At 46.7% G+C, this 68,785-nt stretch overlaps 1 protein-coding gene across 1 annotated transcript; it reads left to right on the plus strand.

Annotated features, from left to right (window-relative positions):
- The first annotated feature begins 17,756 nt into the window (after window positions 1-17,756).
- LOC144167531 (solute carrier family 22 member 13-like) lies at window positions 17,757-47,806 on the plus strand. Its single transcript, XM_077696773.1, has 11 exons — window positions 17,757-17,992; window positions 18,930-19,280; window positions 24,639-24,742; window positions 25,882-26,036; window positions 29,792-29,960; window positions 31,056-31,185; window positions 35,094-35,218; window positions 37,627-37,841; window positions 40,870-41,051; window positions 43,614-43,837; window positions 46,596-47,806. The coding sequence occupies exons 2-11, from the start codon at window positions 18,945-18,947 to the stop codon at window positions 46,708-46,710; spliced, it is 1,755 nt and encodes a 584-aa protein (XP_077552899.1). The 5' UTR covers window positions 17,757-17,992; window positions 18,930-18,944; the 3' UTR covers window positions 46,711-47,806.
- The last annotated feature ends 20,979 nt before the right edge of the window (window positions 47,807-68,785 follow it).

Here is a 68,785-nt window from a genome sequence, read left to right on the forward strand (position 1 = left end):
CAATAGATATAGTATGTTGGTGTGACAATAGGAAACAGCATGAAACATTCCCACTGAATTTTTTAGATGAGGTGGTTCTCAAATGCAGGTTGCATTAGTAAGAGTTAAAGAAGGCAGAACTTAGTATTAAAAACAAACACGCTCGAGCTGTCTGTTTCACGATGTTGGAGGCAGATGTCAGAAATGTAGGGATCAGGGCAGTGGGCTTGAGCCGAAGTAACCCCTCCAAAGCAAGAAGGTGCTTTTCGCCTTTGAAGCGTATTACACACTGAACGGCCAAAACACAGGCAGAAACAATCAGGTGAAGTGTCTCGAATGCGACAGCCACTACTGCTGACACCTCGGTGCGCTCTCAAAAAAAAAAAAAAACACTTCAGGCAAGAAGCGTCTTCCCCTGCAGGTTCCTACATGTGCAGAAAGAGTGGGACAGCAAAGATAAGTTCTACAATAAAAAAAACATTGACCAGTTTGAACAACGTTAAATCTAGTTTTTGGGTGATAGCTTAGTTTGCGCTAAGAGCACACAGCGAACCCGTATTGGAACGCAATGCTACTTGGCGCAGTCGCCAATCTAGCTAGGAATGTGCAGTGACCTTGGATGCAGCCACCCGTCTAGTATCATTGTCCTATGCATGTTCCTTTACTCTTTCCCTGTATCCCTCTTCGCACACCCCTTGGAATGAACACGTGATTAGACCACCACTTCGCGCAGCTGTAAGTACATGTGACTGCCAACTGTCAACAGGTGACAGTCAACATTAGATGACACCACGCAACTGTCAACATTTGATGACACTAATAGGCTCGTTATTGAACGATCTGAACGCTCGAATATTAAAGCGGTAACCACATGAGCTACGGCGACAACCGACGCGAAAGACGTCGCTGAGTGACTACAACAAATAGATAGTGCGGGCGACAGCGACAAGCGAAAAAAATTAATGCATTGCCGTCAATGCCCTTCGTCGTCGTTTCTGCCGCTTGATTGTGGGCTTCTTCTTGCCGGGGAAAAGCCCGCTACAGCGACGGCCTGTGCAAAACGTTTTCGGCTTGTTTGTGTCGTCCGCAATACCTATTTGCTGTACCCATTGAGTGAGGTTTCTAGCCTCCTCATCACCGTGGACGCATGTAGTTACACCTTAACAATGCGTGGGGTACGGCACGGAAAGCCCTGTTTTCTCCCATCGTGCCCGCAAAAAAAAACCTATCTGGAACGCATTTCAATTATTGTAATTTTTTTTTACTGCCACGCACTACACGCGTTCCTATTGTACATACACAATTCTTCGGAGCCGTGCAGGTATCCACAGCCACTGCACGGCAGCCCCTTTAAACTTAGCCGCCGAGCTAAAAGTACAGGATAGCGCTGTCACTATTCGCGCGACCGTGCTCCTTACATGCGAAAACATTAAGTTAGCAAGCAGAAACATCAGCCTAGGATACCAACACGTCACGAAACAGAGATTGAAATGGTGCAGGAATTGATGCCCTTTGCACACGCGTACAAAAGCCGTCATTCAAATCTACGCATGGTTCATAATGAATCACGAAAACGTTAGGGTTAACCGCTTACGCGGACCGAAGTTAGGGAGCAACTCTGTTTCGTTAAGTGCGTAATTCAAGAAGACGAGTTTAACTACTGGCTTACCTCTACTTCACAGAAGCGTTTGTTAATCCGGTAGATAAATCCAAGGTCGTCATAGTAGCGAAAGATGCCAAGTATAAGGCCGCTTAGGCTGATCGAAGTTAGAGAGCAACTCTGCTTCGTTAAATGCATAATTCAAGAAGGCGAGGTTAACTACTGGCTTACCTCTACTTCCAGGTAGCGTTTCTTCATCCTGTAGATAAATACAAGGTCGTCATAGTAGTGAAAGACCCCAAGTATAAGGCTCGAAGATCGCGAATGTACTCCGGCCGATTGCGCGTGCATCGCTACACAGTACACGTAGTGCCGATATCAGTCTTTGCGCCGCCGCAGCTGGGATCGTCCGAAAGAAGAACTAGTTCCACGCACGCACGCAAGAACGTGCGGATTGCTCGCGTGTTCGTGGTCTAGTGCTGGCGCACAGGCATGCAAGCAGTTAGCGAGCACGCGCCGTGCTATGTCGAAGCAAGATGAGTATGACGAGCAGCTCCAACTTCCCATGTTGCATGAAGCGATTGTTTGAAACTCCACCTCCTGCGTGGCACATTGTTTACAAGGCGTAGCCCTGTTTTCCGCGTTGGCGGGACATCGTGGTCCCGCGTGATCAGTCGATCGCCCGCCCGGTCATGGTGCGTACACCGCCTGTGTCGGTTTCCTCCGTAGGCGTGAGAGATCTCCCCGATCACCGTCGGCGTCTTGCGCACACATGCATGTTTGGCACGCAGGGTGCCGCGCGCAACTTGATTCGAAATTGCCGACAGCTCCGCTGAAACCGGTGCGCACCTTCTATAAGCTCAGGAAGGTTTTTCTTTCTATAACGCCGTGTAAGGATGACTACGCCATGGTACGAGAAAGCATCCTAGCTCTAAGGCATTCCTCCGTCGCAGCCGCACAAAAACTTTGTTGCAGTTTCTCGTTTGCTAGTGAACCGCGGGCAGCAGAATGAGACGTGCCTAATGTCTTTCTTCACTGAGCACAGTGACCCCATTTGTGCATATTGCTATATAATTTACCTTATAACCTTCGCAGCATCCACACAGCTGCAGCTAGGTATGCTCCAATCATTCCTTGCATTGCTGCTGAAACAATATGTACAATGTAACCTGATGAGTTAAAAAAAAACTTGTTTTTACCACAGGTTTTGTTGTGATGTTTCGATTAGGTCTACCGAAGCCTCAAGCTTTAGAAGCCCAAAAGGATTAACCCTAAAACTTCGCTGCTGCTAACCTCAGTGCGCGTACATCCGCATGGATGTAGATTTCCCTTTATAAAGAGGAGTCGTTCAACTAAGCACCCTGAAAGGTTTCGCTGTACATTCTGCATTTATTTCGTTATTTGTGCTTTCCATCTTGAAGCTTTTCTGTACCTGCCACATCTGTTTTTTTTTTAATTCTCACATTTGTATCCGCGGCAGAGCAGTCCGGGACTATACGTGTATAATTACGATTGAGCATTCACCTTCTACAGTGAATAATAATCTGACTCCATCGTAGTTGTGATCTGAAGTTCTACTTTACAGGTTCGCCATTGTACTATTTCGCAGGAACCTGCCGATTGCCCGACCGCCAGCGGTTAACACATCTTTCCAACATGATATTTCAGTCGTATCCACTAAATATGGTGCTTTTAAGCAAAATTCCTTAATCCTATACCCACTAGTCCTGTTGGTTTTATCGCCGCTAAGCCACTTGGAAGGCGGCACATAAGCTACTGCCATCTCAAGTAACTCAGGATGCAGCGCACCTCGGTCAGTAGCACGTCAACGAAGTCTACCATCAAATGTGCAGGACATTTGGTACGACCGAACTATGCAGAGATAGGCTATATAGTTCCTTCTACCCTGCTTGAGCGAACAAAGCATTGTGTGATTAGGGCAACTTCGAAGTTCCATTTCGTCTTGTGCGGAATGCCCTATGGCCCCTACCGCTCCATTACGAAAACGAGGAAAGCTGGAATACCGTGCTTCTCGTCGCAAGAGGAACAATAGAGGCGCAAACCATGTTGTCATTGTGGCGTTTTCGCAGGCGTCACGCGACCTCTGGAGAGACGCGCAAATACATCTTCCCGCTGCCAGAATCCTTTCGTTAAAGTATTGTTTTTTTTTTTGGTACGAGCGAACAGAAATGAATGATAGTGGTAATTCAAGCTGAATAAGGCGCGATGCATATCGTGGTACGTTTTCTCCTTTTCTTGCATTCCCATCTAGATTGCTCGAAAAACATGGTATAAATCAAAACAGACGTTCAAATAGCCCTAACAAAGCAAGCACCATTAAAAAATATATGTAATCTGCTGCAGACGCAAGTGCTGACAAGTTCGTCGCTCACAGTGCGATCCACATCTTTTTCAACGGTCAATTTCGAGCGTAAACTGACTAGTTGTTTCTGTTTCCACGAAGCATCTGTGAGTAAATCTGATGTAGTTGGGTTGAGCCGAGTAATAAGAACGAGTAGGAGATTTGGATTGCTCAGTGCTAGGTATAAAACGTGTTACCGCGGCCATCTTGAAAGAAATAAAGTATCAGTAGACCTCTCCATTTAAATGACATAACAGGATATGTTGAAGAATATTATAATGCGTAAATGAGGACGTTGCCTCTCTTGCCTCAGGATTTTACGTCTATCGGGTTTCCCCGCTGTTCAGGGAGCGCTGCACAACCGACTTCCGGGTAGTACTTCCTGGTAGTAGGAAGCGGCGGGGGTTCTTATAGGACGCCGTGTTGACAGGAGCAAAATGAGCTCGGTACGCCCGATTGTTTTGCGACACGGTATCCAGCCCATTCCTGACACGTCCGATCTCCTCCAGCGATCAACTTGGCATTAAGTTAAAAAAAAATCTTTGCAGCGCCAAGTACGTTTTTAGCGTCGACGAAAGGGCTGGGACGGTGACGGCGCTCTGCCACTTGCAGGTTCACCGATCGGTGGTAATATGAAGTGGAATGTGAAGTGAGAACTTCTTGTTTAAAGTAATCCACTTGGTGACAAGAACGTTTTATCAACAGCCGGTCAAAAAAAAAAAATAGACTAACGCAATCGGCGATGATCCCGCGGAAAATTAGCGAGTCCGGCGGTCCGAAGGCTCGTCCGCTGCGGTGCGCCGCGCTTTTGCACACCTTCGCATGCACTTTCAATAAACACTGCTGGTTTTCGTCGCCGTTGCGATACGTGGTGCAGCGGTATCTTCCCTTTTTATTACGTGGCTCAGTGACAAAATACAGCGAGCGTCAGAAGCGCGAAATCTGTTTTGTTATTCAAAACGTAGTGACCGTAAAACGAAGTGGTCGGGCGAACTCAGTGGCCGTTGTCTTTCCTTGTTTGCTCTCACTTTGTTCTGATGACAAGTTGGGGGCCACAAAATGCAGCCTCGCAGGGCACATTCGGCTCGCGGGCTTTAGGTTTCCAACCACTGCACTAGAAAACGCACACACTCGGAGACGATCGTAGGTAAATATTTTGGCCACGTACTATGTATGCGGCTGTGTTATGTAAATATAGAAGTACACATCTCTGCAGGCAGCGGACCTGCGATGTGGTCCTTAATTTGTTTCGCGTCCTTTAATTACGCTTAATTGGTTTATTTGATGCTATTGCCTCACCTACTCTCTAGTATACATGTGCCGTGCCGTTCATAAATCGTGGGGCCTGAGATGTTGGGCAAGAATCATTTAGTTTGCGAAAATATAAACAAACTTTCCACTCTTCTTCAAGGCGGTGTCAGACGTGTCAGCTGAGTCGGCTCCGCTTCTCGCTTCCGCTGGCATGCGCGCGCTGACGCAACCTTTTGCAGTTGCCTCAGTCTATAGCAGAGAAACGTTCTGTGTTTATGCTACTTGTGAACTTTCCTTTGTTCGAGCCGAATCGCATCCGTCATCGGTGCATCATCCGGTCCGGTCAGTGAGTGGTGTGGGACTTTGTCTCTCATAGGAATCGAATAGTCTTTCTGTAGTTAAGTGCTCTACCTGGTAATAATGATTGTTAACGCTCCTTGTCTGTAGTTTTGTCTAACCTTGAACTCTAACATTTGTATTTGTTCTAAGTTACCTCTAGTTAAGGTTTCATGTCCTCGTGCTTGTATCGTATTTTGCCTGTTCAAATATAAGTCTTTCTGTTGTTGTTTCGTTAAAGGCTCTGCCTCATTCTTACCGCTCTTGTCGGCGGAAGCCGCACACGGGACGGCCACCCACCTCGTCACCTGTGCCCTGTACATTCGGTGTGGTTGTTTGCGCTCCCGAGTTAACTCCCCATATCTTCTTAACAGCGCACCCTCTTAAAAGGAAACGGCGACAACCCTGTAACCATCTACGGTTCCCTTTTGAGAGTGGGGTCAGTGCTGGGAGGCTGTAGCGCTGGAGGCCTTCACAGAGAGCGTTATATAGCCCTAAAAGAAACGTAACACAGCATCCACCAGCGCTGTTGGACAGCATACTAATAATGCGCGCGAATGATGTGACTTCTCTTTTAAGCTACGAAAGTGTGGCGTCCATGTCAGATAGCGGTCAAAAGTGACACCAAGGAACTTGTGGTGATTGATGTGGAGTATTGGTACGCCAGCGGCTGCTAAATGGCACTTGGATACATCCCGTTTAGTGAAGGTCATTGCGGCGCACTTGGAGGGGGATATCACAAGGCCGTATATCGCGAGAAACTTTGCAACCGAGTTAATAGCACTCTGAAGTCTCGTTCGAATCACACGTCGGTTGTTGGCTTAGCACCAAATCCGTACATCGTCTCCGTACATTGAGATTTTCACCGGTTGCGGCAGACATCTTTAAAAAAATCAAACCACCACGCCGGAACGCACGCCGATCAACGAACGCTCGCGCAGCTCCCCTGCCGTGGTTTGAACCGTGGCGACACCGACCGGAGCGGGCGGAAACTATAATGGCAAACTGTTCGCATGGCGACGCAGTGAAACATCCGCCTCGCGAGGGGCACGATCAAATGCAGAGCATTTCCGGGGGCGCACGACGTTAAGTAGTTTGCGTTACGTTAATGTTGTTGCACTTGTGGCAACTGCTGACGAGAGAGTGCTCGTCAGCAGTATTTTGAATGAGTCAAGGATATAAGGCGCGTTCGTAGCCTCCCATTCTGTGTCGGCTTTGTGGCGCAGTGGGTAGAGCACCATGTACATTGCGTTCCGCCCGCAGGGTCGAGGGATCGAAACCAGGCGCCGGATAGTATTTTTTTATATAGTGTAGGGGGAGGGGTGCGGACTACGACTACGGACGCCTACGGACGTCAACGCGGGTGACATAGTGAGTTACTGAAATGGTCTGCATTAAAAAAGATATAAAAAAGTTGGGCTGAGGACGCCGCCCAGGGGGACACCGCGGGTTACGTTGTGCAATGATGTGTCACCGTCTGCTACGCGCATGTATGTTTTTTTCCGGAGAGATAATCACAGACCCAATCGTACATGCGTCCCGATATACCTGCCACGGCCGCTCGATGGAAACTAGTTTCCATCGAGCGGCCGTGTACCTGCAGACCTCACTGCTGTATAGATAGCTCTATGGAACACACAGTCAAAAGCCGAGTTTATGTCAATGAAGACTGCGATGGTTAATTGCCGCCCAGCCTTTGTCTGCTTGAAGGGGCCATGCAGACAAAATACGAGTTTGTTTTATTGAAAAGATTTTGGGTTTTATAGTGCCCCCAGCGCATGTCCGGAAGCAAACGATGGTTTATTCAATGAAAAATTAACCAATTTATGTTAAAATTTTGATTCTCCCGCTAAATCGTGTGTTTTCATGACGTCTGCAACGACATCACAAGAATCGCAGTAAAACCGATTGCGGAGCCTTGTTTACCGTTACTTAATTTAGATGCCGCCACCATACCGCAGGACCGTGTTCTGGCTTTGCTTTGTTTTTTACCGTATTTGTACCTGGCTTGTTTTTGTTACGGTAGAAAAAAATCGTTTCGTGAGAGCTGGTGTTCGCTCGACAAATATGGTCGCGTAAGACACCATTGCTTACGCTAATCGGCCAGTGCCGTCTGAGAGAATCCCAAAGCTCCGCGGTGCTGTGCAGCTAAAACAAGCATAGTTCGCGCTGTACCAACACCAGTACGCACCGTTACTTCTATGTTTACGTGTACTTTCGTAACTTTCACTGTTTACCCTACCATTCTTACTGCTACAAAAAGAATACGCAATTAGTTTAAGCAAAGTAGCTCGCTCGACAAGCTTGTAAGTCCTGCCTAATTAGCGTTTGCTTTTGGCAGCTTCAGGCAATCACAGAGCAGGGCACATGGCATCATAGGTTCTGTTGCGGGAAACGAGCTAGGGGGTAGCATGACCATTCTATATTCTCCTAATTATCTAGCTTATTTGAGTGAAGTTTACGTTAAAAGTGGGGTCAGTATGCTTCTGACGAGAAAACCTTTCTTATGAATCAAACTTGTGTTTTGTCTGCATGGCTTCTTTACCAGTGTAGCAAGGGCAATCACGTTATCAATGCCGCTCGGCCCTTGCGGAAGCCTAACATCTGCGACGGATATATACCTCTCAGGGAGATCCCAGTTCAAGTGCTGCAGTGTTATTTTCTCCATCACTTTACCAATTCAACTAAGGAGCGCAATTGCCTGATGCGAGTTAATGTGCGCGGGCACCTTGACAGGTTTTAAGATTGGTACTATGCGGGCGCGCTTCCACTCTGGTTCAAGGTGGCCGTTTTCTCAAGAATGGTTCAATACTTAAAGAAGCCACCACTTCGCATTAGCACATGGCTCAGAGTGAGTGAGTGAACAACTTTTACTGAGCTTCAAATAAAGAATGGTGCGCGCAGGCACCAGATGGTGTAGTTCCCTGTTTGCGGGACCCATATGTGTCCAGTAATTCTTCTCCTCGAGCCACCAGCTGTTGCTGAATGGCGAGGTCAGAGCTGGACAGTAAGGTCTCCCATCGCTCGAGCGGGTTGGAATTGGGGGAGGGGGGAAGGGTGTAGGGGGGTGTCGTGAATTTTTTGCACTCCCCAATAATGTGCGCGAGAGTGCCGTCTCCCCGGCAGAACGGACATGTGTTCTCGTTTTCTGCAGGGTACATTTTGTGCAGAAGCGTCGGGTGTGCGAGCAACCCTGCCTGTAAGCGGCGCAGTATCGTCTGCTGCCGTCTGCTTAGTTGCTTGTGCGGCTTCGGAAGCCTCGTTCTACTTTATTTGTATAGGCGGACGATCTCCTTATAACTCGTGACGGGGTGCGGTTGCTCTTCCTCGGCCCGGATGGCTAGTTCTCGGGCATAGCGGTCGGCGGTGACGTTGCCTTCCACGAGCGAGTGACCCGGGACCCACACGAGCTCGGTGACTCGTCCCGGTGTTGTGGGATGTTTCTCGAGTATAGTTGCTGCCGCGGAGGAGACGATACCCTTCTGATAGCTTGCGTACGCTTTCTTGGAGTCGGTAACGCCCGTGCTGACCTCCGGCATGGCTAGGGCCAGCGCTATGACTACCTCTTCTGCCACGGTCGGGTCCGTAGTCTTCACCGACGCGCAGGTCTTAAGCTCGTCGATGTCTTACGGCCACCACGGCCTTTGTTCCGTGTTTTGGGAGTGAGGCGTTTACGCACCGAACCTGGGGGTCCTCCTCCAGCTTCCGGGCAACTGCGTAGCCAATGCCATTAGAACCTGGGGAAGAAGCTTTATGAGCTTTGGTCAGGGTGGCCTCGAGCTCCGCCATGGAAAATGGTGTGTCCAGGTAGGATGTGTTTCTTATAGAGGGCTTATTGCTCCTACGGTGCTTGTAGGAAGTGACCCTAGAACAGCGGTGATTTTGGTAGAGAAGGCTGCGGCTACATCTATGTCAGTTATCTTCATTCTCAAGGAAATTGAGGTGAAGGGATGTAACTGACTCCGTGGTGCACGAAGACCACGAACCAGACTCCATATCGTCGTGAGGGGCTTCCTGGGATCTAACTTGGAGCAAAACGAAATCCATTTACGCTCGGGAAGCTTTTTCAAATGTCCCTGAATGAGCTTTTTTGTGCGTCTGGCCGCTAATAAAGCTTATTTATTTCCACAAAGCCAACCACTATATCCCCTCGACTGTTGCTAAGGAAAGACGTGCGCGGAAAACCTTAGGAACAGCCGAGGTGATATACTGGTCGGTTTACGGAAAAGCATAATTAAGCTTCAAGAAAAAAGAAACATGGCGCTAACCAGGCATGAACGAAAGACAAGAAACGACAGGTGCAGGGGCCATGTATCTGTGGTTTCGTGTGTTCTCCGTCCACGTCTGATAATGACAATGGTCTTTGATCAATGAGCACATACCCAAACACGGAATCAGCCGGACATGAGAGGTACAAAGAGATCTTATTTATTTACAGTATCCTGTAAATAGAAAATTTCGAGAGGTTGAAAATGCTTTTTGAAAGTAAACTCGAGAATAAAAAATTAAAGATTTAGGAAGACCTCAAACTTATTACGTAATTTTAAGCGTAAAGGAATTCAATCAGAGCGGGATCGACTAGAGTTTTCCAAGTAACTCAGAAGGGCTGAGCACACGTCCCGGCGGCGAAGCCCCGTCTCGGACGCCCCAAGCGAAAGGAGACTCGGCAGAGATAATGTAATCCCCAGGCTACGAAGCGGACCTTCAAGAAGCTGATATACGATTGTAGTAAAACGTCGACAGGCCATCAGGTAATGGTCGACGGACTCATCTTCATTGCAGTAGCTACAAAGAGGAGATGGCATTAAACGTGACCTATAAAGATGCCTGTTTAATTGTGGAACACCACAGCGGATAGTGGTTAAAATAACCTCAAGTTTACGGGAAGGCCACCAATCTGGATTACACGGAAATTTAGGGTGATGGAAGTCTGCCGATGATAATAAAACGGATTTCTGCTGGCCTTGAAGTTTTAGAATTCTACGATACCTTTCCGCCGTAATTAACGCTGTTGGCTGGATGACTTATACGACTGGCCCAGAGAGCTCTATCCGTGCCGGCGAGTCTGCAGCTTCGTTTAAAGTAATGCGTTTGTTTAAGCCAATGCGTTTTGTTATTTGCACTTTTCTTTCATTACGTGTGGTGATGTTTATCTGGTTTATTTCACGGCTTTATAAAGTCACTTTTTGCATTTATCATCGAAGGTTCCGCTTCAGTCTACCGACTCTGGTACCCGCATCTGTACAATTTCTATCTTTCCAGACCGCCCCCCCCCCCCCCCTCCCCCAAAATAAAAATAAACTTGACTTTGGCTTTGAACGAACTTACCACAACGTATTGTAACGCGAATGTAGCTTTGTATACGCTTCCCGTTAAAGAAGTTTTATTCGCAAGACATAATAAGCATCAACAAGACTTCGCTAGTTTTGTGAGCGTTCGGCGAGTGGGAATTCTGTGGTCGCCCCTGAATCGCCTGCGCCACCGCAACGTTCCAGCGGGACAGTATGCGCTGCCTACCCGGCGCTTTCTGCCACATTTTCACCGGGCGCTTAATTTTGGAGAGAGAGAGAGCGACAGAGAGACAACTTTATTACGCAATAATGTGAGAGCGGTTGCTCAGTCGAGGATCGCATGTGCTGTCCAGGCTGCTGTAGCCCTGCTCATAAGCAGGAGCTGGTCCTCAGGTCGATAGCTGGAAAGTGGTATGTCCCACTGCTCAAGGGAAGGGGACGGGTTCAGGGGCGGAAGGTCTGAGTTTTTTGTGCAGTCGAATAATATGTGTGTCAGAGTTCCTGATTCCTGGCAGAATTTACACTTATCACAGTACTGTGTAGGAAAGACTAAATGCGTACGGAAGGAGTTGGGAAAAGTGCCTCCTTTCCCGCAAATGCCTTCTTTCCCGACGTGCTGTGACAGTTGCAGAGCGGTGCACATGTGTACCGCTCTGCAGCGAGTAGAAAATGGGTTTGAAATTTAGGTGCAAAGTCAGTGAGAAGCTCGCAAGCACTTGGTTGGACGAAAACGACAACTTACGAGATTTTTTAGAGGCGAAGCGCCTTACGGGCTCGGGCTGTTGGCGTCTCCTGTCGTCGTCGTAGTCGTCGTCGTAATCGCCATCGTAATCATCGTCTCATGTAGTCACGGTACTAAAACACCGGGAAACTCGTTTCGCCTCGCACTAGAGAGCTTCGTGCTTGCAAGACAAGAGACTTTTACAGCAAAGCTGTACACCTCTACCCCCCCCAGCAGTTTCATCTCCGTTGGCAAAAACTCCAAGGCGCCAAGAATACACTTTGCCCCTCCCTAGGTTTCACGCTAGTGGAGAGGCCCGGGATTTTTTTTTTTTTAGGAGGGAAGACCCTTCGGGGCTTGGGCTGTCGGAGTCTCCTGTCGTCGTCGTCGTTTCATGTAGCCACGGCAGTAAAACATCGGTACACTCGTTTTCTAACACCTCGCGCTAGAATGTAACGAGTACTAAAGAACAGACCGGGTCACTTGTTTTCCAATGCCTCGGGCTAGAATGTTTGATCTCCGTGGGCAAAAACGTGTACTAATGCACCCAGACACTCGTTTTCGAGCGCCTCGTGCTAAAACACTTCGTGCTTCAAAGACACGAGACTTTTACAGCCAAGCTGCATACCTCTACCCCCAATGGTTTCATCTCCGTGGGCAAAACCGCGAAGACAACAAGAATACACTTATGGACTGCACCCTTCGCCCCTCACCAGGTTTCACGTTAGTGGAGATTGTGCGAACGTCCAAGTTGTACAGAAAATGTTATGAGCATTTCTATTTAATTTATTGGTTATGGTCATGTCTTCTGAAAGGGTCAAATAGAAAAAAAATGCGTTTGAATGTGAGACGTGTTTTTCAGCAAATTACCAGACGCCCGCGTTATTTCACCTTAATAAATACCTTCGTGCCAAAACGCTCACGCCTACGACTTTTTCTGCCACTTAACTCGTGTTTGTGACCGGAACTATGTTACAACTACTTTGCACAGCGGGATTGTTCCCGCTGTGCAAAGTATGTTCCCGCTGTGCAAATCGTGTCCTGGTGAGTGTCGATGATTTTCCGACATCGAAACCAATTGCAGTTCATATTTTTTTAATATTTAAGCAAGTGCCCCATTCTCAAACAAGTGCTCCCATTTTTAACAAGTGGCCAGAACGAGGTAAGTTATGTCCGGTTGACACACCAAGGAACTTTTGTTTTGTTACCTGCTTTCGGTTTTAGCCGAAAGAAATGTTACGCCCGCAAAAGTGAGCTTTTTGGCGAGTATTCACCACAGGCGTGACTATGTTATCGCTAACTTGGAAGAATTATTTTATTTCTCCCACGTGAATTTTCTCATCGAGACCTCCAATTCAATGCCCCGCGCTCCATACAGCCATTTAACCAATTTATGACTCACCATGGCTATGTCATGATTATTACCAGGATGCATTTTTTTTTATTTTTCCCACATGATTTCCCTCATTGAGACCTTCAATTTGATACTGCACATGCCTAAGCGGATGTGACTTTGAATTTTAGCCCAATCTATCACTCACCAAGACAGTGTAATGATTATTACCAGGACGCAATTTTAAAGATGATAGTATTTTGTGGGCTACTTGAGCGAGAAAATTTTGGTCTGTCTGTTTGTCTGTAACGCGATTCAACCACCCGGCCAAAGTGAAATATAAGCTGCACAATAGGTTCATATACCCATAGCTAAATCTAAACGTGTGCGTCCGGTGGCAATGTTCATACTTGTCAACATATTTGAAGAAAAACAAATTACGCAAATATAAGGCAGAAAATCAATACATTAGTGATATTTGCAGTGTTCTTTTATAACACATTCAATGGATGCCTCATTCCAATGAAATACTTCATCTAAAGCATAACAACCTTCACTCCGTCGCTTGTGTCATACCATTGCTAAATCTAAACGTGTACGCCCGGTGGCAATGTTCATACTTGTCAACATATTTGAAGAAAAATACATTACGCATAATATAAGGCACAAAATCAATACATAAGTGATATTTGCAGTGTTCTTTTATAATACATTCATGGATGCCTCATTCCAATGAAATACTCCATCTAAAGCATAAAAACCTTCACTCCGTCGCCTGTGTCTCGCCCACGACACTATAGCTTCTAGCGGCATTTCAAGAAATCAAACGGAAACAGTTATGAAATGTTCCGCTAGATAGGTTCCATGTTCCGCTTGGAACGCACGCGGAGTAGGGTATCGTGGTTCTATGAACTTTGAAATTGGGCGCCTCGAATAACGCGCGTATCCGCCGCACGGCAGCGCTGGCATCGAGGCACCCGGCCTGGAGTCGTAGGACGGGGTGAATTTGAATTGACTTGAGCAAAGCTCTAGCGTGTGTACCTTGGGAGGAGCGCGACGGGAGAGGAATAGCATGAGAGGTGAGAGGGAAAGCGAAGGGAGGCATTCACTTTGCAAATGTCGACGAACGACAATCGTCTAATGTCGACATTTGCAACGATAGGAGCAGATACGTGGCCCTTTTTTTAATTGTCCCAAGTGAATGCTCTAATTGAGAGCTTCAATGTGATATCCCACACGCCCTAGCGGCATCATTTTGAATTTTACCCAATCTGTGATTAGCCATGACTCTCATGATGCGGCCGGTACTTCATTTTTGAATAAGAAGATGTCCGTATCTAATGACTAAAATAATGACACGTTGCAAGCGCTTGCACATTTAAACAACACAGAAACATGCGATTTGCACATGGGTATGTCATGACATGTCCGGCCAATTTTTACGATTTTCGCGCGTGTGGAGCTGTTTACCGGCGCCAGCAGCGGTACCTGTTCCAGGTCGAGCCCCTATAATAAGCAAGCATGCTAACAAAAACAAAAATACTCCCGTGAAAGCCTCCAGCTTTACATTGTCATGGGAACAATTGGCTTTGCCACAGGGCGTATTTTGAGGATGCAGAACATGAATGGACGGGACCCTAACCATAAACAGCTTCGAAGTAAATGAACTGAGCGCCCGTAACTTTGCTCAATGTCCTTTGGTTCTCCCCCGGGTCCCAGAGCACGCCCGAGCCCGAATCCTCTTTCTCATGTACATGCAGTTTATATCAAGGGTTCGGTATCCAATACATACTTACGTTTGCTCGGAACCGGTGCTAGACCTCATGTTCTAGCAAGTATAGCTGTATTAAATCAGCAACGGAAATTATTTACTACCGCACTGTAGTTACGATGTCCTGTCTTTATTTCCAAACGCGACTACGTTTCGTGAACCCGTGTGAATCTTCCCAAGTCTGATCGAATTATGAGTCCATCTTAGTCGCCTGAGTTCTCAGTCCGTTTCGAGTTCTGGGCTCAATTGTGTTCTGAGTCTATTTCGAGTTCTCAGCCCAAATGGGTTTTGAGTCCATTTTGAGTTCTCAGCTCCAGTGAGTTTTGAGTCTATTTTTAGTTCTCAGTTCATTTTAGTTTCTTTAACCGAATGAAATTTGAGTCCATTTTGAGTTCTGAGCCCCAGTGAGTGTTTCGTCCATTTTGAGTTCTGAGCTTATTTGAGTTCTCAGCACGAGTGAGTTTTGAGTTAATTTTGAGTTCTGAGACCGAGTGAGTTTTGAGTTCATTTTGGGTTCTGAGTTCATTTGAGTTCTGAGCCCGAGTGAGGTTTGAGACCGTTTTGAGTTTTGAGTTCGTTTGAGTTCTGCGCCCAACTGTGATCTCAGACGATTCGAGTCGGGAGCCCGGGTGAGTCGTGAGCCCGAGCGAGTTCCAAGTTTTGCACTCGCTGTGAGTTTGAGTGAGCGTGGATGAGTTGCTCAGAAATGAGTTTGAGTTTGAGTGAGAAGTGATTCCAAAAATAAATTTGCAAGTGATTTTGAGTGAGCCGGTGCAACTTTGACGAGGTATCGTTGCAAGTTACGTCAAAATACTTTAGCCTTCCCTTCGCCCTTGCCAGGTAGCGCTTCTGCCCTTCCATTGCCACTTCCTTCTAACTCCCCTCCTGATCCTTCCCTCCTTGCTCCATTCTTCCGAAAGGTTGCACTCCTCCTTCCTCCCTTCCTTCTTCATGCTACCTCTTATTTTTATCTTATTCTTCCTCCATCTCTCACTCTTCCAACTTCCTCTCTCCCACCACAGCTCTCGTGGCCCACGAAAGGCGGTCGGACAGAAAAGGAGACAAACACAGCGCTTCGTGTTTAATTCTTACGCAGCCCTGTGTTATTCTCGTATCGTGTCCCCCCTCCTTTCGTGCGATGTTTTTTTTTTCTTCATACGAATGCGTACCCACTCGCCCAACTTGTTATCTTGGTGCTCCTGGCCTTACCTCTCCGTTTCCAGCTCCGCCCACTCACACCCGTCTCTTCCACACTGATCCTACCTTGGCACTCCCCACGTCCTCCTCATTTTCGCCCTTCCTATCCTCCCTCCGTTATCCGCGCCTTCCTCTGCCCCTGCATTACTCTTGCGCGCATTTCGATCTTTTCTCTTTCCACCACCCCTACCACTTCCCTTTTTCCAAGTCCTTCCTCGCAGGTCACGTGATCCACGCGTGGGTAGCCGATGAACAACTAATAATTTCAGGGAGGGTGTTAGTAGTCGCTGGGTAACATGACTCGTTGACGTTGCAACCTACCTGTGACACGTGGGTAGGTTGATTGATTGATTGTAGGGTTTAACGCGCCGACGCAACGCAGGCGATGAGGCGCGCCGTAGTGGAGGGCTCCGGATTAATTTTGACCACCTGGGGATCTTTAACGTGCGCCGAAATCTCGTACACACGGGCGTTTTTGCTTTTCGCCTCCATCAGAAAAGCGGCCGCCGCGGCAGGGAATCGAACCCGCGACCTTGTGCTCAGCAGCGCAACGCCTTAGCCACTGAGCCACCGCGGCGGGTACACGTGGGTAGCTCACTGATAAGGCACCACGAGGAGCTTACTATAGTTCCTTCTACAAGCTACGTGCAGCACTGTGGAGTCTACATTGTTCTCAACAGTTTGCTCGCTGAGGGCGCCTAACTCACCGTGAAGAAAGCGACAAAAGGCGCCCGGGCCTTGCGGTGCCACCTCCGAGAGGGGGGAAGGAAATATTCTTTCAAGACCCCTTTCGCGGTGCGTTAGGCGTTCTGAATGCGCCTATTGTTGACAGCAATGTAGCCTCCACAGTGCTGCACCTTGCTCGTGGGATGAACTATAGCACACCAATCACATCCTGGACTGAGGACCTCACCCCACATTGCGACGCTTGTAATAAAGTTCATTCTCTTTCGCTCTCGCGTGTCAGTTTGGAGCCCCTGCCGAGCAGGCTGCAAACTTACATTTCTAACATTTCTAAATTATTCGGGCAACAAAGATCCATGCATGGAGGTAGACGCAGGCACAGAAAATTTTTCTTGCTTACCTAGCCCACGAAGAACTACCACACGCACGCCGTAAATCGATAGCTCATGACAGATTCCCCGGCCGTAAAGCCGCTACAGCCTGGCCGCTCTACGCGTCACCGCATCAGGTAGAGGAGGACGATGGGAGCCTCCCTTCGGTGGACACAAGCAACGACTAAAAACCGCCAAACTGTTTATCAGAGACGGCTCCACGTTGGCCGACAGTGACGTTACAGTTGAAAACTGTTTTCTACTGGCAGGCTAACCGTGACGTCAGGCTACACATCGTTACGCCCTTGCTTCAAAGAAAACAATACACGTCACGGGTGGCTCAATTTGGCGGCCAGCGGCATCAATTCGACACGTGCAGCAGTGGTAGTCGGTGCCCGTGCCAGCAAACGCCAAATAGATGTTACGAGTGGGGCACTCGCTGATATATCAATGGCAAAGACAAAGAATACAAAAAGTAGGCGGACCCACTCTTCATTGTCTTTACGCGCAAGAAAACACAAGAGAAAAAAAGCTATAAAAATAGAGTATGCGGGGCTAAGCCATGCAATCACATCAATAAAAAAACCTGTTCTTTCCGTACCCACTCATTCTGGCGGCGCAAAAATGATGCCGCCGACTTTCTCGCAGGCAGTGCAATTGTGCAAAAGCTTCCTCAGGGCTTTCCCCGCGTAAAGGTAGTTTATTTTCCTTTCTTCTGGAAACGCAGCGAAAAAAAAAGTATAGAAAATACACGCAAGCAGACCCACAGTCTCAGATTTATTTTATTGTTCGATCGTTTGATTTATCATTTCGTACTTGTTGATTTCATTGGTGCAACTTCCTTAATCTCGACTAGACGCGCAACCAATGCTGACAGCCCCTGCGCCGAGAGCGGCTACCGTTACCGACCAGCGACGTCCGGGATGGCCCGTCTTAACCTGCAGCGGCGCCGCTTGCTCCCGTCGTTGCAAACGATGCCCTCGCCCCTGAACTCGCTTTCGGCTGCTTAAATCGAACCTGTGCCCCTTACCAGTTCGTCGCTTCATTCATTACCCCGGGCAAGTGGCTCGCTAGAGCACCCAGCTGCGGCCGCAAGGTAAGTTGTTCCCAAGTGCTCCGCTCGCATAGTTGCTCAACCTGTGTAGTGGGGAATCATTTCGCGTTCGTTTCTTCACACAAAGGAGCAGCGCATTCCCCAGGTGTGTTAAGATAGTATCTAAATATACCCATTTGTTGAATAGGCTTAGCGATATACCGGAGGTTATAGGTCCACCCCATTACATCTTATCTTATGGCAGCTAAGAACCTTTAGTTAGTTGCTCCATTACATGGGAAATCTTATTGAATATTTGGTTTGATTATAAATGCCGGAAACACAAACGGATTTGTTGTGCTTTCTGAATGGTTTCATTTTATCATAACACTTTATTCCGCCATCTCCCTCGAGAGCGGTAAAAAGATGAAACACGTGCACTCGTTAAAACATGCACATATCCAGTATTGTATGCTTTCTGACCGGGAACCGGGATAAAAAAAACATAAAAGACGCAGAAAGGTCACAAACATTCGTGAGCATCACCTAAACAGAAGCCGACTGGGAAGTTTTGTCGCCAAATTGTGTGGGTAGATGCTGTCAGTTTGACCACCACTCGGTTTAAATAACGCTGTCGCCGAAAATGTTTCTCATTACTCCATGGTCATCGTCGTCTTCGGCAGAAGGGGTTCGAATTTTCAGGCTGCAAACCATATACAGATCTTGTTCGTGTGTCCTATCTATTTTACTTATATTTCACGTGCCTCCGTTCCTAGCACCACTAATGAGAAACGGGCCAATCATCTCCCTTCTGATTAATACTGATTAATAAGCTGAGGCTGGAAAATATCGATCATGCTCCAGATAAAATCATCAGGCTAAATACATGTATCGCCCTCCGCAGACCATTAAAACAATGATTTAGGCATCATTTTTCTTTAACGCGTTAGTTGATGAAACTACTTCCTTAACAGGTGACGGTGTGTTTTCTTTAATGCAGAACTTCTGACGGGCGATGGATTTTGAGAAAGTGCTTCGGGAAGTTGGCGGCTTCGGCCTCTTCAACCGGACGGTCATGGTAGCCGCCCTCATCCTGGCCACGGGGAACACGGCCATGTCCTTCTTCATTCACGTGTACCTGTTGGTTGCACCTCCCAGCCAGTGGTGCTTCGTCAACGGTACTTCGCGCGAGGACTTCCCGGTCTTGAGTGTGTTGCCGCGGCGCCGTTGTCAATTGGTCAGCTTGTCCGCCGACGGCTTCAACGTGACAGTCGCAGACGGCGACACCACCACCTGCCCCACAGGATGGAACTTCAACCCGTCCGAGTTCTTCACCTCAGTCGCTATGGAGGTGCGTGTTCACGTTATTTCTCGTCGGAACTATTGACGTCAAAATGAATGAAGAGGGAAGAAAAATGTACGATAAAATGGTACGAATGAATGAATGAATGAATGAATGAATGAATGAATGAATGAATGAATGAATGAATGAATGAATGAACGCACGTTTAATCAAGGAATAAAAAGAGATGGGGAGAAGTGCCCTTGACATGACCGGAGGTCTTGGTCAAGAGTCGGAAAAGGAATAGTAAGTACGGAGTGGGAGAACACGGAAAGAAAGGCAGCTAGAAGCAGTCCTCAATGCCAGCTTCTCTGATGAAAACCAACAGAGTGTCCCGCAGGTGCTTCCTGTGAGGTGGGGCTCCAAGTGGATTAACCCAAAGTTCATGGTCTGCCGGTCGCAGCGGGTCAAGTGTCTTTACGCCGCGTTTTCTAGGAACACTGAGTGCTAAACATTCCCACAGGAGGTGTCGCGCACTGCACAGGGCCCCGGTACCACATTTCTCGCAGTTCGGATAGCTGCATGGGTTTCCACGCCCGAAGAAATGGTGAGCCGTACTAGGCGTAAGGGCCGTGCCCGTTCTTATGCGCCTTAGTCGCACTGTTGCCCATCGACTTAATCCGGGGGGCAACGGGTTGGGGTCTTCCGGAATGTTGTTTTGAAGAACGGCCTTCCTCTCTACCTTCGCCGAAGTAGCACCGTCCTCGGTGTCGATGTCGGCATACTGTAGTAAGTAAAGCCTACCTGCAGTTAGCCTTCCGAAGCAGTAATGACGCGATAAAAACAGTATTTTGACCAAAAACTACAAAGAGAGCCCGCCACGAGTCTGGACCTTGTGACGGCTTGGGAGAGAGAGAGAGAGAGAGAGAGAGAGAGAGAGAGAGAGAGAGAGAGAGAGAGAGAGAGAGAGGGGAGGGGAGAGGGGGAGGGGGGAGGGGGGAGGGGGGAGGGGGAGAGAGACTTTTATTGTGTCCTGTTGTTTAGCGGTGCGTGGTGGCCGCTGGTTTCGATGTTCAACAAAAACAAAAGGTTCCATTAAATGGCGTGTGAGCAGGGGAACGCGCGAAAATTAAGTCGTTTGAGGAAACCTTCACCGTGTTTATCGTGGTAGGAACGAAACGGGGTTAGAATAACGTGACAGAGTGAAAAGGAGGGGGGGGGGGAGGACAAGAGAAGCATTTACACGGAAGGAGCGAAGGAAGGTCATCGTCTTTCGACGACATTTGCAGCGAACTAAACAGATACGCGGCCAATTTTTTTTTCAAGATACCCACATTGGATCGATAGCTCCAGTACATTCCCCACAAAGTTGTTTTTGCCGCAAGATTAAATGTTGTTGGGGTGATTTTTTTTTTTACGGGGAAGATAAGAAATGTTACCGTGGGCCTTACTTACTTAAGTGGGCCTTAAATCTTACTTGGGCCTTAATATTGGAGATGCGGTAGCGTTCCTTCGTCGTCTATTCAACATTTTAGAGCGGCGTCGTTGCATTTACCATACCTTCTCTCAAAGCGTTGAAAGGCAACTGAAAGAGCGAGACTAACATCGACGGTTTCATAAGAACTGGCGCTGTAGAGGGGCGGGTGAGACAGCACGACTTTTCCTAACTAATCGGCGTGCGGTGCAGGCTAGGGCATCACTAAATTCAAAATTTAACTGCTCTAACTCTTTCTGCTTTAACTGCTTTAACTCATTCTAAGGCATCGCTAAATGTGCAGCAATTTCTTGTCCATGTTATCCCCCAATGTCGCAAGCTCTGTGCCAAACCTCTGCGGCTTTTCCAAATACCCCACCTTCGACGCAATTCATACGCGGACGACATTACCTTCTGTGCTACAGCACGTACAGATGCCCAAATTGTAGAAACACTTCAAACCGGCGCGAATATGGCCCTCGCTGCAGCGACTAAACCAGGGCTCACTTGTTCCCCAGCGAAATCCGAGTTACTCATACTCCGCCCGCCTCGCGGTAAACCCTCGATCCCTGTGACTATAACTAAATCTCTTCGCTAGAGCAAAATCCCCTATGGTGCGCGGATGAAAGTACGAAGACTCAATACAACAAAATCTTGCGTACCCCACTGATACCCCACTCAATTTGATACCCCACTCAACTAAGCTCCCAAATGGCTCAAACCAATGGCCTCCTCGACGCGTCGCCCCCTGGCATCAGGACCTCAAGGGGGCAGAACGCGTATAGGCTTCATTCAAGCTTACATTATCAGTCGAATCACCAACTCCCTCCCGTATGTCATTCCCACTCGTGCAAAACCTGGCTGTTGCGTAACGTCTACATGGTCTCCCAGCGCTCCCACTGACAGACTAGAAGAATTCTTTTTTTTTTAATTGCGAGAAGCCCACCTAATGAGTCAGTACTCCCGGATAGCATCCACTCCAGCAGGAGTGACAACTCTCCGCCGGTTGCACATCTACATCCAGCCTTCTCTCAAAGCCTTATCCCAAAAATCATCTTGTCCGATTCTCAAAATGCTATATGGAACTTTGGTGAGGGCACATGTCAGCCAAACCTCTCAAAATTTGTCAGCGCAATCCCTTCCCAGAAGTACGCAGAGCAGATGCACGGGACTTCTATGCGTAAAGTAAACGCGGTGTTGCCACGAAATATTTGTGAACACTTTTGGCAGGTTTACGCCCTTCCTCTCTTCCCCCTCTTCGAAGCACTGAGAAATGTTTTGCGTTCGCAGTATCGTGTCACTATGGTCATGAGCATTTGTGAACTGGCGTAACTAGGAATCGAAAGTATAAAATCGGGTGCCCCGCGCATGGGTAGTCATGTCATCACGGGTATCGTCAACAAAGCAGTAAGGAGATTCTGGCAATATTTGAATGTTGAATAAAAATACGCAGTGAACTGTGAGCCGTGCAACCGGATAGCTCCAAGTGGACAGTTTAGCTTCCAAGTTAACCAGGTGTTCATCCGTTTAAAAATTTTTGCATATGCTATTTAATGGTAGTTTTTCCACGTAAACATCCTGCCGCAGTTCACAAATGCCTGAGGACACCAATAAGCCATTTCCTCTGCTGTTGCGAGGTCTCCGGAAACATCTGTTCCCGTTGCAACATTTGTTAAGAGACGCATCTGTTCTTTCCATCAGAGTGAGGCTCTTCGATTTGCAGCCTCTCACTCCCCGCGGACTCCCCGAGAAGCAGTCCGGTATTCAATTTTCCAATGTATCCCTATGGCTGTGGGGAATCCTTCGACTACCCGCGGACGGACTATCCGCGGTGAGTCCGGGACTTTAAATCGAACAGCCCCATTGTTTTCACAAGGCAGATTTTTTTTTTTTTTTGCAAGTCCAGCCTCGAGCCAAGCAAGCTCACCTGACAGCTGTAGATATTCTTTATTGTAGAAAACAAGCAACAAAAACTCAAACAATACTGAAAAAAAACGAGTATCGCTGAACTCCCGCATTCAATGTGCTAATTTTCAGCACCAGTTGCAAAAAACCGGCCGAAGTGAAGCGAAAGGTATGCTAGAAACATAAAGTGCGTGTTCAGGCTTCGTGCGCTGCGTGTTTCGTGCGTGCTTCGGGTGAATGTCACGGGCTCGAAAATACTCCCAGCTTTGCATACGGAGAGAAAAAAACACTTATTTTGTAAAATGGGGTGGGAGGGGAAAGAAAGAGGTTAAAGAAAGACGGCATGAATGGTCATCCCATTTCGGTAGGTTACGTGCCATGGCCACTGATCTAGCCCGTCGGACCAGTGCAGCCTGGTCCTTGAATAGACTGGCCAAGCATTGCAGCTGCGAGCTCCAGCAGTACATTCTGCGGAGATACGGCAGTTTAAAATATCGCCATTAGTAGATGTCTTTGTTTGAAAAGAGTTGCAAGAATTATTGCCCCACCAATGCGCAGACAAATAGCAAAAGGGACTGGAAACGTTGCAGCCCTATATTCTCCTTACGTTTACCAAGTATGCTTTGGCTACCTCTTTATTCTTCTGTTTGAAATGTTCTCTATTTAGCTCCCGATGCTTATACAGCCCTGCGCCAAAACGGCGGGATATAAAATGCTTCGACTTGCGAGAAACTAAGTTTATGAGTACCGGGCTAGTTGGTGTTGGTTCGATGTAGACGCCCTTTAGGGGAGCCACTAAAGCCGGCCTTTTAGCAACTCCTTTTGAAAGCAGCCGCGGTCCCTTTTTCGCCGCTGCTCTTTCAGCACGTTCACGGCTGAGATTTTCTGTTTGTATGCGCTAGAAATAGATATTTATGCAAACTAGTACCTACGTTCCCAAATGAGGTGAATTTGCGAGAGTGTAAATGTTTCCTACGCGAACTTAGTGTGGTACATTCGGTCTGTATAAGCACCAGGTGTGTGTCATAGACCAGCGTCGCAATTCCGACATAACCATGGAGATAACTGTAATTCCACTGCTCTGAAATTGACCATCAGTCTCTCGGGGAGCGGCGAAATTTCCTCAGATGGTCATGGTACGGCTGTACACCTTGACGGGAATAGGTTTTGTGCGCTTACATAATCTAGTGGAGCACCCATACCTTCCTCAACTATAGATTTTCTACAGTGAAGACTGCAGTGACACCTCTTCCTCTTCCTCGTCCCCGTCGTTATCGCCAGCGACAACTTACGCGCCTCATTTTTCTATCTTAACATTGGAGTTTCCTGCTTCGATTTATTCGTTCCTATTTGCATTGCTTCTTTTTTTCGATATCTTCGCTGTATTTGGTTCTGCAATCATCTTTACGCATTTCATCTTCAGCCTTGTAGTCTTTCTTAGCCACTGCACGCCCCTCTTTCATGTAGAGGGGACTTAACTCTTCAGAGTACACTTACGTAAATTCGTTCTTCGTAATACATCTATAGAGTGGCACGTACGCGCTGTAGGGTGTTGGACAACGCTGTATAAGCAGGAATGTGGGTTGCTTCCACCTCTTGCCTATGACAGGCGCCGCCAGACCGTCTGCCAACATTTTCCCGTAAACCGTAGGAATAAAAATAACGGCGCCACGGACGGAACACAGGTAGAAGGAGACACGCGTTGTCATGACCGTCCCGCTACTCAGTTCATTCCCACGATTAGGTACGATCGATCGATCGATTGATTGATTGATTGATTGATTGATCGATCGATTGATTGATTGATTGATTGATTGATTGATTGATTGATTGATTGATTGATTGATTGATTGATTGATTGATTGATTGATTGATTGATTGATAATTTCGACAACCTGGGAATCTTTAACATGCGCCGAAATATCGAACACACGGGCATTCTCGCTTTTATGTGTTATGTACGAGCCAGCTCACGCGTCGGCACTGTTGCCGTCAGTGTTTACATGCCTGTCCGTTATTGTTTACTCGTTTTTTTTTTGTTCCCACAGAATCAGTGGGTATGCGGAGAAAGCTGGAAAATGTACGCGGTACACACCGCCTACTGGGCTGGATCGATGTCGGGTAACCTCCTGTCTGGGCTACTGGCCGACAAGTAAGTTCTGGTGCTGGCTACACAACTTAGCCAATACATTCTATTGATCACGCCGACCACGCCCCCCATTACTGCCCATGGGCACCTTGGTGATTATGGTAGAAGGCAAACCCAAGCATACTTAATTCAACACGCCGAAAGATAGCCAAATGCCGTTGTTCTTTAGACCAGGGGTCGGCGTATTAGCCGGGCCACAGCACATCGTTAGAACCCCCGTCACTTCCTATCTGAAGGCCGACACGCCAGTATTTACCTCAAATGGGGCTATATTGACGGCAGACAAGAACAGAAAATTGATCGTTTCCAGCTGGCACTGTACCCTGTCTTCACACTTAGCCAGGGCTGTCAGTTATTATCAAATATATTGCCAATTCGCAGATTTTTTTTTCCTTTTTCCTGAAAAGCCCCCCTCTCCCCCCAATTTACCGTCCGGCCCTTCATGCAACACGGCCTTCCACCTCAAAGAGTTGCCGACCCCTGCTTTAGACAATGCCAATATCTCACGTAAAACAAGGGAATTCAATAGAAATTCCACTGCATGCGGTGCTTATACGTTCATAATGAGAGGGAGAAACGGTTGAATGATTTAACGCAGGTTGATACTGCTATTTCAGCGAATTCGTTGTTGTAATGGAACGCCATTGCAAAAAACAGCAATTACTTTTCTTTTCCGGGAGAAGAGGAAACAAATTATATTTCTTAAATATCGAAAATGTAAGAACCGCTAAGTGCGGCAGTGCCTGCTAAAGGCGAGCAATAGGAAACAAATGTTAAAGTTATGCGAGAATTAGTTAAAAAGAAAGAATTCTCACGCAAAACTGAAAACAGGGCTGGCTTTAATTGGCAAAAGTACGTAGCTCCTTTTACGCACTTCTGGGCAGTCTAAAATAACACATCGAGGCGAATTATATTGCTCTAATAACCACGGGTTTCGTCGCTCCTCTGTGCAGATTTGCATGACTTGAAGATTTTCTTCGTTCGTATTGGTGCATGAAAGTCAAAATCGCCGTATGGCATTCGTGGTAACCTAACATGTCCGTCTCTCGAGAATCTTAGCGCTAGAGCAAATGTTATTTCAGTTATTTTCCGATGCTGATGGTTACAAACGATGTTTTGTCGCTCGCTTTTTGTTTATGCAGAATTGGCCGGAAGAAGACGACGCTGATACTCTTGGCGGTGGGTTCGACATGCAACCTGTTGTGCATATTTTTTTCCGACTTCCTCAGCTACACAATATTCAAGTTCTTCACGGGAGTGGCATCTTACCCTGTCGTAACAACTGTGTTCGTTCTAGGTAAGTCACACCCTTTCCATTAACCAGCATTAAATTGAATGTCTATTCGGTTTAATACACACATATATATATATATATATATAAATATATATATATATATATATATATATATATATATATATATATATATATATATATATATATATATATATATATATTTTGTTTATTTATATAAGAGCCCACGCAGGCAAAAAAATGACGGAAGCTCAAACTAACGCGTAAGACTTTTGTACGCAACCTTCACGACCATCACGAAGGTTTACGTACACGATTTCAGCCGATTTTCTTTTGCTTCACTGCCGCAGCGACCTTCACTCAATCCTTGTTGCTACAGTCAAATCTCGATATAACGAATCAAGCGGGACCGCCGAAAATCGTTGTTTATTTTGAAATATCGCTATAATGAAAAACTGAGGGTTATAAGCCAGTGCTCAAACCGGGGAACGAAAATGGCGTACGTTCGCAGTAGACGCGTGTGCAGAAACGCAAACTCACAAATAAAAATGTTGCACTTCAAAGCTGCTTTATTTGAAGAAGTCAGTTATTTTCTCATGGCGGGTGCAGCACGCCCGACCGATTAGGAAGTCATGCCTCTTCATATTACACCTTGCAAAATACCTCACCGGGTACGTTATTGCACCGAGAAATAATAGTGCGGAATATGTCGATGTTCGCTAAAACATCAATGTTCGACATGATCTCATCTTCTTCTGTGTTTGGTGAACCACAGTCGCCTTCCTTGGGATCGTCATCGTCACTGAAGACGATGACTGCTCTCGCTTCTTCTTTGCTTTGTGGCTAGCTGCATTCATCTTTGGATCTCGCACGAACTTCACAGAAAAATCATCCACAACAATTAAATATCTGCCCGCACACGTGATTAGCGTAAATCACGACTGACCTGCCACCAACAACCTAAACAAGGAGAGAGAAAAGAGGCAAACGCGGCTGGGCCTGCTAGGCCACTGCACATAAACCACAGCTTTGTGGTGGCGCTAGCTGTTTGCACTCGACATGGTGATGATGATAGCTACAGCACTCGGGGAATAGACAGAGAAAGGGCGGTTTCTGTTTCACGCGAGAGTTGCGGCACTGATACTTTTAGCCGAATTCCTAATACTGATGTCCCTCGATAACAGGGAAAATTAATTTCGAGATATGCGCTATAATCAAATTCGCAGTTCTCAAATATTTGTACATTGAAAGTACAGGCAATGTGCTGGTGATTCTTTAAAATATTCGTAAATTTGAGAAATTCGTTAATGTTGTGTTCGTAGTAACGAGGTCTGACTGTATAAGAGCCAGCTTCCTTCATTTTTTTTTTTGAAGTGATAATCATTGGACATCACTTTGGTGGTGTGTACGCTATGAAGTGCCTTTCTTGTTCCGAGCAAGGGTTTTCACAATTACGGCACACGCTTACGTTTTTTTTTTTTTTTTGGGGGGGGGGGCAATCTTGGCCTATCTCTTTAAGTGGGTGTGCTTGGCTTGACAAACGTGCGCAGGGGGCACTGGGTGGTCGTCGGGAGACACGCACATACGAGCGCTGGGAATTTTCTTGGTTTTGTTAACTGCCCAGCGGTCGGCGCGAGGCCCGCTCTCACGTGCACGCGCTCACGTGCGCGCGCTCGGCAATTTCTTGGTATTTTTGACTGCGGGCACAAAAAATTACGATTTGCTAAACAGCTTCGCTGTAATACAAGTCTCTTTTATTCGAAAAACTTGGTGTGTCATAGGGCCTCCAGTGCTTTGCCGCCAGCAAACGATGCTTTATTCACTGAGAAATTAATTTAAGTTGAAGTTTTGATTGTCCCGCCAAATCGTGTATTTGGTGACGTCTGCAATGACGTAACCAGGATAGGTGTTCAAGGTAACGTTTGTGGGTTGTTTATTCTGCAGCGGACTGCGGAACACGTTGTTTACCGTCAGTCATCATAGATGGCACCACCACGCAGGACCGCTGTGCGCGCTGGCTGTGTTTCTGACCGTATTTGCACCTGTTTTTTTTTTTTTTTTTTACGGTTGGTACAATCGTTTCATGAAACATTCGGTAAGCTCGACAAACAGGGTCACGTAAGACAATGTCGCTTGCGCAAACCGGCCAGCATCGTGTTAGACAACCGCGAAGCTTCGGACTGCTGTGCAGACATGACAAGCATAGTGCGGGCAGTAACCAACAGCAGTACGCCCTGGTACTTTTATGCTTACGTGTACTTTTGTAAGTTCCATTGTTTACTCCACCATTATTACTGCTATAAAATGAATATGCATTACATTTAACCGAGAATACCTCGTTCTGCAAGCTTATACGCCCTGCATAACTTGCGTTCGATTTTGCCGGCCTTATCTAATTGCACAGCTGCCCATAATGCGTCATAGGTTCTAGTGCGGAAATTGAGCTCCTGGGTCGCACGGCCATTTTTTTCCTAACTATATAGCCTGTGTGAATGAATTTTGCGTTAAAGGTGGGGTCAGTGTTATTCGAATGAGGCAATCTTTTAAATCAACCAAGTTTGCATGGCCCCTTTAAGCCGATGAGGCGGACGTTGTGTTAACCGCAAATTTTACGCAACGGTGAAATTGCCTTTCGGCGACATATACTGAACCCCCCTGATTCCCATAACCTGTAAAGTTTCCTCCAAGGGCTTGTTCGTAATATACCTCTTCTGTGCTTAAAATGTGCCCGAGGTTTGTTTTGAGAGGATCAATGTTTTCAAGCACGAGCCGTACACCAAGGCCACTCTTAAAAGGTATTTCCTATGTATACACTGTATTCGCGACTTCTGTTATGGGAGAAATACTTTTTCAGTGGACACTCAAAACGAATGGAAGCCAGCTTGCTCAATGGTGCAAGCCTGATGTCACAGCACAGCTGTGTTTGTTTTACCACGTTAAACAAGCGAGCGCTATTTAAGTTACTGAGCACCATTTAACATGTCTATATATATATATATATATATATATATATATATATATATATATATATATATATATATATATATATATATATATATATATGTATATATATATATATATATATATATATATATATATATATATATATATATATATATATATATATATACAGAATAAATTATAGATATATCACTCTTCACACGCAAAGTAAAGTATACAAGTCCCGGCACATCTTGCACACCCTCATCTCTTCGTAATGCTGCACAGGAGGAAAGGATTTGCGCGTAAAACTTGCAAATCCACCTCCTGCTCCACAGCATTGCGCACGGAGCTTACGGTAGAGAGGTTCACGTCGAACCAAAGCTGGTCGCAGACGCAGCAGGTGTGCCCGAACTCGATGTCCAGGAATGCACGCTGAAAACGCCCTTTTGCTGCGCCCAGGGATCGGCGGACCTGACGCTGAAAGTTCTCCATGACTCCGTTGGCGGGATTTTGTCGGCGACGCTGTTTGCTCAAACGCATACTTGCATGCACCCGTTCGGGGTCCTCGGCTCTTCGTCACTGATTACAACCTCGCCTGGCTGCGCGGCGCACTTCTTGATATGCCGCCTCTTCTCTGGGCGTTCGGATCTTCTTTGGTCGTTCCATCCCCCATGTGCGTGGCACAGCTTCGGAGAGAGTTCTGCCGCTGCAAAATGTCACAAGACAGAGGTCCTTCCTTGTTGAGGAGCTTTTCCTGTCTTCAACTTTTGGATAGCTCGACGAGCCGTTGTTCCCTTGTTTTCTTCCACTCGAGAAAACAGAATCACAGCCGCTTTTCTCTGAATTCCCTTCTGCAGTGATGGAGTACACCGTCTCGGAGCGAAGAACGTTGGTGGCCTTTTTGTGGGGCACTTCCTGGATGGTGTTCGGGGCGTTGTTACCCTGGTACGCGTACCTGCTGCACAGCTGGCGGTCCCTCGTCGGTTCCAACACCGCTGTTGGCATCCTCCTGGTCTTCATTCTTTGGTGGGTACACCCGTATTCATTCCTATTGAACAACCGACCCACATATATCTGACGCACGTAGATTTACCGACGTAAGAGAGAGACCCACACGCTGCCTCAAACCAACAGACAAGAGCCTATATTCTCGTCCCAGACATTATATGTAACGAACCTGTCGCCACTAACAATGATGATGGAACTAAGCCACCTTAGCACTGCACGCCAACTGTGGCACGAACGTAAACTAGATTACATATCCCAACACGCCCTCCTCCCAAAGGTAACCAGCACACTATCACGGCGATGTTTCATAATCGGCTAACCCGGCAGACTTGTGTTGGTGCCTGGTAGATCCCTGCTGAGCCTTATTCTCAGCACTCGCCTCGTCCCACCCCTCAACACGTTGCTTGGCCAACTCGCATCTGTCCTTACACTTGACGCACCAGCACTTGGATTTGGACCTGACATTCCGTCTGCGCTTGCAGGGATGGTCTTCTGCTCATTTTTGGGAGGAGGGAATGTTGTGATGTGTAATTTAGTTGGCGTTGGCGCCACAGGTGGCGCACAGTGTTAAGGTGGCTTAGTTCCATTATCAAATTCCACATTACAACACCACGGCTTATGAGAGAGCGAGATTCTCTGCAACTACACCTCTAAGCTTTAACCCAGTCGCATTAACCACTCACAGCTTTCAGGAGCCATACGGCGAAAAATTTCTAGCCGGAGCAGTTTTTCGCTCTTTTTACGTTTTTTTTTTCAACAGTAAAAGCTAGAAAAGCCATAGGATTAACAGATAGCGGTACATGAATGTGGGTGGTTGCAAGGGCTGGAAGAAAATTTCATTACGGGAGCAACCTGTAACTTCTCCATGTGTAGGTTTAAATTGTCTTTCAGTATGATATTTAGTCAGTTTGACTTCGATTTTAGAATTATTCACAATTGCATCCTGTATCATTCACTCACTCCCTCATCGACCCACTCACTCACTCACTCACTCACTCACTCACTCACTCACTCACTCACTCACTCACTCACTCACTCACTCACTCACTCACTCACTCACTCACTCACTCACTCACTCACTCACTCACTGTGGGTTTCCCCCTCTGTTTCAAGGTGGGTTCCGGAGTCTTCGAGCTGGCTGCTCTCGGTGGACCGTAAGAAAGAAGCCCTCGACAACCTCCACAGAATAGCCCGGGCAAACGGCAAGATTGTGTCCAAAGAACACCTCGACATGCTTCTAAAGGCAAGAGTCATGCATGACACCATACGCGTGCTTACTGCGACTCGATGAACCTTATTTCGCTTGTGCATGTCCTGAATGAAGTCACGTGCAAAAGCAGATTAATATGAAAGAACATTCTACTTACAATGAGGTGAAATCTGCCAAGCAAAAACCCGGGCCCCGAAACTTCAAAAGGGGACGCGGTAGAGTGTGCCACCTGCACTCGAGATAAAAGCCCAGGGTGCTCATGCGACTAAAATTGGGGTTAGTCAAGAAGGATTTCGCTTGGGTGGCTATGCACGAGCTGTCAGACGAAGTTTGCCCTTGAGGAATTTTGGTCCCCGCGAAGTACGCGTGGCCAACCTTTGCGTACAAGAACGGGTACAGACCGTACCCTGTCTTCCATTTAACAAATCTCACTCTGGGGCATTGCAAACTGCCAATACCGGGATTGCGTGGTAAAATTGCAACTGACCTTGCTGTGCTGACGCTATTAACATGGTTGCGTGGTGAAATGACAAATGACGTATCTGAGCTGATAATCTGAGCAAGAAATGACAGGAACGCTTTGACACGCTTCCATATTGCTAACGGCGACTGCTAGTGTGGGAAATCACTGCTATTGACCGAATTAAACGACAATCGTGCAGAGCAATTATCAGGGTACGAGAAAATTGCTCGGAGCACGCGGAGCATGTATCCAAAAAATTGCAAACGCTAAGCGCCACAGTATAGTACACATTATACACATAGTACACATAGTACACATAGTACACATAGTACACAGTATAGTACAGTATAGCACACATGTCTGTAAAAGAATGGCCACTAAAGTCTCAAGCTGCAAATTTTTCTTGGAGGAAACGGTTCGCACACATTTTTCATCCAGGCGTTAAGAACACCCCAAAATGTATTCTTCTGCGTGCACTTTTCATGGATAATGCATAGGGGGGCACGCAGTACGTGGAACAGCAAAAGACAGAATTTAGGTAGTCACCCATCTATGATGCTTCAAACAGTTTTTGCGCAACCATGCAGCTGCCGGCTTGAGAACTTTTCTATGAAATGCCAGTACAGATGCAATGCACGCAGTACCATCGATTGGATACTTGCAGTAACGTATCCACTTGGGAGCACGCTTCTTGATTATAAAAATCAGTGCAATTGTCAGAATTTCAACCCACATCGATGCAGGATGCTCCGTTCACAATTTTTTCGACAGCGAAATCTTTCGCTCCCTGACTGATTACCTCGCCGGGCTGGTCGCTAAGAGCAGGTGTACTGACAAAAAAAAAAGTCTTTCCAGAGCATAATTTGGTTTCTTTCAGCGCGATCGTTTCTTTTCCGACGAGAGTCACGAATGCACGAACAAACTTTTTTGATTCCGTACATAAGCCACTGACAAACGAGGAATACGACAGCATTTCCTTCTTCAAAAAGCTTCAAGAGCACAGTATCGGCATCAGACATTCGAGAATTTTTATCGGCCGGAAATACTGGCCGTATGCTCAATTGCAGATAAGTTGCTACGTGGAAGTTTTTACAGCACTGCATGGCCCGTTCCTTGGATGCACATTTTGGGGAACACTTTCAAAAACAATAACGCATATTTTCAGAAATTCAAATGGGTTGTAACGGTGCTGGTTCAAATGGCAAGGACGTTTTGGGAGCGGGTTGAACCGGGAAGGGCGCTTTGGGAACGGGTTGAAACAGGAAGCGGTCAAACGGAAAGGGCGTTTCGGGAACGGGCGCACAAGGGACGGACCAAACGGGAAGGACGTTTCGGGAATGGGTTCAAACGGGGCGGGTTCAAACGGAAATGGGTTGTTTCGGGCTACACCCGGTAGCTTACAACCTCACATGACAGGGTGACAGCATGGATTCGCTGCTGCAAAATGAATGAATCTATGCAACCAGAGGGTGGGTTTTAGAAACGGAAGCCGTAACGGCTGCGGTGCTTTCCCTATGCTTCTGTGCACACGGCCCAAAAATAGTACAGACACACACAGGACTCTCGCCCGAGTTCGTGAGGGCCGGCAGTAGCAGCGCTCGTTGAGCCTGATGGGGGGAGGATAAGAGATCTCGTCTGCAACGCCCGCTTCGCAGGTGCACGTCTTAAAACGAAGAATGGTTTGTTTCGTAATTTGTAAGTGCCGCGACTCGAGTCACAGCTGGCGGTGCCTGTGTCAACACGTTTTTCGAGGAAGGCGGGTTTTCCACAATGCAAAAGTGCACTACAGGAACCTTGCAGCACGTGCGAACGGGGTAGAGGCGCCCTGGCCCCTGAATCGAAACAAGCTGCACAAAAAAAAAGACATCGCGTTTGACCTTACTCTTCCTTTGAACACTTTGGAGGAAGGCGATGGTAAAAAAATATCAAGGGCATACGCACAAGAAGAGGTTATACCTCATGAATGTCGTACGAAGAAGGTGTTCAAGCAATGGGGAACTGAGAGGGGTTAACAAAGGCCGACATGCCAAAAAATAATGCGGCTGTGGGGTTATTGAGGTTATGGAAAACTCAAGGCGAGGAAATGGTAATCATAATTCAAAGACTGCATTAAGTGGTTTTGTAACTTTGTGTCGAATGGTGGCGATGGCGAAAGACCAACCAACGCGGATATAGAAGACGGTTCAAATGTTCGCGACACGGAAATGATGCTGGTAAATTACTATATACGAAAAAGTCCCAGTTACATCAATGAAAGCTGCTTCAGTCTTACAAATCAATGATCCGGCCATGGTTGAAGAAACAGACTAGGGTAGGACGTTGGAAACTTGAGGGAAGAATTGGTGTATTCCGATGAGGGCCATGGCTTAGGCAAGCAGCTGATGCAGGGAATGGTGCCACGACGCTGGGACCTGGGCATGTTGTAGAGGATCAATTGGTAGATGGTAAGGACGTGCAGCCTGAGCGCCATACAACAGATGCAGGACAACGTTGTTCTGGCAGTTCTACGACAGGCCCCCGAACCACAAGACTTGCTCATCAAGCGAAAGGCCGTTGGTCAGCCTTATTCCGAGCCGACCATCACATCCATCCCCTTCATTTGCGTTATTCGTGATGATTATGAAGTGCGGAGCACTTTAGGGCCGCGGCGTGTCGTCGTAGCTCATCCGGGGTCACAGTATCTAGCCAACGCATTCAAGCGGCGTCACATGCCTAAACAGAGGCTTCGAAAAAACCCCGTTTCCCCTGGTTGGGATAGAACGTGATTCCTCCGTGTTACGAATCCGATGTCGATCCCATTGCATTACGCAGGCACACGTTTGTTCTATGCAAAGTGTTGAGGGCGATCCTTGCGCTGCGCCGTTGTCATGGAGGCTGCCGTTGCTAGGCCGCAAACAAGTACACAATAATATGAAATAAGTAAAAAACAATCATGAATTATCGCGTTACTTACCCCACATTAATGAAAACTCAATACACTGTCCCTTTATAGAGCTCCTTCTTCTGACTACTTTCGGTATCAGCACCAGGCTGATACTAAAATTAGTCAAAAGAGGGCGCCACAGCCCCTTTGGCGAATTAGTGCTCCGCATATGGCAGCTTTCCTGTTGAGTAAAACTGCTTTAATTTTTTTCCCTTGGCAAAGCGTACACCGCTTGCTCTACACAGCGCTTTTCCTTTTGATTTTTGGTGTCCCATCCTAGTTCCCGGGCCTGGCGTTTTTGAGGCAGGATGAGTAAACCACCTCCATTTTGTAAGGGCATTATGTTATCATAGTACTTCTACAAATCAGTGTATTCAGTCTGCTCAACAACTTTACGAAGTGACTCTAAGAAACTAACTGCAACGCACACCTTAACTGCGTAATGAAAGACCTTTCAACACAACTCTACGCTGAGGGATATCATTGTCGGGCACTGGAAGGAAGTTTCATCACTTTACCCGTATACGTTGCCAGCGGTTATTTTTCTATCCGCAGGTGAAGACCAGTGAATCGGAGACGCAAGCTGTGACCCAGAAGGCTCTAACTTTGTGGCAAAGCACCGTCCTCATGCTCAAATCTCCCAACATCCGGAGGATCACCATTTTAATCTACGCCGCCTGGTACGTACGCATGTATACACCAAGCTGTGGCGCAAGAGGCAACCTGCTCCTGCGCTGTCCTTTGGCGCTGCTAGAGTGTCTCTGCATAAATAGTAAATGATCTCTATATGTCTTGTGCAAAAGTGACCCCTTATAGCCCATTGTTGTTGCGTCTGCGTTTATTCAATACCCTCAAGCCTTAATAGTTTTTAAGCGGGTAGGATCTATATCCAGGAAGCTAGGTTATCTTCCCGGATATAGTCCAGCGAGGAACGGTAGGCAGGACCATCGAGCCACTGACGGTAACGCCTGTCTTGCTGCAAATTAAGGCCTGCTGCAATCAGCAGTTTCTTCGAATGCCCTTGGTTAAAAAGCATGTCGATAAAAGATGGTGAAGGTTCGCTGGAGCCATTTCAGCAGAGCAAGTTAGGCATTTCACGTGCCCTCGGTAGTCCCCTTGCCCTACACTCGTACAGTCAGGAGTTAGAGCCACCCCAAACCGTATACTTCGTAGGACAACCTCCTCCGTCCTGGTAAGGTTGAGGGGGAGGAGAACCGAACACGGAGGTATAAGAGCACGCGTTCGGGGTCGAATACCCTCCATTGCTGCTATTCGTGTGGCCCATGAGTCACTTGGGAGCTGGGCGGTGGATGATGGGGCCGGGCAGGTGTGTGACAGGAAGTCAGCCCGTTCATTTCCTGCAATATTGGTGTGAGCAGGCACCCATGACGCAAGCACTTTTGACGATATTTTGCTGTAGATCTGGTGGATTCGTTGGCAGAGGACGGAAGACTGCGCAACCTGTTTGAGATAATGGATCACCTGCATAGAGTCGGTACGGAGATTGATGGTGCGCAAGGCTTTATTGCAGGTGGCTGCATACAACAGGGCGTCGTCTATAGCCTGCAATTGCAGCAGGATTGGAGTGAATGTGGCAGAGGCGTAGGAAATATTGCCTTCTCTGCTGGGATGAGTGGGGCTGGTCCACACAGCGAGTCCACATGTTCCCGTGCAAGAAGCGTCGTGTAAAAGACCCATTGATCGCCTGGTCCTGCTTTATTTGGGAGGGGAGAGAGCTGTACTTTACACTCCTTTGTCCGCCTTTAAGTCAGGATGTTTTTCGCGCCGCTTTCCCTATCCTCCTTTTATGAATTGCTACATACGCTTGCCATCTGCCCTTCCCTTTTCCGCATCTGCGCCATCACTGCCTACAGCCGGTATTCAATGGCGTGGAATGCATACAGGAACCATGCGAGTACGCCGCCATATCTGTGGCCAAGCGTCTGTTGCCAAGGCGACGTTGTGCGCATGGCCCCCAGATCAAGCACCCCTCTTCTCCTCCATGCTTTCATGGCGATCAGGCAGGCCGCGGGCCGCGACGCGACCTTGTTTTTCAGTGCAAGGCGTGTGCGAGTGATCGATAGTCAGTTATACCGCGATAGCGTTGGTTACGCGAAAAGTCATGATTCCGCTCATGAGTGTTACAACCTTATCTGCAACTCAACCCCAGCCTCCGCGCACACCTACGAGCGAGTGCGAGTCGGTCGTGGCACAAAGGTTGCAACGTGAGCGCAGTGGTCCGTTTGACAGCAGGAACTGCATCATTTCCAAACTGTTGCCCACTGAACGCAAAGTAATACCTCGACGCCAAGTGCTGTTGAGTGCAGCGCAGTGCGATCTACCTATCGCCAGACGCGTATGAAGCAGCCGCCACAGCTGATCGCCAGCCGCCGCGCTCTAACGTCAGACGTGAGTTGCTTTGCTGAGTGCGAAACATTTAGCGCACGAGAAAGCCCGCGCTAAATAGGTGTACACATGAACCATTTCTCCAAAGAAATTATTCGGTTTTTGTACTCAACCACGCATTAGAGGGCACTTACCAGACATAAAGTCGTGCATGCCGTGCGGGTGCACTTGCGTCGAAATCCGCAGCGGCAGCCAACTGCAGCCATCTACGGACTTATGCCTTATGCTGCTTATACGCGCCGTTCGTAGCCGCGGTTTCATACTCCGTGGATTCGAAGTGCTCAAGGGTAGGTAGAGCGCCACCACTTAATGTGAGTGCGATTAATATTATATCTGTTGACGCCATTAGCGATAATCAAGCTGAAACGCAGCAGACAATGCACGCTGGTGTTTTTTTTTTTTTCTTCGAGATGCGGGTGCAAAGCGCATTCACTCGCAGGGCGGCCACCGACATGGCGGTTTTCAGTGTTGCCAGGCAGAGAAATCGCCCGCCCAACTTTTCACGCTTTTGCACTGGAACAAACTTTCACTGGAACAAACTTTTGATGTTATAAACAATCGAGGCCCATTTGTATCGTATTGCTTGCCAACCTTGCTCCACAGGCTAAAAACTGTTCCGATAGAAGGAATCTCTGCTTATTATGAAAAATGCGCGTTCGCTGGTTTTCTTCGTGCTATACAGGTTCATAATCAGCATGTGCTACCACGTGGCCCAAGTGCAACTGGGACGTCTGGACATGGACATCTACTCGACGTACTCGATCGCTATCGCATTTGAGTTTCCTGTGAACATCTTCTGCATCTTGGCGCTTGACACACTGGGACGGCGCTGGCCAAACACTGCCTTCATGTTCGCCGCTGGCTTCATCTGCCTCATTATGTGGATGCTTAAGACAGGTTGGTCACTCCACTAGTTTGCCATTTGCTGAGTTTGTGAATATGCGCAAAAAAAAAACCAATGCCTGCGGCATGGATAAACCCAAGATGGAGCTTACGCAATGCCAAACCAACAAAAACACCTACAAATTCTACCCGCTCTTTGCATTTATTGGAAAAAAACAATGTCGGGCTGATTGACGCTGTAAAGGGGTTTGACGGCGTAAGTGTTGCATATGCTATGTAACAATGAAACTACTCCGTCTAATGTTGGTGCTATTATGTAGGAATCTCACGAAGTAAAACAGCCAGGGAAAAGCATCGGTCAAACTACATTTATTCGGGAGTATGATGCAGTGAGGTTGAGGAACACGGTGTCAACTTTAGGAGTTGAATACAGGAGGAGGAATGAACATTTATTTCGAGCAAAACGGAAGAGGGTGGAGCCATTCGCTCATGAGGTGGACGTCCCCAGTTCAGGGTGTCCTGCGAACGTGCACCCAGCTACACCCTGGAGATCAGCTGTAGCTGATCCTCCAGGTGAGAGCAGCCAGCTGGCCCTCCCCACTGCGCTTGGGAAGGATTTGGGAGAGGAGGCAAATTTAAGGTGCGAAAGCACTCCCTTAATATAGGGTATTTGGAGCATGGAGATGGGCATAATTTACATGTTGAGGAGTCCAGGGCGGGATAAACCTCATGGAGTCGAGTTCCGCGGTGAAAGGTTCTCGTCTGGATTTTGCGACACCCTGTTTTTTTAATTAATTTCTGGCTTGAGACGAGCGAGGGGCAAAGTTCGTTTTTGACGCCGGTGTTGAGCCAAGATGCGGTGGTATGTAAATGGTATGGAGATATGACGTTATATATGGTCGTCTGAGTCAGCAGCTTAGAATGATGACAGGTTTTTGGAAAAAGAGCGGGGGTAAGCGTTTGCCAATGCCCTTCGGCGAGTATTCGCTGCCCCGTGGATATCTAACACTGAGAGTTTCGGGACTCCCACGAAAGGAAATATCCCTGGGGTAATCATAATTAAGCCAATTAACCACTATTCAATGTTGTTGGGCACTTTCAATGTTAAGCCTAACGACGGGACAAGCAGCGTCAAACTTGTTGTAGTTAAGGCTGGTGGTACCGTTTATCGTAGACCATCTCGCAGACTTTGCGGTGACATCTTCCCGTGGATATCTAACACTGAGAGTTTCGGGACTCCCACGAAAGGAAATATCCCTGGGGTAATCATAATTAGGCCAATTCACCACTATTCAATGTTGTTGGGCACTTTCAATGTTAAGCCTAACGACGGGACAAGCAGCGTCAAACTTGTTGTAGTTAAGGCTGGTGGTACCGTTTATCGTAGACCATCTCGCAGACTTTGCGGTGACATCTTTATACCTGATAGCTTTCCGTTAGCCCTGAGGCCAGGCCACCGCATACCCGCTTCCTAGCGACGTACAAAGAAACGTTCAACTCATTGCAGGCACCTAAAAGTACATGCAAAGAGGACATTATGCGTCAGGCTAACGCCATCAAACCTTAAAGCTTTGCGTTAAGCCTAACGTCAGACAGTCGGATACACACATCGTTCCCTTCCCTTTGCGCTGCCAGCCCGACACGCAAAACAACAGGGGTATTGCAAGGCCATTGCTGGGAAGACGACTAACTGCATGCCATAAAATTTTAGCCTTCAGTTCAATTCTATTTAATTGGTATTTCGTTCAGCGCCTTGATGATAATTTTGTGTCTAGCACAGTTGGGACTCGCTGGAGACCAAAAAAAAAATTCGCGATCGTCTGCACTAATGTAAAACCTGGGGAGGGGCGAAGCATGCAGTCTGTAAATGTATTCTTGGCGCTTTAGCGTTTTTGCCAGCGAAGATGAAACCGTTGCGGGGTGACGTATACAGCTTTAGTGTAAAAGTCTCGTGTTTGAAACACGAAGCGTTCTAGCGTAAGGCGCAAACGAGTGGACCGGTGTTTTTTTAGTACGGGTTACGTTGCGTTCTAGCGCGAGACGTAAATGAGTGTCCCGGTGTATTTTGAGTACGCGTTACAAAGCGTTCTAGCGCGATGCACAAACGAGTGTCCCGGTGTTTTAGCACCGTGATTACATGAGACGACGATTACGATGACGACGACAGGAGACGCCAACAGCACCTGCCCCTAAAGGGCTTCGACCCTAAAAACCCCACTCTGTGTGTGAGCATATACCGCTTACGCGGATAATAGGCTCCTGCAACCCAGAATAATTTCCGCTTATCTCCTTATCTCCGAGTGTGCCATGTGCATGCAACTTGTACGATGCATTTGGCGTTTCTCTGCCAAAGTTTATTCGAGCCGCAGAAGACTTTAGTAATAAGTATCTGGTAGGTTACACGCCCAGAATCGTACACAAATGGCAAGCCCTTCCCACCTACTGATGCGGGAAAGCTCATCTGCCTCAGTTTATACAGTACACTCCAAAATTCACCTGTTGCCTCATTTGCTTAGCTTCCTTTCACCTGTGATCCCACGGCACCTGTCAGCCCTTCGTTTCTGTACTCTAGAACTTTTGACATCAGCGGATTAAATATCGTTCTGTCTCTCTATCTCTCTGGCTGCTCGAGTGGCCTATCACGAGCATTATGAAGGATGGGCCTGCTGCTACCCAGTTCCCAAGACGATACCCAAAGGACTGCTTCTTCCCGCACAAGACCCACGACAAGATTAAGACCCTTGTTATTGAAGAGGCAGCTTCACCTCACCATCATCCTTCAACCTCTTTAAACCCGCTGTCGCCAACTGTCGTAGAGCATCCCCTGCCCTCAAGAAATAATTTTCTGCAAATGATTTCTAACAATTCAAGTGATTCGCGACCTCACAAAACTCTAACGGACAGCACAACCATCGCCCGTGATGCCGATCCGACCATTCACTCCCTGGTGTCCCTCTTCACACCAGGCCATTTATTCCCCCTCATACAATAACGCCATTCTCTCCCTCTCCAACCCAAAACTTCTAATTCTTCAAATATGGTTTGGCAATGCTGTATTAAGCCCTTCTGTCTCTTTCCGCAGAATCGGCTGTGTGGACGCTGGTCATGGCGACCATGATGATCATGGCATTCGCGGGCGGCTTCAACATCACGTACCAGGTGGCGTCCGAGGTGTTCCCAACCGTGATTCGGGGCCGCGCTGTGCTGCTTCAGCGACTGCTGGGAGATGTGGGAGGTCTGGTGGGAGCCCAGATCGCGGCTCTGGTGAGCGAGCTTTCAAATGTTCCAGATCTTTTTGCGAAGTGGAACCGTGGTGTTTCAGTTCTGGAAACATTCTGTGCTTGCAGACAAAACCCAGTGATTGTTTGTTGTTTACTCGCGAGCTGCCCTAATATTTTTGTCTGTTTTTGTTCCTCTAATACCCCAGCTGTTTCGTTAGAATGTACACAAAATGTTAAAGTAGAATTGATTGGACGCTTCAAGCGCATTTGTGTCCCCCTCGCCGTAGCGTAACAGTTTAGACATCCTAGCCTATATTGATATTCTCCAGGTGTAAAGGTGACTGCTCAATTTGAAAATGTAAGGTTGACATATACTAACTAGACAAATGCCTTAGTAAGTGGCAATATCACCAGATCAGAAGTACTGCAATATAGGTGCTCATTAAATTAGCAAAACACTAACAAATTGAACAGTTTTTTAACTGTTACATTGAGTTCAATTTAACTGACCTTTGAGCCTAACTGCTCAAAGGTCACCTGTAACAAATGAAAACATATTACTCAGAGCGTGAGAATATATTTTTGGTTGTTGTGCTTGTGATAGGAGACGTATACAAAACGAACAGTATGAGTGGGCGAGCGCAAAGGATCCCATAGTGCATGATGCTGCCACCCCCACCCTCCAACCTCCCTCATCTGCGTTATTTTCTTTTCGGTTCTGAATACAGATAACCTTAGTTTTCTTAAGTTAATCCCAAACCAGACCCATAAAAGGCCAAACAGAACGTCAAAGGAGGCCATGACTGGTGTAAGCAATTCCAAGGGTGTAGCACAAAAGCACGTACAATTATCGAAGCCCCACTGAAGTAAAATAAGCTTCCTCAAACATTCCGTATCATCTATGTTTGGTCTTAATGTGGCTGTGTTGCATAATGCCTTTATTGAAACAGCTGGTGTTTACTATAACACATCTCGATGGGGCTTACTACAAGAAAATACAAGCTCACGTATTACTTCGAGCCCATGTGAGGGTAAATATGTACAAATACTGCCCTCAAATTCACACCTCATGCGAATGTAGCGTGACTTGCCGCGTTGCTATGTTAAAATCACCTAGCTTTAACCTGCATCAGTGCTTAATAGATTGGATATAGTGTTCAGGCCAACTAAAGGTCCTTATTCAACCTCATACAAGTTTAAGACAACGAAAAGTTTAAGTGTATAACGCCACATACGCGCATGTCCGCACAGCTACATAATAAATTCAGCCTAAAAAAAACGTTTTTGAAAAATTAGTTCATTCAACTAATCTGCTCTGCCACGTTCCATCTTCACTGTGAAATGGTCTTCCCGGCATCACCAACAGTTTGCCCAAACATGACACGTTTCACGACGTGCTCACCACTGATTGCTCCGAACAATCTAGTTGCACAGATTTTAACTTCGTCTCTCAATCACTCGACAGTTTCTTATTATTGTTTATTTTTGCATTATAGTATAGGGCTTGGATGCAATTGCATGTCACTAGGTATTGTATGCTGTTTTATTCTGCTTCCACTTTTATTTGTTGAGAGAGAGGGGGAGAGAGAGAAAATCCCTACTGACCAGAGAATGGACCAAGTTAACGTTTTTCATTCCGCTGCTCGAGAGTTCACTTTCCGAGCCGGCCACAGCCTCGTTTCCTCGCACGGTGCCAGATCAGCTAGAGATAGCCTACTCAGCTATCACGACATAGCGACCCATTTCCGCCTCGCCCACCGTGTATATCCCCCTGCTCATGCCGGTCTCGACAACGTGCAAGGACGCACGTGGCGCCTTCTGCAGCCAGGTAGCCTCCCCTGTCACGCGCTGCTCCATCGCATTCAACCGTCTTTATTTCCCTCCCCGAACTTCCCCATATGCGGCGTTCCCACCACCCTATCCCACACCCTGTTTGCTTGACCCAATGATCCTTTTCCCTCCATCACCTGCGACGAGCACTGGGAGAGGGCGCTGCTGGCAGCTGTGATCCGGAGGTTCAAGCGTCCCTGACGAATTGGGCTGCCATTGTCACCGCCAGGCTAAAGCCTCGGCCACCACGTCCCCGTAACAGAGCTTGGCTCAATAAAGTTTCTCTCTCTCTCTCTCTCTCTCTCTCTCTCTCTCTCTCTCTCTCTCTCTCTCTCTCTCTCTCTCTCTCTCTCTCTCGTGCGCGCGGTGTTTTATCGATTGTTCCTCTGCGCTTTGCATTTTTCTTTTTTCTTTATTCTCCCCTTACGCAATTCTGTTTTTGGCATGTGAGGTAATGCAAAAAACACCAAACGCTCGGTGCTTGTCTTTCAGTTGCGCTTGGGCGGCCACTTTCTTCTTTTGAGGTTTTGAGGGGAGGGGGGGGGGCGAGAGAGAGGAGGCCACCATCTATAGAAGTGGGCACGGCCCCGGAGTTTTGTGAATAGTTTATGAACGTTCTTAACGTACCTCTACCTTTGCCAACGTTGTACAACTAGAATCCCGATCATTAACACTAGAAACAATTAGGCAACAGTTCACTCCGTGCTTACAGATGCAGCATTAGCACTTGAAATCGTCAAAACTCACATATCTGCGTTTTGCAAATCCCCCTCAGGCGGAGCTGGACGATTACCTCCCTATGCTCGTGATGGGCTGCATAACATTGGCAGCCGGAGTGCTCGTCTTCTTCCTGCCCGAGACGATGGGCGTGGCCATGCCCCAGACCATCGAGGACGGTGAGAGCTTGGGCCAAGGCACCGGGATCTGTTTCTGCCCAATCTTCGCCAACAGTGGTGACGACACGACGGCTGCGCAAGAGAAGTCTACCAAGAAACTAAGGTCAGTTGGCGTTTGTAAGCGGATCCGGAAATTCCTAACAATGGAAAAAAATCACCCACACGAGTATCATTCACACTACACCCTTAGATGTTTCTTTTGAAATCACCCTATACCAGCGAATGCCATATTCTTTTGCGAGCATTCGCATATCCGGGGGAAAACATAGGCAGCGTTAATGGAGCAAACACGTGCTGAGTAGCGTAGTGACGCATGGGAAAATCATACGGGGGAACGGCCGTAGCTACCCAAGCAACCATACAGCGTGATGTAGTCACTGGCGACTGCGGCATGGGCTACGTCAGCGACGCTGCTCATTATGCGGCCTGCCTATTACCAGCACGCGAACGCTTCTTTTTCTTTTGCTGGGTTAAATGTCAGCGGGGTGCAGTTTGCCGGATCTGTGCGGTAGAATCCAGTTGTTAGATAGTTTTAGCTGACCGTTTATTACGGTGCAGGAGCACAATTCAGCATGCGTAGCGCGCTCCGGCGCAAGCGTCGTTACTGGAGCGGTGCTCCGCTTCGCTCGCCGGGCACGCTGGGCGGACCGTCGCGGCTGCTTGTGCTCTCGCGCGGAATTCCAAGGTGCTACCCCAGTAAAGCGAGCGCGCAGCAGTGCACTCCGTTTCTTCAGCTGAAACATGAACGACTGAACAGCGAAAAAATTGGCCACGTGTCTGCTACTTTCGTTGCAAGTGGCGACAAAATGCGATAGTCTTTCGTCGGTGTCTTCCAAGTAAATGCCACTCTTTCCTTTCTCGCTCACCTCTCATGCTGTTCCTCTCCCGTTGCGCTCCTCCTAAGGTAAACACGCTGGAGGTTTGCTCATAGTGGCGCGGGCGACAGCGGGCGACGGAGTAAATGTGTTTTTCTGGAGTGCGTGTAGTACTTCATTTGCTATCGCAAAAATCAAGCATCCATGATGTTTTTATAAAGGAACACCGCCAATGTCACTTATGTGTTGATTTTCTTCACATTTGCGTAATGTTCAGTTCTTGTCCAACAATGTTGACAAGTATGAACATTGTCACAAGACTTTGTTTAGATATGGATGTGGGTATATAAACTGATTGTGCCCCTTCTCTTTTACTGGGTGCAGGGTGCAATCGAGTTAGACAGACAGACAGACAGACAGACAGACAGACAGACAGACAGACAGACAGACAGACAGACAGACAGACAGAAATTTTCGCGTTTAAGTAGCCCAAGAAAGAATATAGTCTTTAAAAGTTTCCGAATAGGAGAAAGATGTCACACACCTCAACGGCGTTTGGAACGCGAGCGAAAATCTTCGACCGAAGCGAGGGCCTTCTTTTATGCATCCGAGAAAGACTGCCTTGTCTTGGCTATTCGAAAGTTTAACTGCTTCTTTAAAATATATTTACGACCATTATATCATGTCGGCGACTAAATTATATTAAAATAGGTGAAACAAGGCACTAACCATGGTGTTTTGCTTTATTTGAGTGCCTAAAATGTCAATTAAATTTCCTTTGGATGAAGTTTTGGTTTACACACGCACAGGACACGAGCAGCAGCTGGAATGATTCCCCGGCGAGGAACATGCGGTGATCGCTTAGCTAAAAGCATTTTTGCTGCTGACGCTCTGCTCGCGGTGAGCGGGCCGTCAAAAACGGTCAGCTAAGCCTCTCTATTATTTGCACCATTCTGTCTCGACGTGCTAGTGGCGCCAATAACAACCCGTCGGTCTTCTTCGTTTTTTAGTGACCTCACCTGGGTTCGGAACCGTCTTTGCATCGCAGATGCGGCTTGTAGCTGTAATTGTTTCGTCAAAAACAATCTGGGGCCGACTTCTGAGCTGTGTCCGTCCCGAAAAGGTCCGTTTCACGTCCATTTCAATCGTGACGTAGTGACACTTGCGAGGCCTCTGTCCAGCGACATGCTGCCTTTTACTCGGCTAGCCTGGTTTTAGCAAATCATAGTTGGCTCGAAATGGACACTTCGAAACTAACATGAAAAGTTGAAAACATAATCCCGCCCCGGACGTGGCTTTTGGTGCAAAAGAACGCCCCTATAGCCTCGGTTCTGTACCCACTTCTGGCTTGCATAAAATGGGTAGAGAACTTCCTTGGCACTCAATGATGTCGAGATGTATGATCCTTGCGGTTAGTGCAAGTAGTTAAGAAATTTTTTTTTATTTTCTATACTTTGTTTTATAAACATTGTCGTGAAAGAAATATTGTTGTTTTTAGTGCAACTGTACGGCATCTGCGAGCACGAAACTACCGCTACATCTAACTCCGTCGCTGCGTAGAAGGAGAAAGGTGCTCAATAAAGTTGGATAACGGTAGCGTAAGGAGGGGGGGGGTGGAGGGGGGAGGGCCAAATGAATATGCTCACTCGCTGAACGATGGTTTTCGATGTTTACTATCAAAATAAACTCTTGTAGCGTATTCCTACTGAGCACATGCGGCCCATAGCCAGAATATACACCATATTCCAAAAGCCACGAGCTGCGTTGTTTGCATTTGAATGTATTGTAATAGTGCAGGTGCGTTTATAAACATACTCGTATAAATACGGAAGCTGTTGTGCTTGCCTGTAAATGTTGTGTACCTTCCTTGTTATTTTGTATCTGTCCCTGAAGGTCCTCCAGAACCTGTTGTGCCTCTTTTTCTAGGCTGTTCCTTTAAACGTCCCCGCAGATTAATCTCAGACTAGGCATGTATAAGCATGCACCTTGTGATACCGAACAATAATATGACTCCTTGCTCATTTTTCTCTCAAATATATTTTACAGGTGCGGCATCCTGCCGTTTCGCACGAAACTGCCGGTTACTCGACAACCAGAGGTTAACAGGGCTTTCCAAGAAGATGTTTCAGTCGTATCAACAACCTACAACACCTATAGGTGAAATTTTGTAGTGTTATAGCCATTTGAACTGCCAGCTCTCCCTGAAGTCATTTTGGAGACCACGCAAGCCCCACTGCCATTTCAGGGCGCAGCACGTCTTTAGACCAGGACGCCAATGAAGTTTATTACTGAATGTACTGTACATTTGCTATTACGTCGTGTTACGCATTTCACCGTGCTTTAACTTCTGTCCTGCCGGAGAGGACACATATTTATGAGACTGCGACATGTCATTTCATACTTGGAGAGAAAATCAACGGTCAAACACCCAACGCACACTTGTACAAAGAATCACTTGTCACAAATTGAACGCTCACATATTGCCAACGCCAAAGACCTGGATGCATGCCACGAACGACACAATATTTCTGACGTGGCAACCAAGAAGTAATATTGCAGGTCGTTCCCTCGCACCACTTGACTGTCGGTTGGACTCGACATCACAACGGTGACACGCATGGTGACAATTTTTAATTTTTGCATTGAATATAAAGCTCTACGTAAAGTAATTTATTTTATGTGGATCGATTATGCAATGTTAGGTTGCATTACGCCACATTTTAGCTAGATTGTGCAACGTTAGGTACGTTACGTCAGGGTCTGTTTGACTAGGTTGTGTTCTGCTAGCCAAGGCAAGGTGACGACTGTATTCAGGAAGTGCCACTTCACGCTGAGGAGCGACTTGTAGCTAAGTCTTCACGGCTGCCACGCGCGTCTTGTTGAATTTATGCTCGTTGATCCGGACGATCACTTTCATGAAACAGTGAGCATTCAAGCTGAATAAAGGCGTGATGCATTTGTGGTACGGTTTGACGCTTTCTTTTGTGTTCATCTAGATTTTAACGAAAGCACGGTACAATTCAAAATTGACACTCATGTGGCAGCATTAGCAATCCAAATGTCATAAAATGCCGTTAATTTGCGAAATGCTTTGCTTTGCTTAATTTGGTAAATTCACTAAATCCTTTTCTGTTAGAGCCATTAAAGAGTGGAACAAGTTGTTTGGTGGGCTAGTGTGCTGTAAAAATGAAGATTTTTTATGGCCATGCTGTAGCGCCCCCTGCTTTAGCGCCTTCGGCTAGTGCGAGTGATCTCTGAATAAAAAACAAAGAAAAATAAACATGACTGTGCTGAAAAGTTGATCGCTCACTGTACAACCTACAAATGCGCATGGGCTTGCTGGTAAAGGACTGATTGGTGCGGCCAAGGGAGCGAATTTCAGAAAGCGTGGATCCTGCACATCCCTAATCTACAAATATTTTAGGACAGCAAAGAACTCTTTCTCATGTAGTGAATGTGAAGGGTTAATTGGCGTATTCATGGGAGGTTGTGACCGTTACTACACCAGGGTGGCCAATCCTGCTCTGGTGAGGGAGTGCATTACCTGCAATGGTCGCCGGGGTCGGGCCGCACCCCAAGCCCCTTTGTGGAATTCCATCAATACGCGGATTTTTTTTTAATCCGGTGGGAATTGTCCGGCAACGGGATTCGAACCACGGTCCTTCTGCACGCGAGGCGGGTGTTCTACCTCTACGCCATCGCTGCGTCCTTGATCAAGCGTTGATCAAGCGTTGCAGGGGGCGGCAGAATGTTAGATGGGCAGATGTGATCAAGAATTTTGCGGGGATGAATTGGTCACAGTTGGCACAGGACCGAGGTAATTGGAGAATAATGGGAGAGGCCTTTGCCCTGCAGTGGGCGTAGATAGGCTGGTGATGATGATGATGATGATGATGATGATGGTGAATGTGATGGCAGTAGTAGTGTTGAATTGTGGAATGCATACGCTGGTACTGTGTGTGGCGCCATGCTTCACAGCTTCTGTCGCTGGCAGTCGCAGTCCACCGCAACATCCACCACAGCGGTGAAATTTGCAGGAGAAGCCTCGCATGGAAAGCAGCGCATTCACTGACGCTGGCACATGTCCCGTAGTGCGCATGTGGAATTCTCCCGTTACCATTGTAATTTACTTTGCTTTGAAATGTTTTCTTCCTTTTTCGGTTACCATGACTGGGAGACTAGGCTCCTAACATATACCCTATTAGTGGGAATGGGCTCTACTTTTTAGCTAATTGCTTCTTCTGTAATTATCATGCAGAAGGTCTCCTGTAGAACAGAGTGCGTGCTTCTAACACACAATTCTAATTTGAAGGCCCAAACCCATGCATTCACTAGGTTAACATTTAGTCTGCCATAATCATGTTACACGGGTGCCGTGCTCGTCTCCCATTACAGAGGACCCTGGTTCCAATCGCACCAAGCGCGAATGTTGCCCTGTTGTGTTTTGAGCTCGTTAAGCCCCTTTCTTTATTTCCAAGAGAAACTCACAAGCTATTCAATAAAGACCGCTAAGAAAACGTGACGTTTCATGCAGTGCCAAACTTGACTATGCAGCTTCTGAAAGCCGGCTCTATACGTATTATAACCGGTAGCAAACAACGTTTAATTGAAATAATTCAAGGAGGTAAACATCGGATCTTAAGAATATAAACACAAGCGAAATTCTTGACAGTCACTAAAACTGCAAGAAGACCCTGTGCGATCACATCGAATTTGATTCCAAAAAAGTCCATCATAAAGTCGACGTTTGAATTTACACAGACGGTTGAGCGCACAAGGAAAAATGTGGGACAGCGTGTGTGGTTATTAACAGGGAGAACAAACTTAACGAAATTTTTCAAACAAACGTTTTCAAGTCAGCGCGGAAAGTTGGGCAACTTGGTACTGGGATAAATTAAGCATATTTTCCAACACAAAAACAGACGGGAGCTTAAAGAATTGAACACGGACTGGACAAACACTATTCTTCTCTAAGTTACCGTCGTTGTTTTTGTGCTGGAAAACATGCCCTAGTTTTCAAATCACCACAGTACTCTGACAGCGACATTGCACAAACTGGCAATACTTCCGGTGGCTATCCGGGTGTGTTGGTTAGACACGTTTAAATAAGGAAAGAAAAACGCACCAGCAACGACTTCCTGCGCTACTCCCTTTCTGTTCGACTCAGATGCTGTAAATAAATTAAAGCGCGAAGTAAATAAAATGTATTCTACATGATTAAAGTCTGCTTGTCAACGTCAAAAACACTCCGTAAGCCGGAGAACGCGAATGAATACATCTGAACAATCAAACAGAAACTGTTTAAAGTAAGAAAGAGACATTACATTTCCTTAACTCATAAAGAGATGCAAATAACACGAAAAACTTCCGGGATTTATTTGCTGTATCAATTGAGAACACTTCAAGCCCTTTCCTTAACAACAAAAGGCCCTCCGTATGATATTCAGGAAATCAAATTGTTGACGAATTACCCGAACAAACGCATTACAAATTACCTAAACAATTTTGTAGTAATGAGTGGCATTCTTATGCCGCATGTCTGGAGTGTAGGTTCTTTACAGCCAAATTTTTTTGGCTTTTCTAAATGCTAATTCTTGTGGGCGTATGAGGTTAGTTGCAGAGGGTTAGGCAACCTTGCTGTATTCCTTCCTGCAACAGGGTACCTTTGCGGGTGTTACGGGCATAGCCCCAAGCCGTATGAGGCACATTAAAGTCCCCTACTATTGCCAGCTGGTTTCCTTTGGCCCGTACGGTGGCTTCCTTTATCAATGAGTTAATTCCCGGTAGACGCCCAGAGGGTGGACTGTAGATATTAAGAAGATAGAGGCTTGGCTGTTTCTTATTGGACGGAAGGAGCTCCACAAATGCGTAATCTATGGTTGTTGAGAGTGCGTGTAGCTGGGCAGTCCGCGTGTTTCGCACCAGTATTGCCGTACGGGCCTGTGGGGTTGTGAAAAAAGCATTGTAGTCTCGAAGGGCGACCTGATTGACGTCTACGTCCTGCAGGGCTATGATGTCCGGAAAACATTCTTGTGAAAACTGTAACAATGAACTCTTCTTATTTCGGAATGAACGACAATTCCACTGCCAAATAACCGTGTTTCGGGCGGGAGTAGAACCCGTGTTATGTGGAGAGCATTGAAGACTCGCAATAGTGCCTCCCGAGACACCTCAGCAGACTTAACTCTCACTCGCAATATAACAGATTTTTCATGGCGCTGTCTCGCAGAAACTCTTGGCAGCGACCATTACATAATAGAACTCCAGATTCCAAATCGCTCACGTGGGAACCAAAGACTGGGTACATCTCGCATAACAGACTGGAAGAAATTCCGAGATGAAACACCGGGTAATCCAATCCGAAATCTAGACGAGTGGACCAAGGAGCTGCTAGGCCTGCTCAAAAAGCACACCAGAGAGCTTCCGCTCACGCCAGATTACCCCGCTGTTGACACCCACCTCCAGCACCTTTGGGATGCCCGTCAAGGACTGATGAAACGCTGGAAAATAGATAAACAAACCGCAAGCTTAAACTCCGCATTGCAAAACTAACTAAAGAAGCAGAATAATACGCGAACCACATAAGCCGGCAAAACTGGACGCAATTTTACGACAAACTACAGGGGACACTTGGTACACGCAAACATGGAATCTCCTGAGGACTCTCATGGGTACTCAAGAAACCAAAACTGCCATCAGCCACCAAATTCGAAGACTTCTCCATAACTACCCCGGTACTGAACAGGACTTACTTACTTTAATGAAATCATGGCACCCCTAAAGGCTACGACGACGCACAACATATCCGTGCAACCTACATATACTGGTCACACTAACCAAGATCTGGATGCCCCCTTCACCATACAGGAAATAGAAGCGGTAACAAGAAACCTCACTCGGAACACCGTTCCCGGTCGTGATCAAGTACCCAACAAATTACTACGCAACCTCAACCCTCTAACACTTGATCAACTCTTGGACTACATCAATAGCCAGTGGACAACAGGCATCTTAACACCGCAGTGGAAACATGCCGACGTCACTCTAATTCCCAAGGCAGGCAAACCATTAGCCCCGAAGAATTGTCGGCCCATTTCGCTAACATCATGCGTAGGTAAAGTGCTGGAGCACTTAGTACACAACCGCCTTTCGACGTACACAGAGTAAAAAAGTAAAAGTTTGGCATAACTTCCATACAGCTGAGAGCCAGAGACAGCCAAAAGGCAGGAGCCCATACACCAGAGTGCTGGCCGCCTCCTCAGAAGACAACGGTTACAGAAGACAACGATTACTTCCCCCACACAATGTACGGATTCCGACCACATCTGCCCACACAGGACGTACTGTTGCGGCTGAAAGAAGATGTAATTCAACGGCTTGCAAATCAGCACAAATACGCTATATTGGCAATTGACATTAAAGGAACATTCGACCACGTCTCACACTCAGCCATACTGCAAGGCTTGAACTCTATACATTGCGGGGAAAGAGTATACGAATATGTCAAAGCCTTCCTCACCGACCGCACCGCCACTATAGCCATTGGACACCTACGATCTGATACATTCCCAGTATGCCCAAAAGGAACACCACAAGGCTCGGTAATCTCGACATTGCTTTTTAATCTGGCCATGAAAGACCTGCCTCCCCTTCAACTAAACATCCCCTACTTACGGCACGCCATTTATGCCGACGACCTCACACTGTGGACACCGACAGGCTCCATTGGAGAACAACAAGAAGCCCTACAAGACGCAATAAATACAACGCAGGAGTACTTATGCGCCCGAGGCCTACAGTGTGCCCCTGAAAAATTAGCCTTACTAACACTTTGTAAACGGCTATCCAAAAAGAACGCGGACACAACACCGGACCCTACAGTTACCATCTATGGACAAACCATCCCCAACGTACCACATCTAGGTATTCTGGGCTTGACGATTTCCAGAGACGGATAAGGATTGCAAACCATCTTACCACTTCAACGCACTGTTACCCAAATAATGCACCTATACACAGAATTTCCCAAAGACGCTCAGGGCTGAAAGAAAAGGATACTATCCGCATAATACAGGCTATTCTCATCAGTCGAATTGCTTACGGAACACCCTATCTAAATCTTAAACCGGCCGAAATTGCCATGCCTAATGTTATGATAAGACAAGTATTCAAAACAGCGCTCGGCCTCCCCCCGAAAACCTCGACGAAGAAGCTCCTGTAACTAGGAATATCTAACACCTGGGAAGAAATATGTGAGGCACATCAGTCTTCCCAATTCCGCCGACTACGCCTCACCACTGCCGGTCGCTTCACTTTATTTCAACTTGGCTACCCCGTTCCTTCTCAGCAGGACCAGAAAACGTGCATCCCACCCATCATCCGACAGAACATACGGATAGCACCCATCCCCCGTAATATGCACCCCGAATACAACAAAGCAAGACGGGAGGCTCGAATAGGATACATCCGCAAACGGTTCCAACATGTGCCGACCACCAGATACACAGACGCATCGCCCTACCAGGACCAGCCGGCTCACGCAATCAGCGTAATCGACGCAGCGGGTAAAGAGCTATCGGCAGCGACCGTCCTAACAAAGTCAACAGAGATAGCAGAAGCCGCAATTGCCCTCGCAGCCACCACTGGAAAAGAGTACATCACCATCATCACCGACTCTCAGACGGCGTGCCGCAACTACTTAAATGGAAGAATTTCAAAACCCGCTCTGCACATACTGCAGCGACATCCCCAATTGCCAAGCATAGAAATCGTATGGTCGCCCGGACACACCGCCCTCGAAGGAAACGAAGCGGCTCACGCCGCAGCCCGAGAACATTCACACCGGGCCGTCTCCGAGAGGGAACCACAGCACCAGAGAGATTAATATCCAAAATCTACGCCTCTTCACACATACGCAGAAATATTGTCGCACTACAGACAGGCTCGTCGCAAATATCCAGCGCCGGACCACCGACTAGCCAAAGAAGACGCCACCACACTATGAAGACTCCAAACAAACACTTATCCTCACAACAGCATACTTCACGCCATGTACCCGACACAATACACTGCCAACTGCAAATACTGCCCGCAGAAAGGCACCCATACCACATCGTTTGAGTGCTCCTACACGCCGCAACTCACACCAAACCCCAATCCCTCCTTTCAGCAGTGGGTGGAGATGCTGACCAGTTCTGACCTCTCCGACCAGCAAACGTTGGTCGAAAGGGCGAAGAAGGCCGGTAGACTCCAAGGGGTCCTGGACTGAGGACTCCTCTCACCGGGCGGGTGCCCCTAACACCAGCACCTTGCTGTTTAATAAAAGTTTATTGCTCCTCCTCCTCTAAATGCTATCCGACCAATTATCTCCGTTTACGCTATTATAACGATTGAAGATGTTACTTCTGCCAGGTCTGTATTTTTATGGCAAGGCAGGACGTTACACGGTTCACCATTCTAGCAATTTTTTTCTGTTTTCCTTATTTCTCGGCTTTTCAAAATGCTGTTCGACCAATTATCACCATTTGCGCTATTAAAGCGATTACAGGTGTTACTTCCGTCAAATATACATTTTTGTGGAAAGGCATGAAATTACACGTTTTGCGCTTGTCGCTATCTTTTTTTTGTTTTGTTTTTCTTTATAAAGCGAAGTTTTAGTGTCCTCACTGATGCCTTTACACGCGGATATGCCATGCAGGAAAGCCAACGTTTTCTGACGATGCAGATGAATGATCACGCGTAAGTGAAAGGAAAAAAAACTGCAGAAATTCAGAGAATTGTCCACTAACACGGATACTATTTCTGAAATATTTCTGAGTTGCCTGGCGAGAGACCGGGCTCTTGCGTTGCGTCGTGCTGACTTATGAATAGGATGCATGTACCTTGGCAGAGACTTTATGATTATTTGCTCGAGTATATCACCAGGGATAGGTAATGACTCCTGAGTCGCTGCGAGACCGCGATGTCTTGCCGCGAGAGAATGTATTGTCCCGCCCGAGTGAGCTTTAAGCGTCCTTTCTGTGAAAATAAAGCTCTTCAGCGGTATTATAGACTCCGAGTTGGTTAAGCTTGTCGGTGGACGCGTTCGGGGGAAGTTTAAGGGCAGTCCTATACGCTTTCCTAATGAGGCCATTAATTGTATCCAGTTCACTTTTACTGGCTCTAATGTAACGTAAAGTGTACAGAAGTCGGATATAAAAGAAGGCTTGGATAAGCCGAAGTCGGTCACTTTCGTCCATCCCCTAATTTTGATTTGTGATTCTGAGCTCCCACGTGGAGCTGGTCCACGTGGGAGCTCAGCTGCTTAATGAGCTCTCAATTAGACCTGTACTGCTGCGTGGTAAGACCCAAGACTTTAATTTTAGGGACTCGCGGGACCGTATTCCCCGGCACTTGGATGGTGCATTGGGATGTCATAGCAGTTCTTTTCTTTGATGGAAGCACCAGTAACCCGAATTTGGTAGGCGAGCACTCAAGGCCAGTCAGGGATGCCTGTTGTTATATACCACATCTGATCCGGCTAGGAGGGTTCTCTCAATGTGTCCATCGCTCCCCCCAGCAACCCATAGGGTGATATCGTCCGCGTATATACCAGATCCGCCTTTGTGCATGGGCGACTGGCAGGAGAGCCAAGTTGAAGAGAAGGGAAGTAGTATGTAATGACACAGCCGAGTACAGGCATCATGGGGCATACTCTACAGTGATAACGGGTCAAAAAAGCACTGCTCCACTCAACATGCTCAGACATAACCACCTCCCCTACTGGGGCGGAAGAGGTGGCAGTTGCCTTAGCTTTCACACATAGGCCACATCCCGTAATTACAATCACAGATTCAAAAACGGCCGTTCAAAATTTTGTCCGGGGACATATCTCACCCCCGCCGCTCAAAAGTTTCAAGAAAAATCCACCAGAGGACTCAGTGAAGCTCATATTGACCCCAGCACACACTGGCACGGAGGGGAATGAAACCGCACACGCTATGGCTCGCGAACTGACACACCGAGCCGGAGTGAGTATCGTTCCTCACCACGGGGCGCGCTCCGCCAGAGACCAACTAATCACATTTATTGGCATAACATAGCACTTCTGCCTCTCACCTCGGCAATTTCCCCCGCCGCATCCATACCTTACGATAAGCCAGGCGCGTATTTGGCGGCTCTTGCAAACGGATGCCTTCCCAAGCAGAGCTCGCCTCCACCACATCCATTTGACAGAATTCCCTTCGTCAACATGCCCACTGTGCGAGGAGCACGTCTCACAAAGTCATTCCATATAAGAGTGCCCCCGAGACCCCTTCCCTCTAATCACCAGCCCCGAGCAGTGGAGGGAGGAGTTGGGTAGCTCCGACCGGACTACACAAATAGCCCTCCCTGCCCAAAAGAGCCACCGAAGTCGCCACCAGCCTTAGGCCGGTGTCCACCGCGCTTCCCTGACTACTTGCTGGAACAAAGTTTTCTCCTCCTCTTCCTCCTACTAATGCGGAGCAGTCTTATGCCGCTTATGTTGACTGTGAGTTCTCGAGAGCCATCTGTCTTGGTTGCTCTAAATCCTGTCCGACCAATTATCTCCATTTACGCTATCGTAACCATCCCTGGTTTTAACCGCGCCAAATCTGCAGTTTTTTTACTTCTTCGTTTTTCAAAATTTCGTTTGACCAATTGTCGCCATTTACGGTATTATAACGATTACGGGTGGAACTTCCGCGAAATCTCCTATATTAAAGAAATGCCGGGCGTTACACGGTTCTGGCTGAGGGAGGGTTGGGGGGGGGGGGGGGTATTCGGCAAAGAATGCTCGGCAAGACGGCCTTCCCTTCGAAGGCGCCAATTTTCTTACAGCCCTCGTAGGGGTGTTCGGCCAAGGGAGTGGTATCTCGAGATTAGTGTAAATCGGGGCCTACCCCGGTCGTAACAGTTGACTTTACTGCACTGAAATGATTCCAACCCTAGCCTGGCTCTGCTGACGGCAGTGATCTCTTCTATGGCGTTCAGGGACACACCATTTGTGCTACTCGGCTACTCCTGCTTGCCTCTTCCCCCTCCCCACTTATTATGGCCGCATGGCCTTCCCTTTGAAATAAAAGATTTCAACAACAACAATCGTGGCTGCATCGGATCCACGTCCTTGTTCGCGATAAGAGATGCAAACTTACTTTAATTTATAAATCAACAACGAGTTTCAACTGAACTAGTCCCACTTCATTTATTTTAAGGTTTGGTTGCGCTTTTTAGAAGCATTGGAGCCGTGGCAGGCACATTGCATCGTTTATTTTTATCGATTCTTCAAATTTCAATCTGTCATGTCGCACGCACTGGCGAGCGCAGATCCAAGATTTCTTTTAATTTCAAAGTTCACGGGATCAAGCTCACGTCAATCTGCTTCTGCAGCGGGAACCGTAATACATCGGCCACGAATACCCTAGCCAACGCCGCAAGCCCTTAAAATTCAGTGTTTTGTATTCAAGTAGTGCGGCCTGCTTTGCCTAGCAGGCAGTGAAAGAATAAATGATTTTAATGCAGAGACGAGGCTAGAACGCCCCGTGGGAAGGGGATAGAAAGAAGATTGGGAAAAACGTCACTAATCAGCAGTCGTACATGTAACTATGTAATGTTCAAGTTTTATTATCAAACTCTAGGAGGCGGAAAAAAGTGGCTGGCGATTACTATACTCACTAATGCGATATTTCGGCGCAGCTGTTCAGCTGTTTTGACTGTGCAAAATGTATTGAAGCAAAGAACTTCAGACGGACGTATTCGTATGGTTACAGAAAACTTGCATTTGCAGTGGCTGACAAAGCACATCCACCGGTTGCCTCGTTTATTGTTCAGACCCCACTCGGGGTTACGGCGTCGGCGGAGCGGATCCCCCACTCTGGCAGCTCGTTTAGCTGCAGGGGCTGACAAAGCGCACGACCGGTTGCTCACTCGCAGTTCAGCACTCACTTCTGATGGCTGCAATGTGCTAAGGCAGCACTCACGCGCGGGTTCTCTCGACAGTAGCTAAGGTTAGCAGCCTCTGCGTCGGCGGCGCGAAGTGCGTCTCAAGAAGCTACCACGAGCTGCGCCTTAGGAAGCGAAGGCACATCGTCGTCACGCGCACGCCCCCCTCACGTTTTCACCCAGCGTCGCTCAGCCTAGCGTATCTTGCGGACACAGCATACTACCTCCTCCCCCTCAAACTTTCGGAGAAGCGTTTCGCGCCACCACGGCGAACCGCCCTCCCTTCCCAATTTCTGGACAGTCTCCCCCTCTTCTTTCTTTCACTCTTCGGACTTGCCATCGTTCGCGCGATGGCACGGACGGCGACGCCCCTCAGCCGAGGAACGGGCGCCAAACGGCTGCGCCCTAAAAACTCATCGTGCTTTCTACACTCTAGGACAATCCCCGTGGTTCAGCTCCCCACAATGCGTTCAATTGGGCAATACATGGAGCCAACAACAAAATATGGAGATTGACGAAGTGGCCTCACGCTGTGCAAGAATGACGTTCTCCACTGCGCAAAGCCACGCTGCAGAGCATCAATTTTTGGCCGAGTGCCTCCCCCCCCGCCCCCTCAGCAAGGACGGTGTAACGCCCTGCATTATCACAATAATGCAGATTAGGCGGAATTAACCTGTATAATCCTTATAATAGGGAAAATAGAGATAACTGGAAGAATATACTTTTGAAAATCAGCAATTAAGAAAAATAAAAAAAAGCGAAAATGGCGAATCGTATAACTCCCTGCGCTTCCACGAAAATTCACATTTCGCGGACCTTTAATCGTTATAATAGAGTAAATGGAGCCACTTGGTTGAACGACATTATGAAAAACCAGAAAATAGGAAAAATAGAAAAATATAGCGAAAATGGCGAACCTGTTTAGCGCCCTGCATTTCCACAAAAATGCAGATTTGGCAGAAGTAACACCTATAGTCGTTATAATAGCGTAAATAGACGTATTTGGTCGAACAGAATTTTGAAAAACCAGAAAAAAAGAAAAATAGAAAGAAATCCGAAAATCGCGAACCGTGTAATGCACTGCATTTCAACAAAAATGAAGATTTCGTAGGAGTAACACCCGTAATCCTTATAATAGAGTAAATGAAGATAACTCGACGAACAGAATTTTGAAAAAACGAAAATGAGAAGTATAGAAAAGAAACCGCGATAATGGCGTACCGTGTAACGTCCTGCACTTCCATGAAAAGGCAGATTTGGTTGAAGTAACACCCATAATTGTTATAATAGAGTGAGTAGTGATAATTGGTCGAATAGAACATTAAAAACCGGAAAATAAGGAAAATATCAAAAATAGCGATAATGGCGAACAGTGTGACGCCCTGCATTTCCACAAAAATGCACATTTGCCGGATGTAATACAGTCGAACCTCATTATAACGAAGTAGTATCGGGACAGTAATTTAGTTCGTTATGTCATTTTTCGTTAAAATTGGTTCCAACCAATCGGTAACCTGGCTCCCGCAAAAGTCCTTGATAGAAAAACGCATTATTTTAATTTTCGCACCCAGTAAAAAACAAGATAACCCTTATCTTTCTTCTTGTGGCATTTCAAGCTCAATGAACCAGAACAGGAAACGGAAATTACAACAGAGCAAGGTTCATTTGACAAAACAGGCCTGCGTTCCCATTTTTTCGAGGCAGGATGTGATCTTTGTCTGGTGGCAATGAACACCACTGAGCAAGATGGAGTTTTCCACGGTGTCCACGAGCAAATAAAACTTTTTTTACTTCCGTACCTTCGGACGCCAGGAGTTTTCCCAAGTAGTTCCTTACCCTACTGGTCGAATATTTCTTCGTTATATCCGATAGTGCACGTGGCCCTCACAGTTTCACTTTCGTTATAAAAGAATGAGGGTCATTGAAATGAAGTGCGACCAACCAAAGTTCGTATTTAGTTCTTTAAAGCGGATAATTCGCTTTATCAGTGTTCGTTATAACGAGGTTCAAAAGCGTATAATCGTTTTAACAGAGTAAGTGGAGGTATTCGGTCGGACTGAATATAGAAAAAAAATTCTGCGAAGTACTCACACTCTATACAAGCGGCGTATTAATTCTACGCATTAGTAGACAATTCTCTGAATTTCTGCAGATTTTTTAGTCAAATTGTTTGCCCGTTGCTGCTGTTCGCCGAATTTTCTTTGCTTGTGACATTTATTGATCGCTTGATTGCATTGTGGTGACGCTGGTGGCCTTACAGCGTAGATTTCAGAGCCCGCGATAAAGGGAACACCGGCAGTACGTGCGGTTTCGGCTTCCCGCACACATGACAAATGACACGGGTGAATGACCAATCATTGCAATCCTAGCATGTTCCTGCAAACACAGTGTCACCTGCTCCAGACCGATACCCACATATAGACACGTAGTAAATGGCCTCGCGCGGTTTTTATGACTTTTTAAAGCTGAAGTGTCTGGACGTGCTGCATGAAATATTGCCCTTGGTGAACATTGTACCTGCGTTCCTTGCCCCCGACAACTGTAGCTGCAGGCCTTGGGGTGATTGATTGCCTCGCCTCGTAGTGATTGCCAGCAAATGCGTACAGTGGAGCTCTATATATATATATATATATATATATATATATATATATATATATATATATATATATATATATATATATATATATATATATATATATATATATATATATATATATATGTGTGTGTGTGTGTGTGTGTGTGTGTGTGTGTGTGTGTGTGTGAAGCTTGGTTTTAGTACATTTCTTGACGTTCTCACATCAAAAATCTCGACGCTCCACTTATTTTTCAAGAGCATGGCGCGAGGCCTTTCATGGTACGTGTTTCAACTCGGCAGTACAGAAAGCGAGTAAAACAGCGGCGCAACGGGCATGGATAGATCGAAGCCATTCGCAAGAGTAAGGCAGAAGCGAATTGCGAAGAAAATCGTGTCTAGCAGCAAGAGAACAAAGTCCTTCGAGAATGCTGAGGAAAAACAAAGTGTTTCAGGCGTTTACTTACACAACAATGCTTCCGTATTCAAATTAGAACCATTAGGATGTCTACGGTATCTTCGGACTGTTGGTTTGTTCCGACACTACTAACCCCAAGAGTGTAGTGGGCGATTCCGACACGGATGTGTCGGGACCAATAAGTGTGTTGTTTACGCAGTTCGTGTCGGACGCGTTTGCCTTGCGATGCCGCTACAATCCGGTGCAACCGACCACCTGGTGCCGTATGTCTACTGATCTCACGTGTTTTTTTAATGTGTTTGCAGCAGCGAGAATGCCTATCAGTTCATATTATAGCCACAACAAAGACATTGTGACCGTCGTTACTAAGTGGTAATGACTTTGCTGCTCCACTGGTTATCCACATTCGCAGGCCGCGATAGTCTTGAATTTTTTTCGAGTATAGTAGTTTATGACTACAGGCCGGCACTTTAGGCACGAAAAATCCAGGTTATAGGCACCCATATTAGTCACTAAGAAGTGCCATTTACGCATTTATAGTCATCAAATGCTGTCGTTTAGGCACATATAGGCTCAATTCGTATTTACTTCCGCAGCATATTTTATGGCAAATATTCGATTTGCAGTAAAAAAAAACATGCACCCGTCCGTCAAACGACGACGGTGGTTGAACGCGTAGCTTTGTCGCGACGGGTTATTTGGTTGTCGTCTACATTTTCCAAAACAATTCGACCATGTCGAAACGGAGAAATCTGATAGAAGCCGGCTTCATAACGCGAGAGAGCCAGAGTAGATTCCGGACACGGGAAACGTTTTCTTCTTTCATTTAGGCGTTTTCGCGTTACAGACGCCATCAGTGAGAACAGTGAAGCTTCGCTTTAAAAAGCGGACAAGTCTTGTAGTGTGGAAAGTACTGCTATTTTCTTTGTGAAAATTAGCTGCACAAGAGTTGTTATTTTAACAGGTTTACGTGGAATGCAGGGTGATTCGACAACAGAAGAAAAGTGCTAAAGCCATGACAAGCCATCTCAATGATTTGCTGCTTGAAAATTTATATCCAAAGTTGTACCGTATTTCAGTTGATAATGGTGTGCGAAAAAAACAACACTCCACGTTCACTGAAGTTGGGGTTGCGGGCTTGTACTTAGGAACGCTCCATGACCTAATTCCATATGGAATATCAGAATGTTTGGTGCTGAGAACCTCCGGCAGTTTTTTTAGCACAGGGAATCCAGGAATTTTATGTCAGGCAGAAAGGCAGATGGTAAGACAGGTATGGCTTTATCAACATCCGGTCCCTTGGGTTGGTGGTGAATCAGTCCTCGACCTTCGAAATGAGCTCCGCATTCTTAGTTAGAATGGCCCCCAAGCTGGCAGCTGCGGAAACGTTTTCTGCTAAGAGTGTGAAATAAAAACACGAATGTACCAAGTCACCTTCGAGTGTAGTGTGGTGCAAATAATTTCGGCTGCGATGTTTCTGTCGCCTGGAACGCTGTAAGCACCAACGGCGAGTGTTTCTTCAGTAGTTTTCCGCGCTTGGTTGAGTTTTTTAGTGGTAACAACGGGCTTTGGTGGAAGAGGCACAAGCGGTAACGGCTGCTTAAGGCACAACTGCAGACTGAAGAAAGATCTTAACTACAGGAATTTATTCGTTGACAGAGCATAACGACATCCTCAGCTCTTTACAGCACCGATGAATCCCGTAGATTTTACAGGGAACACCAATAATTCCGTGCCGATTACTGAGCTATTCTGTCCTACAGACGCAGACAACTAGGGAAGCTGCGGGAATAACACCATACAGAAACTTTGCTCTATATACTGATTATATCAGACACCATGCAACCGTTCTTGCAAATAATTCCCATATTGGCAATTTTCCAAATGCACTTGAAGATTACCCTGGACGGTAAATGACTGCTGTCAGGACAGAGTATACGTCAAAAGTGACGCACACTAAGCTTTTTTGCACCCTTTTAGACAAAAAGGGAGTAGCAGAAGAGGAAAAAGGTGTTGGGAAGCCTTTACCTCCTTTTCTTGAATCTCAACACCCTTTTCCTAGCTGTACAGCCTTTTTGTGTGAAAAAAAGGGCGTTGATCAACTTCAACACCCTTGGTTTTTCTTAGGGTGTTGAAAGGGTGTGGAAAAGGTGTTCAGCTGCTCATTGAATACGGCCATGCTTGGATGCATAAGAGCACTGTAAAGAACAAGACCTTCCGTCGTATACTTCTCTACTCGCAAGAAATTTTCAAACGCAAAAAAATAATTGCTCGTATGCAATGATCGCTCGTTTCCATATGCGGTGCACCTCATGCCCCAAGTTTAGCTTTGGCACGTGAAACACCAATTTGAACCTTCAAAGTTAAAAAGACTATAGTCGTGTCGCGAAAAGGGTGTTTACCGAGTGCAACACGCTTGGCTTTTGAAAGATGTTTAAACGGTGTGAAATAGGTGTTCAGTTGCAGAAAAAGAACAGGGGAGCTGGGGGTCACCCTAGTTCCTTCCGGTGTTGCTAAGTTGCTAAGCTTTGCAACGTTCTTGCTAAGCTAGGATGACCGCTGAGGGGTGAGGCCAAGTTTAACCGGATTTTAAAAGTTTTTGCCAATCCGCAGGTTCATTTTTATATTCTTACATAAAATGCTTAATTCCAAAATTAGCGCTAAAATATCTTATTTTGCGACTGTTCTGCATGCTATAACAGCATGAAGAGCAGATGTATTTCTAAGTAAGTATGTACTCGCTGTTCCCATGCATCCAGTTGGTTTTCTTGCTTGATTCATTTGATGTTAAAGTGTGACTTGTGCATGTAAAATGTGTCTGAATGTGATGCTGCGCTTTAGGCCCATCCCCACCGTCACGCGTAGCTGCGCTGCCCATACCCTTATTTCAGGGTGTTGAGCAAACGTACATCCTTTTTTAGGCTGTTCACCCCTTTCTATTAACACCCCTTTCTATCTTTACACCCTTTTTTAGCCAAAAACTTCTTAAAGTTGCTCCCCATGGGACAAGATTCTTACACTATTTTCGACCAAAAAGTGTGTAAGAAAGTTTAGTGTGCGAGATGCTCATTCCTATAAGTTCAAACTCTCGTTTCTTGTTCATCCAACACGTGCTGCATCTTGCCGTCCGGAGGTGTTCCCGTGATCGGCGGATGACTGTGAACGTGTTCCTGACGTTAGCTCAAAACTGGTGTGTCAGATTTTCTCATGTATTTCCCTCGGGAGGCGTATTTGACCTTTAGGGGAATGGGCACGGCTGCGCCGCCTTCATTTTCTACGTTTTTTTTTTGTTTTTTTATTGCGTTAGCAATGAAAAGGGCACATGGGCAAACGTTTTCGCGTTGGCAATGCGACTGGCGAAAACTTTTGCCCTTATCACTCTTTCCCGTGTACCTTTTTCCCCGTGCCATGTTGGCATGCGGGCACTGCGGGTCATGAGGACATAGAACAAAATAGCTCGTGGACAGGGGTGACGTCGGAGAGATTGGATGCGGTGTCGCTGCGTACGGGCGTCTGGTGGCTCGACCTATGGGGCGAGGTCGAGGGGGCCGTATCTCGTGTCCGGTTTGCATTTCTGGGCTTGTTTGGCACGGCTTGCGGATTTTACTTGAAAATGGGGTGTGGCAAATACCCCGCTGCGGGCTTTTCAGTCGAGAACAGTCCTTGCGGCCATAGACTCGAAACACCAAAAAAGGCACATATAACACAAAAGAGGTATTTTTAGGCGCTAAAAAGCCCAGATAGGCCCATATAGTCAAAATATGCGCTAAGTAGCCCTTGTAGTCAAAATCGGCACTTATGGGCAAAATATAGCATCGCTTAACATGCTCCCCTACCTAGGTTTATGCTGATATGTTAAATAGGCTTGAAACAGACTCGCGGGAAAAATAGGCCTTTTGTCTAAAGTTCCCGTCTCTATTTATGACCATAAGAAGCATTGCGGTTCAGACACGTTTGAAGAGCTTGATATATAATGCATTCATTAGATTTGCTGTGCTGTGGGACAGCAGTCATTTCGGACGAATGACATTTCCTGTTGTATACAGCCATTAGTTTGTCGATGCAGGATAACGCTAAATGACATGTGACGTGAACGATTTCGGTGGTCAAATAAGTTCAGAGAACATATTCACTTTGGCCAGAGAAGGAATAAACGTCTTCGTAGAGCAGCCAGCCCTGCTGAAGGGTTCTTATTCGCGGATCCCCTGACAATGTAGCTTCTTGGGCTCTCTTCACCAGCCACTTGAGTCTCCGAACAGAATGAGCAGCTTCGGCAGCAGTGACCCGTCACCAAAAAGGAATATTTAATAATAAACTGAACAGCACTGTGTCTAAAAACTATGTAGATGAATACCTTGTCCCGCATTTCTACATAAAAAAGGCAAACAGCCACTCTGCAAAGCACTGAGTGTTCGGGGCCATTCGAATCCGGATCTGATGATTTCTTTTTTTGGCTTGTAATGTCTACATGTGCCGCCTAATACAGCGAGGCGCCTTCTTAATTTAATAAGATCTATTTGTTGTCATTTCAAAAACTAAAGGGCATGGAAGGAGTATAGATGCATTTATGTAATTACCTTGCAATTCTACGAGTTGGCTAATCGTCACTGCTACAATTGTTAAGCGCCATTACTTTCGCCGTGTAGAGGTGCATTTCCAACCGAATGCCATTAACAGCTTATGTCATTCACTTTGAGTGACACCATGTTTTACGCAGGACAGGGGTAGAACTTGCGTTTTATTTTATATAACAATATACCATATTTGACCGCTGAGACGGCTGCACAGCTGTGCTTGATTAGTTCGTTCCCAGTGGCAATGTAAACGTTTCTATAATCCCGCCCATCTTCAATACATGGTCGTCTGCTGGAAATGCTGTTCTAAAATGCGACTTTAACTTGTGTTCTACAGTAGGCATCTTAAAGCAAGGTATACGACGTATGACTGGTCAGATGACTCCATGACAATGGGGAGACGTCTTAATCGGTACTACGTTGAATTAACAGTTTCAGCCGTGATACAAATAACATGACTCTGCCTCTTAGTAAGTCGCTTCTGTGCCGTCGGCAGGTTTCGAAAAATGGCTGCCGACGTTTTCCCGCTAGGATAAAACTAAGTCGTACCAAATTTCCTTGAGGCCCTTCCCCCACGACTGTTTCAATGGCAGACTAAAAAATATTTGTTATGTATTTCCTACCACTCGTTTGTCACCACCATGAGCAGTAGTGGCAAGCTTCATTAAACACATAGTTTAAAAAGTATGTTAAAGAAAAATAACAGACGATCTTTTTTTTTCTCTCACTAGCTAGGCCCCGCACTCGATTAACCTGCGCCCGGCACGATACGCTCGTAAATGATGTATTGTCAAGTTGCAACACAACGCGTCTTTGTCATTCATGTCGAAATGCCATTTTCATCAGCATTTGTATCAGCTTCGCTGTCCACCCATTCAATTGGAGATCAATGTCAATCATTTTGTATTTACTACAGAGCTAAAGGTAAAAGACCTCTTCGGACCTATAGATTACCGGCCGATAGCTTGCTTTCCTTGTGCATCCAGCGTTTCAAAGTTCTTCACGTCAGCATTTCTTGTCTTCGGACTTGCGTTCTAAGATATTTATCCAATGAGTCATTTTTGTGGTAATTCGAAGTGAACCCTTACAACAGGACATCCATTCTCGGCCCTAGTTCGCGACTGTCTTTTTGTCGGTTACACGTGAGGAACATGGAAAAGTCTTGCTGTTTTTTTATCGCCTAAAGGTGCGCGGAGAGGAAAACTTACATATATGCGGAAACGTCGTGAGTCTTATACGTGCAACCTCATTAGGAGTATAAAAACAGCCACAGAGGCTTAAACAGACCATCATCAGCACCAACAACAACAGCCCTTCATATTTCATTGGTTTTCTCCATCTGGAGCGCCCATCGAAAGAAATATCTGTAAATGTGGGTGGTGTAATCGAACAAATATCCGGACACATAAGACAAAGGCATTCGGTCTGACATCGTGGTTTTTGCCTGTTTTCATTCCGGTGTGATTTGAAATGTATCCTTGAAATTTCTTGTCAACATGCACTAATAGCTCTATACCGCACTTTCATCCGATTTAAAGGAATTGGGCAGTCGGCTACATGTTTAAAAGACGTTACCTTTTACAGAAAAAGCTCTACCAGGCTCCATCATTCAAGGTCATTCATCATGTCGCAAGTGACCCTCAGCCACCGCCACACAAGCTGCGCCTTTCTGTCTTATCGCTTCGCTCGCCCGGAGCCTCCTCGCTGTGGTACTACTTCACTAGGCGAGGGTCTCATGGTCTTCGAACTGGCAGCTCTCCAACGCACACTCCCACTGCTCAAGGGTAGGAGATATAGGTGGTGGTGGGTTGGTGGGGCACGCCAGACGAAATGAGGGATAGTGTTAGGCTCATCCCCGTATGGGCAGTTAGGTGGGTAGGGGGCAAGAGAAATGTGTAGGCGACAGAGGTCATTGCAATACGTGTTAGTTTGAAGTAGGCGCCAAATGTCGGCGTCTGTGGTAAAAAGGGAAGGGTGAGAAGGGGATAGGTGCGCCGGCCGGTCGTGTAGTGGTTGAGGATGTCATCGTCGGTCCGGGCGAAGGACCTAGGGAGTTTGCAAAAGTTGCGTTGTCGGCCTCTTTGGGAATTCCCGGTAAAGGAGAGCTCGGGACGTGGTGTGTGCCACCTTCTTCCATGGGAGGGAAGTGCGGCTGAGTGTGTCCACACAATGTGGGTACGAGGGTGGGTGGGACATAGAGATAGGATGGCAAGCGTACCGGTCGAGACTCGTCTGAGTGCAAACCACGACATCTTGAGATTCAGTCAAAAATGTTGTGCTGGGACTTGTGGCCCAGGGCAATGGCTGCTTCTTCGGACTGGTCGTAGAGGTTGTGCAGACCATTTCTGACGTGAGAAAAGTCGTTTAAGCAGGCAGTTGGTAGCGGCGTGAGCAGGTCGTTGAGGGTAGCGAAAGGGATAAACGACCGAAACATGTTTATTTGAGCTTGTCTGTGGAATACAGACATGAGCAGAGGTCCGAACAATTTATTCCAGTGTCCTTTTAATGCGTAGCATTCTTTCGGAGTACCACCACATCCTCATCCATGTAACCCCCGCATTTGCACAAATATTCCTAATTAGCGGAGTTACATTCATTCTTTATAATTTTGTAAATGAAGATAATTGGATGGACAAAATTTTAAACAAGTCACAAATACACTTACCAGTGGTCTTTGCAAAGAAGTGTATGGTCTTACAGCCTTAGTAGGGCTTGCCAACATACCAGACAATATTAAATTGCTTTCATGTAGTTGTTGTTGAAAAACTTTACTGTGAACCTAATGATGTGGGACTGGTCCCTCAGTCCAGGAGGCCATGGGATGACCATGCTGTCTCAGCCCTGGACACAAGGAGTTGCTGTGCATCTAAGATGGCGCTGGTCATATGGTTCTCCCACAGCTCAGGACGAGAAAGGGTACTGGATAAAGGTGGGAGCTTAACTGAGACTTTCGCCTCCTCTTCTCTCGCCTCCCTATCACCCAGAAAGGCCTCAGGACTATCTCTAAATTAATTTATTAGTTACTAATTAAATAATCAATTCATTCATTCACTCGAAAAACAAAAGGCACAAATAAAAAATACAAGAATGAAATAACGGAATCAAAATATTCATCTTAGATACCTCTTCCACAAAGCGAGGCAAAAACTTTCAGAAGTCCCAGAAAGAACGGCGAAAGGACGAATAAAAAGTTGTGAAAGCGAACCAACCGTGTAACTATCTGCATTTTCTCAAAAATGACAATTGCTGCTGTTTCCACATTTAGTCGGTCTATTCACGTAAATGGAGATATTTTGCCGCGGGGAATTTTAATATCCGGAAATAACGAAATAGCAAAAATAAAAATTAAGCAAAATAACTAATGAAATAAAAAATGTGCATCTTATACATCCTCCGCACAAAAACGAAGAGGAAAATAAGCACCTTGCATCTGCAAGAAACCTACAAAATTTGCCGAGTTAAGTCACTTATTCTCTATAATAGTGTAATTGTAAATCATTGCGAAGTGATTAAAAACAGTATATATGAAATAGCCCCACGTACTATGGCCACGAAAAAACGCACAATGATGACAGATGGCGTAACATTGCTTACGCATTACTAGACTATTCTGAAAATTTCTGCAATGGTTTGTTCTGTGACCCTTTGCGATGGGTAGCACATACATAGTTTAGCCTCACTCACACCCGGTGCTTACATTTTTATTGCACCAAACAGCACGCCAGCCGTGGGC

Source organism: Haemaphysalis longicornis, unplaced genomic scaffold (genome assembly GCF_048455015.1).
Source record: "Haemaphysalis longicornis isolate Haplotype H1 unplaced genomic scaffold, Haemaphysalis longicornis Haplotype H1 scaffold_2, whole genome shotgun sequence".
In the NCBI taxonomy this organism is placed as follows: domain Eukaryota; kingdom Metazoa; phylum Arthropoda; class Arachnida; order Ixodida; family Ixodidae; genus Haemaphysalis; species Haemaphysalis longicornis.

Coding starts and splice junctions, on each gene's coding strand:
- LOC144167531 (XM_077696773.1), top strand. CDS start 18,945: ATGGATTTTGAGAAAGTGCTTCGGGAAGTTGGCGGCTTCGGCCTCTTC. Junction 26,037..29,791: donor AACAACTGTGTTCGTTCTAG/GTAAGTCACACC, acceptor TCCCTTCTGCAG/TGATGGAGTACACCGTCTCG. Junction 35,219..37,626: donor ATTTTAATCTACGCCGCCTG/GTACGTACGCAT, acceptor CGTGCTATACAG/GTTCATAATCAGCATGTGCT.